Source organism: Hyposmocoma kahamanoa, unplaced genomic scaffold (genome assembly GCF_003589595.1).
Source record: "Hyposmocoma kahamanoa isolate Upper Pololo Valley unplaced genomic scaffold, ASM358959v1 94, whole genome shotgun sequence".
NCBI classification, from domain to species: Eukaryota; Metazoa; Arthropoda; class Insecta; order Lepidoptera; family Cosmopterigidae; genus Hyposmocoma; species Hyposmocoma kahamanoa.
In genome coordinates this window covers 8,448,639-8,513,918 of record NW_020654878.1, presented here as the reverse complement: position 1 = coordinate 8,513,918, position 65,280 = coordinate 8,448,639, and the positions used below count along the sequence as shown (strand labels likewise).

At 34.9% G+C, this 65,280-nt stretch overlaps 4 protein-coding genes across 4 annotated transcripts; 3 read left to right on the top strand and 1 right to left on the bottom strand.

Moving 5' to 3' along the window:
* The first annotated feature begins 19,291 nt into the window (after nt 1–19,291).
* LOC113237822 (homeobox protein engrailed-like SMOX-2) lies at nt 19,292–21,384 on the top strand. The gene is made up of 3 exons (XM_026474505.1): nt 19,292–19,942; nt 20,196–20,271; nt 20,444–21,384. Exons 1-3 carry the CDS (start codon nt 19,292–19,294, stop codon nt 21,382–21,384), a joined length of 1,668 nt encoding a protein of 555 aa, XP_026330290.1.
* Nucleotides 21,385–23,941: 2,557 nt separating this feature from the next.
* On the top strand, nt 23,942–26,387 carry LOC113237878 (paired mesoderm homeobox protein 2-like). The gene is made up of 3 exons (XM_026474577.1): nt 23,942–24,058; nt 24,437–24,503; nt 25,458–26,387. The coding sequence occupies exons 1-3, from the start codon at nt 24,002–24,004 to the stop codon at nt 26,141–26,143; spliced, it is 810 nt and encodes a 269-aa protein (XP_026330362.1). The 5' UTR covers nt 23,942–24,001; the 3' UTR covers nt 26,144–26,387.
* An 838-nt stretch (nt 26,388–27,225) lies between these two features.
* On the bottom strand, nt 27,226–28,326 carry LOC113237997 (homeotic protein proboscipedia-like). Its single transcript, XM_026474715.1, has one exon. The coding sequence runs from the start codon at nt 28,324–28,326 to the stop codon at nt 27,226–27,228; it is 1,101 nt and encodes a 366-aa protein (XP_026330500.1).
* Nucleotides 28,327–35,609: 7,283 nt separating this feature from the next.
* On the top strand, nt 35,610–36,795 carry LOC113237996 (homeobox protein ceh-13-like). Its single transcript, XM_026474714.1, has 2 exons — nt 35,610–35,664; nt 35,851–36,795. The coding sequence occupies exon 2, from the start codon at nt 35,986–35,988 to the stop codon at nt 36,793–36,795; it is 810 nt and encodes a 269-aa protein (XP_026330499.1). The 5' UTR covers nt 35,610–35,664; nt 35,851–35,985.
* Nucleotides 36,796–65,280: the final 28,485 nt, after the last annotated feature.

Below are 65,280 nucleotides of genomic sequence, written 5' to 3'. Positions count from 1 at the left end.
CAAATAGGAGAGCAGTATTTACTGTCACATATACAATAATTTGTTTCCTGTATAATTTTTATGACTTTCATGATATCAAAAGCATTTTTGACGAATGATTACTCGTACATGTGGCTTTATTACATGAAGGATACGATTTTATATTGTATTACGTATTTCCTAAAATGTATTAAGTTGGATACACAGCTAAATTCATCGTTTGGCAAACTGCGACAATTAGACCTGATTTAGATCGGTTGTTACGGTTATTAATTGTATTGTCCAGCGCGTGATGTAAATACAAACTGCTATTTTGAAGTGATCTATGTTACAACATATTATTGTTAATCTAACCTACTGGTTAAGATAGCCAAATCTCTGAATGTTTGGAGTTATTTCGTCCCTTCCAACACAAATAGACTTTAGTAGCAGTAGGCTCCTTGTGAAATAATAATAACGCACCCAATCCCTGTGTCGCGTGTGCCATGGACACACAAATAGACACACAAATTCCATCCAAACTCACGAGAGAAATAAGTGTAGGCCACACAAATATTTCTCCCGGTCCGGCAATCGAACCTGGGACCTCTGCGTGGCAGTCCGGCATCGTAACCGTTCGGCCACAGAGGCAGAAAGAGTTCGTCCACGGGAGTACTGCCCTTATCTAATTCGTGCTGCCAAGTAATAAGGTCAGCGTTACTGCGTTCCGTTTCAGGTGCTCTGCTCGTGAAATTATAGGCACATGGGACTTGTCAACTAAAGCATCAAAGTGACGAACGCAGTGGCAGTGCCTAGTTCAAATCTTTGTAATTTTAAGCTCTGAGTAGCACTGCAACTGTTATGAACAGGCGTGTCGTTTACCACCAGACGCACGACTTATTCATCGCTTGGTATCATAAAAAAATATTCTTCTTCTTCTTTCTTCATTCTATTTAGCTATTTTGATCAGATAAAGAGAAAAGGGCGACGATGTGCGACGTTGTACAAACAATTTAAGCCGACGTTGTTCCGATAAACCAGTCAACAAATTCATCCATTCTCTTGTTTCGAATGTTTCTCTTACTTACTTCACGTTATAAAAGGTATAAAATTTCAAATAAGACCTATCAAAATTTGATTACAAGATACACATTACTTTTGTTCACTTTACCTCTATTCGGTAAAACAAATGAGGCGAAACTTTTCTGGCGAATCGTGTTTCATCTCATATAAATTTATTACTAGTTCCAGTAGAAAAGTCCAACACTTTTAAACGACAAACACTAAGAAAAGTACTTATTTGAACATCTTTTGTGGATTTTATTAAAATTCGACCAGTGCACTTAATATTTTTTTGCAAGTTCTTGTGATTTCCTTGAAGCAAAATATTTAAGGAGATTAATTTAAGTTGGTGAATTGTTTTTGGTGTGACTAGATAAGGGATAAGCCCTCGAATAATTGTCACTCGAGGGAGTGAACACAGCACATTACTGAAGGGTTCTAATGTAACGATTGGTACTTAAGGACGCAAATCTATTTGTGTAACATACAAAAGATGAAAACTGCCAAAATCAATGAAGTTTGTTTTATAAAAAAAAATATATGTAAAAAAAATTTCGACTCCTGTTAGATCCTTTTTTATATATCTACACTCCAAATTAAGTTATATATGTTTTACCGGAATACATCTACGCTAAATACAAAAAGACGCAAAATAGACGCCTGGGCGTCGAATTGCTCGAGTCGGATTCATCAGCTTGTTATACCAAGTGTAACACCACAGTATTACAATATCTTCCTTACAGTAGGGCAACGCCTTTGAAATTCGTGCGATACCGTCTCTCGTGTAGGTACTTGCGCAGATATACAAGGGCTGTCACACAATGAACAAAAAAAATTTGATTTTTATTATAACGCAATCATTTATTAACAATAATTATTATTTCTCAATACACAATGACTAAATTGTTAAGATAATTATTAAATATTATAACTTATGTATATATATATTATGTTTTGTATTATTAAATTTAACTATATTGTAGTGTAATTGCATTCGAATTTATTATGTATAATGTAATGTTATTTAATTGTTTAATGTTTTTACCCTTCATTGGCATTTGGAAAAAAAATGCAATAAATAAACATATAACACATGAACTGATAATCTTGAAAAAATAAGATTAATATTCGCATACACATTATAAATTACTGGATCTTATTTCATTACTAATTAACCAAACATCGCGACAAGAGTTCAAGAGGCCCTCGTCGCGTGCGTTGCATACCTCATTTTGAATTGTTAACATTCCACATACAAATAAACTTAACATAGCATTTTTTATGATTTCCCAGTTCTTAAATGTCATGAAGCCGCACATGCGTTCGTGCTTGTACTATTTCTTAAGGCATAAATAATAATTAACCAACCTATAACTATAACATCTATAATCTTTAAAAAAAAAATACCTAAGTAACATCTGCATAACTTACGTTTTTCACAACCTACGATAGAAATTGCAATCAACGTTTCGGCTTCTTTTGATTTGTACGGTATAGGAATTCGAATTTACTTTCATGCATAGATATTATTCTATAGGTAGGTGCGTATCACAAAATTATAGGAAAAACTTACCTCGCATCACGGGGAAATCTATGAAATTTTAAATCCCTGTTGTATATCGTTGTCGAATTACAACCGCACACAGAACAGTTGTGCACCATTATAATTATATGCATACAAGGATTTTCGTGGAACTCACTCAACGTATTCGAAAAATATTTTAAATCCCGTCAACCCTTAGCGCTCTGCACGCAAAGTAACCGCGTTTGCTCGCAGCGGCCGACGCCGCCGGACCCTCCTCGAGTACCCCTTCGTTGCTCTGGAAGTACTTACATACGTTGCGCAACTGTATGGTTTGTAAATTTTTGTTTGAATGTGTATCAAATAGCGAAATTTAAAAATTACGCGAGGAACAATTCCGAAACAAGAAAAAAAAAAAAGTCCTTATCCGATAACCGCCAAGCCAGTACCTCAAGGAGAAAAGCCAAACAAATTTTCTAATCGTAAAAAGGAAGAATAATTGCATGCTGTTTTATTTTTCTCCAGCCAGATTACTGGCCGTGACATAAAAAATAAATTATCCCCGTGTATAATTGGGTGGTAAATTTTATAGCGGCCGTAAAATTACCATGAAACACTGCAAATGGCTTTCCAAATCAATGTTTTTGTGGTGTCTGTACCAGCCGTGCATGCAATGATGCCTTGATTACTGTGCAATAGTATACTATTGGTTATAACCAAATATGTCTATAGCCAGAATCATGTACAAGAGTAGGGCCAGAATTCTCACCTTTCATATGTGTGGACAAAATTGTGACTCCGATTTGAAGTGCAAAAAGTGTAAAAGGTTGGTATACTTCATCGCACTTACTGGTGGCTCAACGACCCGAAGTGGGTTTTGGCCTCCGGTACGAGTTGGCGCCATCGCGCCCTGTCTTGTGCGATCTTCTCCCAGTTCTCTGCGTTTAGGGCACGGAGATCTTCCTCCACTTCGTCTCTCCATCGGAATTTGGGCCAACTAATCGATCATCAACCATATGACGTCTCACGTCACACTTGGGCCCTTTTCACCGCCCATGATCTGGCATCCTTTTGAAGTGTCCGAACCTGCAGAGTCTTGCGGATTTGTTTTCTCCAATAATATTGGGCTCAGATACGACGTCCTCTAGCTCCTGGAGGTTCCGATCTCCAACTAGCAACTTCCTTCTGTGTTGGTCCCAAAATCTTACGGAAGATTTTCCTTCGGCGATAAGAAGTTTGTTCTCTTCCTTCAGAGTCAGCGTCCAAACTTCACAACCAAGATGTTAAGATCGGCCGTATGACAGTTTTGTAGCAAATCAAACTGCCATCGTGGCCGAACGGTTATCATGCTAGACTGTCATACAGATGTCCCGGGCTCGATTCCGGGGTCGGGAGAAATATTGTATGGCCTACATTTATTTATCTCATAAGTTTGGGTGTAATTTGATGTTGTCTGTGTATGTGTCCATGGCACCCGCGATACAGGGTTTCCCTAGCACGGGATTATGAGTGTGTGAGTACTCAAATTCGTTAATGCGTCCCTTATTTCTCCACAGTGTACTTAAGTTTTGATTTTTTTTAATTGTGATACTATCATAATGGTGCATCCTTACTCGTGTAATAAGGCCACATCTACAAAATGAAAACTTTTAGGAGAGATATTTAAAGATTGTACGATAGTAATTAGTGGATAACTTTTTTATGCTTAATTAGGAAAGTTATAAAATTCCACGTAACATATATTTTTTGTTTCACGCAGTTTTTGATGTAAGATGACATGTGGCTTTATTGTAACGAGGCTACAATTCAGCCTAGCAGTCGAAAATCTATGCTGTTTATGAATATATATAAAACACTCAAATTCTCGTGTAAAGATCAACAAACAAATCTTCCTGGTACAGATGTGTACACATTAGATATTGGCATCCTGCCGCGCCCACCCGATTGATTGGTTTTTGTGTACATACTACATATCTTATGATAGCTGTTTATCTTACGTTGTTTATTTTATATTATTTAACCTATGTTGTCGTGGTGGTGTAACAAGTGTGTGTGTTTGGGTCGTTAAACAGGTGTAACAAAACCATAATAATGGGAAGTGTGCACTGTCACTGCACCCGTCACCCTAAGAAGTAAACTGACAAGTCCCATGTGACTGTAATTTCACCGTTAGTAGTATACAGTAGCTTTTTATGTATATACTGTACTACTATAGGTATCTATATTAATATACTTTTGGGTATAGATATATCGATCTAATTCGATAGTAGGCATTCTGGCAATAGACACACATAATCAGAATAAGATAGAAAGAACTACAGAGTTTGATACAAAGGTTAGTTAGCACTAGGTATTACTGGACTGCCAAAGATTAATTGGCTATTTTAGAATTATTTCTTTAACAATTTAAGAAATAAATAGTTAATTTTATTCAAGTAATGAATCTTCACTAATGCACGCGACAAATATATTTATATTTTTTTTAATCAAAAACCGACATCATAAGTTTGTGGAATTACACCTATTTGCGGAGTATTAATTTATAGTTTTATTTTTTATTTTAACGGAAAGTGGGTGAAAAAGGTGATTCATCCTCTAAATAGCCACCCATACAGGTAGAATATTTTTTGAAACTTGTTTAGGACCACTACTGAGGTACCCTCGTTTGTAAGAAAAAAGACTCATAGAAATCGGCACAAAAATATACAAGTAATTGTGTAACAACACCAAAAAAATACAGTCGAATAGAGAACTTCATCCTTTTTTTGAAGTCGGTTAAAAACACGCCACTTACGAATCTATTTAATACATAATATGTATGCCTACTAATCTGTAGTATAACATGATTAGTTAACAACACATATTTTTCCTTTTCACGAGTTATTAACGTTAATGTTAGTCATTCATTACCCACAACATTCCTAAACAAGTATAGCGAAACCAATGATATTTTACAATACCTATAGTTATTACCTTATCCATAAACTCAACTTTTGTTTCTTATAATAGCAAGAATATTGGAATCCGCACAGTGGCTAAATTTGAACAGTGTTTGATATAATATTGTAAAATCAAGAGCACATTAAGCTTCACTTTTGTTTGAATATCGTCCGTATGGTAATACAACAAGGTGCATCACTTTCATACTTGATGTGCTCAAAGTGTCATGTAGATGCATTATAGATATTAATAAAATATCAAAAAAATAAACTGCTGTCCTCTTACATAAACAACGTAATCGACATTTTTAGTAAAATTACGCTACTAACATATCTGAAATCAGCGAAACGGGATCTACCACCCGCGGTATAAGCGGTTTTTTTATTCTTATTTAGTTCCAGGGGTACTAAGGACGGGTTCCCATTATGTGGTGATGGCAGATAGTCGTGCAGTTTAAAGTGTCATGTCTTGTATATTTAAATGAAGTTGTTCACACATCAATTTTTTGACATTACGACGATAAAGTGTCGTGACAATGCTAAAAGCTAGATCGGAAGTCGTCAGACGACAAATAAAACGTCGCGTAAAAAGTGTATCGACAAATAATCGCAACTGCAAGCGACAAGGCGACTACCGTGAACCGATAAATTGTCATCACGATCAGTGGGAACAGCTGCAGCAGACACGACAGTCGTTCAACGATAAAGTAAACGTCCACGATACAGTCACTACAGATAGTCGCGATATGGGAACAGGCTATACGCGACAGTCGTCCAACGATAAATAAAACGTTACGACATACGGGGAATGCGCCCTTACACGACAGGGCACGACTTGCGCGAGAGCGACATAAAGTACAGGATTTCTATGGGAGAATAGCAGTATCTCGCGTTTTATCTCGCTCTCACGATAATCGCGCCCGCTTGTGCTAGCCCTACAGTTTCATTGCTAAGCAAAATCAGCGTAATTGAGATTTTTGAAATAAAATAAAACTGTAGGTACCAATATCTCGAAAGTTACGCAAAAAAACAAATGCATTGCTTATAACAAGGAGGAGCCGTCAAGCATCGATACTGATTTGAAATAAAAGTAATGTGGATAAAAATAAATAAATAACGCACACTCCCATAGTACCACACTAGGAAAATCCTGTATTGCGGGTGCCATAGACACACACATGGACAACAAAAATTGTGCGATGCACGGATAAACCCACTCAGGGTTTTTGTTGTGCCACGCCGCCAGCGTTTAGATGGGTCTATATCGTAATGACTATTATTTTCAAAATGACCACCTCTGCAGAATGACTATAACTTACAATGACTTGGTAGCGAAACGACTGGATATCGAAATGACCATATCGATAAATAGACCACATGGTGAAACGATACAGTTTAGTCAAATTTGTTGTTCAAAAAAAATAAGTATCTTTTTGTATTTTTTTTTAATAAGAAACATAATAATAATAATAATAATAATTACCACAAATGACACCCAAACTCACGAGAGAAACAAATGTAGGCCATACTAATATTTCGACTCATCCGAAGAACAGAATCCAATGTGATTATATAGCGAAAAGAGAATAAGTACGTTACGATAATAATTTAGTTATTCAAAGTAAGGCCTATGAAAACGTGTTTTGAGAATTTATATACCTTATTTCGTTTCGGAAATATAAAATCGAACAACGGTCGATCTGACATCCACAGCGAAGAAGGAACGAACGAAATGTACTTTGTCCTGAGAACAAGTAGTCTTGCACATATTATGTCTTTATTCTACGGATGAGTCGATTTCTTCTGACCCGCGAATCAAACCTGGGACCTCTGCATGGCAGACCAGCATAGTAATCGTTCGACCACGTAGGCAGTTTAATCAAAGTGACGTGTATGTAATGTGTAAAAAGAAGACCCAATGAAACTCAGTTAATTTCTTCTTCGAACAATGAAACTTGACTAAACTGGCTTAAAGGAGGCTTAAATAGCGGCGTTATCATAGTAATATCACGTGATGGCAATAAAAGTAGATACGGCAGCTTCGTATCAAGTTCTGGCATGAGTTCAGCAGTGGCGTTAACACGGACATTCACAGCAGCTGGCCCGTGGAAGCTGCCCGAACGTTTTTAATATAAGGCTCATTGACTATATTAGTTTAGATAATATTTATTAACTGCAATAACTGTATCTTTTATTAAAGTATTTCAAAGTAGCGGAATGGTCGATTTTAATTCTAAAGTGATAAAGACACAAGTCAGTTGAAGCATCGTGTTGGAAAGATTAGCAAGTCTAGACACTGCAGTACCGTTTCTAGATGTTACCGGTGTGCGCTGCGAGGAGGCGCCATTCATGCACCCCTCCAAAGTGAAAATCAATAAACATTTGAGATACATGACACCTTATAGTAACCATATTATAATTAAACAAGTATGGTAACTAAACACAAACGTAGTAGCGCGGTTTGCATGTGTCCGCGGCCGCCGCTTGTACGGATTAGGTTAACCGAAAAAATCGAATACTCGTCCATTTTGGAACCCGGTTTTCAGCTAAGGAAAACCCGAGTTCTTCGGGACTTTCGGTTTTGTCTTAAAACTATTATTACGTAAATTCATAACTCATAATATCGTCGTATCGTGATTAATAATGATACATTTATAAACGCTAACTAAATGCTAAGAACTCGGGTACCTGACTACAGCGTAGCGACAGCGACTGTAAGATAACAGGTAACCTGTGGGTAACGAGGAACAAGATGTGCACATTTATTAAAGAGTATTAGTATTGTTGATTTGTTTTTTGTTATAATTCGAAAAGTTGATTGATCTCATTGAAGCTGTGAATTCCATTAAATAGTAAAAATAATCTACAAAACACTGATTTGATGACATTTTGTGGTTTTTAACACTTTTGAGGAATTATTGTGGTGACAATAGAAAAATATCCGGAAAAACCGAATAGCCGGGTAACCGAAAATTAAAAACCGAAAAAACCAGTTTTTAAAATCACACGGTTTTTGCATGCCCTAGTATAGATACACACATTCTCATAATTTTGCGATAGACTCACGTTGTACAGCGCAGGTTGTCCCACGCTCCTTTTATTGTTATACGGATGTTTGCGTCCGTACACGGCGTGGCTGGCATGCACACACATAAGCCGCGCTGCGTATGAATTGAGTTACCATACTTAGACTATATTACTAAGGTTTAAAATCATGCTAAGAAAAAATTTTTATTAATTTTACCTAATAATTGTTGTAATTCAGTGTAAGATTAAGTGACTTGTCTTCACACGTTAATAAAATAAAACAACAACCACCCTTCTACGTATAGAACGTAGTATGAAATACGAAATTGTTCTTTGAAATGCTAATTTTGTCGGAAGTTTCAAAGATGATAGTTCTTTCATGTTTCAGCAGACAGTGTTGAAGGCACGTAGGACGTTATATGAAAATGTGGTGATAAATTTCCTCTGGCCTTATTTATAATTAGTACACGGCATGCACATACAACAGTACCTTTCGTAATACTGCAAGGGTCCACGAGCTTAGATGTAGCCCACCAAATAAGTACTGTTAGAATATAAGCTATTTCCCTGTATTAATTAACTTGATTCTAAAGGAAATTCCAAACACATGCGACACAACGGTAGTATTATCATCACCAGTAAGATAGTCGCTACGTTAAATTAGCCTTATTGGAAGCCGCTCTCGTACATTTCCAAAGTGTATATAATACAGGGCGATAGGCCACAACGCCGACGTCATTAAGGTTAGGTAGGTATTTAATAATACTGTTGCTGTCTCTGTCGGCCGTGACGCAAGCACGAGTTTGTAGTCGAAACGAACGTGCGAAATTTCAGGCAAAAGAATATAAACAATTCATTCTTTTTCCAAAAGTCGTGGTGTTTCAAAGTCTAATTTTTCAGGAGGTTGAGCACATCATGTTTCAAATTAAAACTTTTTAGATCGTTCACATGTCTGCTGGAGGGCGGAGGGCCGAATTTTTTTTAGAGTACACCATGCGGCAAGATACGGACGGCCTGAGAAAGTGCTCAGCAGCGGCTGGATGCGGGCGGCACAGGACCGTGAAAGTTCTGTTGCTATGCTCAAGGGGTGGCTTTTGTTCAGCAGCGGATGCATGTAAGCTGATGATGATGATGAGATTTTCTTCTAAATTGCAATGAGTTTAATTAGGTAGTTATAAAAATATAATTAAACTGCGTCCTTATGGACTCAAATAATTATGCTAGGTAATCTGTTCTAAACCTTAGCCCTAACAAATGATAACTTACTACTAATACTACTATTCAATTTTTTTTATTTAAATTTTAATTATGTACCTTCAATTTTCTAATTTCCATAAATGATTAAAAAGATTAACGATAGTCTTAAGAGTCCGCATAACAGTGAAAGTGTTGAATGTATCAGTTTGGAAAAAATATATAGTAAAATTAAGGGTATACATACCATATGGTGTGAAAACACGATCCCTAAAAATTTTCACGATAGAACAATACAAACTTACCTCGAAATTTTACAAGAAAACCGCTGTATTCAATAGGTACTTTCCATATACCAATGATTTTTTTTATATCAACTGAACTAAATAGAACACGTATACTATACGACATACATTTTTCAAATGACTTTAGTTTCGTTTGCAAAAAAAAAAAAATTAAATAAAGCCAGTGTCCCCGCCCTTCGACTCAGGCAAAATTAACAGTATTAGTACGGGACAAATTTGAATTTGAGCTGAGGTAGTGTCGATCTTTAAACGAAATGTAACTTATAATGTTTTGACAAATATATGCGTCAAAAGGTATCAAGCACGTTTTCGCAAATTACTGGAAATCAGGTTTTTATTTTTTTATTAAAACGTTGGAAACGCACTTTAAATTCATAGCTAATACGTTGATTTTTACGAAATATTTAGAAATGTTTAAACACTCAACGGTTTATGACTTAGAATGGGTTTACAGTGTAGAATAAACGCTGGCGTTCATGAGACGTATATAATGTGTCATACAAAAATTGCCTACGTGATAGCTAGCGACTAACATTGGAAACTCGTGATTTTGTAATGCTATACACTTTGAGGCTAACTGTACACGAATCAATCTACCAGGGTCGGACCATCACTAAGGATGGTTGTATCTAACACATACCTAAGTTTATCTTATTCTGTGCACTGTTTTCATGAATCTGCGAGCAAAGTGTCGAGAAACTTCGCACACCCAAGTTTCATGCAGATTTCGAAACTACCGTGGAACAACTTAACAGTGCACGTAAATTTGCAGCCGAAATTAATTCCAACGCCTGCGGTCTCGACAGAAACACTTGAACATTTCTTTACCAATTTATAGTTTGGAATTACACAGCGAACGGCAAAACTTATTTTTACTTGAAAGCTATATTGGGAATATGGAATTTTGTTTTTAGTTCAGGAATTTATGTTCAGTGTTGTTTATATAGTTTTAATTAAGCCGTTAAAATGTGTACTTAAATGCTTTTATTACATAGGTAGAAATTTTTAAATATTTTTTTTTTTTTGTAGAAAGGTATATTTTGTAAGTTTAGTAGAAATCAATTAAAGTGTTCATAAAACAGACAAAACTATATTTTTAAATTGCAAAAAAATCAATATGATGGCTTTATATACAAAATTACACACTACGTTCGAAGTTATTTACTATTTTTGCCCCTCATCATCAATCCACACGTCCCACTGCTAGGGACTAGTCTCATCTCAGGCTAGGGTTTTAGACTATAATCCGCCACCCAGGCCAAATGCCTTAAGCTCAAAATATATTGTAACAGAATTGAATGGAAGCGAATTTTTGTAAGTATATTGTACATAGCATAATTAATGTTATGGTCAATTGTGTAACGTACAAACTATATACGAGCCAAAAACTTCCGCGGGATGCGCATGCATTCTCGAGCATGCGCTATATCATTACAAAAATTCGCTTTCATTCCGTACCGCCGCAATATAAATTGAGCCTTAAGGACTAAACACGTTTTCCTAGTATTTGAACTTCATCAACGTGAAGGTTTCATCACGACGTGCAAATTTCAAACTAAATTTCGAATTCGAACCTACGGCCTCTTCTTGAGAGGCGGTAAGTCAAACCATTAGGCTGCCTCTGATTATTTTTCCCCTATTCCACTGAAATGTGAACTAAAATTAAATGTTATATTGTTTTATAGGTACCTACTACTTGTTTGCTTTTGCAAGAAGTTTTTGTATAGAATTATGTCAATACGTCTAATTATAATTATAGTGATAAGTATCAATGAGGTGATTTTAATAAATTCAATCACTGACCATTCCAAAAACGATATATTACATACATAATTAAGTAGCGGTATACATTTCCTCTAATGGCTATGATTTATTACTATAGTAACGATTTAATAATATTTTCTTTGCGACAACAATGAATGAATGAGATTGCGTTCAAATGCTTGTCTAGATCGAGACAGAGTACAAGCGGCACTCGACAGTGGGAGTGAGTGAGTAAGAATATTCCATGTATAGAGTTTTTGGATTTTCGCGAGTTTCTACGCTTTGAAAATGAACGTATTAAATCGCGTTTGTTTTTTCAAATTAACTTAAATGTTTTGGGTTCTTTACACGTGCCATGGTCACGGCTGAATGATACGCAATTTCCTGAAAATCCAAAAAAAAATTTTCATTTCCTTATCCCATTTACTCAAAATAAGAACAGAAACCAAACATTCAAACAGTGTTACAATAACAATGCAACATCAGACCCGTGATAGTTGAACATTACAGTGCGTACAGATATCGTGTGGTAGTTTCGTTTATTAGAACGCACAATAAGGAAGTTTGCCGAGACCCCAACGAGCCGTACCACGCCGCCAACCACTTTATCCCTTTATGATATATAATATGAGTTTTCGTGTAGTATGTTTCGTGCACAGATAACCGGAGACGATCGAGATATATCTATCTCGATACTAACACCATTTAGTAGCAGTAGGGCTTGTGTAAGAGCTCGTCTAGGGAAGTACTGCCACCTTTACCTATTTCTGCCGCTAAGCCACAATGTGATTATTGCGTTCCTATTTTGAAGGGTAAGGGTGCTAGTGAAATTACACGCACTTGGGACTTGTCGACTTATGTCTCAGGGTGTCGAGCGCAGTGGCAGTGCCCCTCAGATCTTTGTGATTTAAAGCTCTGAGTGGCACTGCAACTGTTATGGACAGGCGTGTCGTTTACCGCCAGGCCCACAACTTATTCATCCCGTTACTTGGTATCATAAAAAAAAACACAAGGCACTTTACTTACTTTGAGATCAGAGCAACGTATGTGATGTTGTCTAATATTTATTTATTTAGGTAAAAGAGTTTGAGGGCAACATTTTAACTGCAGTAGGGTGGTGGTGGTGGACTATTGAAAAAAAAAAATAGAGAAAGCTCGTTGAACGGAGATTTTAACCATAATTAAACACTTCAAATAGTTTACGTAGGCTACCGTTGAAAATAGGCTTTTATAAAATGGAGGTTCTGCCATATAGGTGAAAGCTGCAATTCAATGAACAAACAAGAAAATAGCTGCCACCCATCTGTTACCTCCCCGTTAAGACAAAAAGAATAAAACAATACTACTAAATTAAAAAAATATTTAATAATTAATAATAAAATATTTGTTACTTAAAAAAATTTAATTATTAGGTCCTGAGTTATCCTAACGTTCGAATCTTTAAATTTATGACAAAGATGTGAAAGTTGTAGTAAAAACCAAGTAGCCGTAAAAAACAGTTGCATCAAAATGTTTCTGAAACGAATCAAAACGCAAGCTCGAGTCATATAATTCAACCTATCTATATCACTAAACCTCTAATATACTATACAAACCAGCTAAAACTCATATTCCTGCAATGAAACACAGTTAGCGCCACCTTTAGGAAAACAAAGTTCCAACATGCCCGCCCTCGAAGCCTTTTAGCAGTTTTCCTTCTACTCTAACGAAACCTTTGCTAGCTCCAATGTTGTTCACGACATTGTTGCAGAGATGGCACTGTATAACATTTAACGCCATACAACAGATTTTGTAAAGTATAAGCACGAGAAGTACATTAATTAAAAATTGCAAATAAACGAAATATCAGCCTTACTTGTATGCAGCGTGTATCAATCCAGCTCAATAAAAGTGAATCCGTAAGGAACATTCTTCTTCCAATCATGAGTTATCCTTTTCTCTCCGATCGTGTTACTTAATTAGTACACATAAGGTCCAAATTCACTATGAAATAAATATAATTACAATGAAAACACACTACCGCATAGAAATCTTCACCAGTAGAGAGCTCACAACAAACTGTTGACAGTCGGTAACCGAACTCAAGCTCAATGTCTGAATCACTTTCCTATGTTTGGCGGGAACAGATATTTTGAAGCTCTCTCTCGCACTTTTATCTTTATACATAAAGCCGTCTCATCACTGACGATTAAAGTAAACCATTACGATGTGAACAAAAAAGGGTCCCCTTTGAGCAAATCGTCATATATCATCGTTTTGACGTTATGAGCTCGGGGTCTTCGGACTAGTTTGCTTTTGTATAAGGGTAGTAAAATTTATTGGAGTAACGGTTGCAAAAATTACAAAAGATAAAAATTATAAAGATAACAAAGGCTTGAATTGAAAACTAAAGCAGTGCGTAATGGCGTGAAGTAAGTATCCCAGGAACTATGTTCACTTTTTATTCTTCAACTTCAAAATGTTTGGAATATTTTTCCCATCAAATCAAAATAGAAATACAACCTAAGACCTGTGCACCAAACTCATACCATAGGATAACAAGACAAATATGGTAACTCCATAGAAACGTAGCAGTGCAGTGTGCTTGTTTGTGTACCCACGCCCACCGCATGCTGTGTACGGACGCACATTCCCATAATCTCGCGGTGCACTCGCGTTGCATAGTGGTGGTCGTACCACACACCTTTCATTATTATACGAATGTGGGCGTCCGTACACGGCGGCGGCGCGCGGCGAGCGTCATACTTCATTATAAATATAATTTTAAGAAATATTTTACTAATATAACTTTTTGTTCTAATGCTGCTATCAGATTTAATGTAATATGTTGTAATATGTGGTGTATGTAACTTTAAGCATTCGAGGTCTTGGAATACGACTTCACGCATAAAATGCAATCGTGGAGTCGACCTGTTAGCAGCCTTAAACACTTTTTATTTTATACTAGTTGTTAACGATTGTTTCTTTCAAAGGATCAGCTCCTGCAGAAGGCGAATTCGTAGTTCAGTTTCGCCACTGGATATTAGACCAACTATATCAACTTATACTCACTTATACCAACCTCCAGTCCAGTACAAAAGTGACGTAATCCTCAACATGCGCAAACTCTCACGGAGCGAATCCATCCATCACTTGGGACAATGGTACCCCTTCGACTCTGTGGCTAGTGAGAAAACGACTAAAACTTTACAAACACAAAATATCAACTATGAAAACGTCTTTAAATAGGTTGATATGGCATTTAATATGGACATTATAATTTTAAGTTTATTACAATTAATCAGGAAGTTCCCTTATGAAACAGAGCGACTATTCCATCAATACAAAATATTTCAAACAACAAACACTAAACTGCAGATCGCTACGCTCAACTCAACGAGCACTACAAATTGGGTCTTCATCATCATCATTTCAATCGAAAAATGTATTCTGCGGACATAAATAGGTCTCCCCTAAAGATCGCCACAACGACCGGTCTTGTGCTGCTTGTATCCATCGGATGCCCGCAACCTTCACCAAAGGATCAGTCCACCTTGTGGGTGACGCCCACGCCATATCTTCCGGTACGCAGTCGCCTAGTCCTGTAATTTTAATACTATAAAATGTGTAAACGGGGATTCAAGGATGCTAATGTAACCCAATGTGACGGCGGCAGCGGTGCTCAGATACAGTCCACACTGCACTTGTTTGTATCTCCCAAGGGCCCAAACCTTTGCACGAGAAAACTCAATGCGGCCACAGGTAAAATAAAGGTGGTAGGTAACTAGTGCTTTCATTCCTGAACTGTCGGTTTCAAACATTTCGCCAGTCTTGACTATTTTTAGACATTTTTGAGACTAGAGACTAATGTTTGAATTAAAAATAGACTACAAAATTCTATTTTTAATAAAAGTCTAGTGAAACCAACAAACACTTTTTATTCTGGTTCACGGAAGAAAAAAAATGTAGTGCCTTAAGCCTCAATTACTATCAGAACCGCCAAACCTCAGACATTCATAATTTGAAATACTATGAAATCTTGATATAATGATTGGTCGCAGTTTTAAATTAAGCTTCCTCCGTGGCCGAACGGTTACCATGCCGGACTGCCACGCAGAGGTCCCAGGTTCGATTCCCGGGCCGGGAGAAATATTTGTATGGCCTACATTTATTTCTCTCGTGAGTTTGGGTGAAATTTGTGGTTGTCTATGCGTGTCCATTGCACCCGCGACACAGGGTTTGCCTAGTGCGGGGCCATGTTGAGTGTGTGCGTTAATATTATTATTACTATAAATTTAAAAGAAATAACAAATTATGGACTGTTAATATAATTTAAACTTTACCTTGTTGGCACATCGTTGAAATTTCTATACCATCAATTCGTATTATTGCACGTTACGACGTTTTGATTTTACTAACTAAACACTTCTACTAAATTTATTGTTCTGTGTTCTGGTTACATGTAATATGTGAACATTGTAAAGTGGAGCTTAGTATAATCTATAGAGATTGAAAAACGACAGTAATAAAATCAATTTCTCTCTTTTGAAACTACATTAAAAACCATTTGTTTCTTACGTGCTCAATGTAAAAATTAAAAAAAAATCTTTTATAATAAAGAACTTGATTAAAAATCCAATATGTCTTTATCGCTTAAATGCCAAGCCTATAGGTAAGTATGGACACCTACTTTTGAAATAGTCTGAAAAGTCTCGTTCCCAGGATTTTATACGGCGAACGGCGGTGGAGTGAAATCCTTACCTGCAACACATATTCCCTGAACACTTTTAGTAGCAGTAGAGCCCTGTGAAAGAGTTCGTCCAGAGAGCTAATGCCACCTTACCAATTTCGGCCGCCAAGCAGTCGTGTCAGCATTACTACGTTCCAGTTTCGAAGGGTAAGTAGCTGGTGAAATTACAGGCACACGGGATTTGTCAGCATATGCCTCAGGGCGTCGGGCTTAGTGGCAGTGCCCCTCAGATCTTTGTAATTTAAAGCTCTGAGTAGTACTGCAACTGCTAACTGTTATGGACTGGCGTGTCGCTTACCATCAGACGCACGACTTGTTCGTTCAAACACTTGGTTTTTAATATATAAAAAAAAATTTGAACCTTTTCAAGGCGACAGTGAATAAGCATATTTAGGTTTGCATGCGCCACCGTCTACCTTATCATCACTTCCCACCAGGTGAGAAGGAGGTTAAATACGCACTTAATTTATCATTAAAAAATCGAGAGAAAAAGAATCTCATTTCTTTTTCGGAACGCGAAAATGCAGTGAGACTCAAAGTCCTAGTGATATCGCTCAAAGTCAATATAATACTAAAATAAAAATTTATATATAATTTCGATAATCACCAGTAACTATGTTCATTATAATAAAGATAATTATAATAATGTTAATTATAATAATTGAGCCATCAAATTTCAAAATTCGTAAAACAATCAAACATTTCATTTAAAACCAATACACTCTCAATACATATTAAAATAACAAGGCAACGTATTAAAATTTCATTTAACTTTAGCACGTGCTTGTGAAGTATAGCACCTCCTCAATGGGTTTCTGATGTTTTCGTCGCAAACAACTTCCAATATATTACTTAGCGCGTTATGGTAATTGTCAAGGCCATTATAATCTATTTCAATGCTTGATTAGTCTCAAGCGCAGATTAGCAGATTTTTATCTTGACAGGCATTGATTTTTTTTATAATACCAAGTGTCTGGACGAATGCATGCGCAAGCAACATGCCTATCCATAACAGTTTCAGTGCCACTCACAAGCTTTAAATCGCAAAGATCTGAGGGGCACTGCCACTGCGCCCGTCACTCTGAGACATAAGTTGACAAGTCTTATGTGCCTGTAATTTCACCAGCACCCCTTACTCTTCAAAACCGGAACGCAGTAATGCTGACATTACTGCGGCAGAAATAGGTAAGGTGGCAGTACTTCCCTGGACGAACCCTTTCACAAGGAGCTCTAGTGCTATTAAAAAAAAGCAACATCATTTGAAAGAACATTCGAAAATTAAACTTTCCTGTGTTTTTTTTTTACTTTTCATGTCTCTCAGGTGCCACAGAGGTAGTTTATATCAATTCAATTATTGAAATTAAAATTTAAAAAAAATGCTCATACAAATTTCAAACTGTGAAACTTATTTTTACGATACCATCGTAATATGATATCCTGTTCGAAACCAAAATTTTAAATTACAAAATATCAAAAATAAGCCCGTACTTAGTTATAACGTTGATAAGAAATGACGCACAAATGCACCAAAAATACCCAAAAGGAACGTTCGTCACAAATCAAGTTTCTACGTGATAACGCACAAGTAGGCTAATCGCTGACAAGTAGGTAAGTAGTAGGCAAAGGCAGTAGGAAGTATTTAAGTTACTATCACATACTATATACTTTTTTTTATTCATGGAAACAAACAGTCATAAAACAGGTAAGTGATACATAAACATCAATTACAACAATTAGACCTGGAGTTCTACAAACATAAACAAGAATTTAGCATGCAAGTACGGTTCCAACAACTAGGTAATACAGTAACATTCCAAACATTGCAGTGCACTGTTGTACGCAAATAAAATTAAAAAAATACTTCTCTTATTTTCCTTACAAAACTATATAAGGATAAGCCAAAAATATTCATGTCATGTATATTTTTATTAAAGAAATCCAAAGCGCTCCTAAAAAAACCATTTTTAGATTAGTTTCTTCTACTAAATTTGCATGAGAAGGTAGCCTTAGAACGAAAGGTGTAAGCCGGAGATCTTAACTAAATTTTCTGTTGTAATTATGGTAAATTGATGTAGCTATTCAAAAGTTTATATAAAACACATGAATCTATATAATTTTTCTATTGCACATTGTTCGCAGTTATGAAGGTGTCATTAATGATAATACAATATTGCCAAGCATGCTGGACGAACCTTGCTATACTCCGCTTAATAAACCATCAAAAACTAGTACCATGTATCAAAGGCAAGAGTTAAACGTATACAGAAATTTCGAAAAATTTATTTAATAAAAAACCATAAATATTGTCGTTGTGCTGTGGTGGTAGTATGTTTAGCACAGAAATATGAAATAAAAATGAGCATTGTGCATTAATCTTAACTTTCTTGTTTATATGGTACACAAAAATGTTTACCACCGAACTCATAAAACGATCCCACAACCGACTTTTTTTGTCTATTCAATATACTACTGTTATCAGTATAACAAAAAAGTTTAAACAATTGTGACAAGCGTTTTAGCTACCGAAACCGATTTTAATATTATCTCAAGTCCACTATCGAAGACCCGGTATGTCCACCTTATCTGCTGCACACATGTCATTACCTTCACAAGAACCTGCACACAAACGCATAAAGTCATTACCAAATTAACGAGAATAGGTGAGGAAACAAACATTTGGTAAACAAGCATCTATCGGAACAGACGACTACATCAATAATACCATAGAATCAAAGTGATGTTTAAAAAATAACAAAAGAGTTCCGCGTTTGTTAGACATTCGTGTAAGAAAATGTCTTCTGGAACACCTTCACCGCCAAGTTTACAATCAGATTACGAAGACACCAGAGATACGAATTCTTCAGAACTTTCTACCTCAGGTATAATAGCTTACAATATAAACCAGCTTACGGACCGTTCACAAAGAAGTATCAATAAATTAAGCATGCAATTAACATCTCATGGCGTGGAAGATATACTTTCCGATGGAGTAAATTACAGTCCCGCAGAAAACACATTCCCTGAATGTAAAACTGAAGTTTTGTCGGCAATACCTCACTCTTTTGTACAAGATTACAACTCTAGAGACTCTACAGGTTTCAGCATTCAGGACATCCTGGGATTACCACAGTCATACAATCCTTCAAATAATCACGACGACCTGGAACCTAGATATGATTATCAAATACCAAACTACGAGACGATTAGTAACAGTCCCAACAATAATTATGGCTCTGGAACTGAAGAAGTAATTTCAGAAGACTGCATGGAAAAAAGCAACAACCTGTTCACAAGTGCGCAAGTTAACAATCAAGTATTGTACAATCAAAGTTATACCATTAGTGAACCTGTACAATGCCATCAAAGAAGTTTGAGCGCTGAAGTTCTAAAAGAAACAGCACGAGATGACAACGACATGCGTGAATCGAGTTTCCCAAGTCAAGTAAGTCACAGCGTATTATGACACTTATTTCGATCAACAACAGTGCATTTTGAAGAAGATGTTAAAGAATTCGAAGTCCGATTGTGTTAACCGCAGAATAACCGGACTCTTAACGACAATTTAATTTGGTTACCGATAACAAGCAGCAATTAAGAAGCAGACCTAACACAATTCATTGCATCAAATAACATCGTTACGCTGAGACGTCCTTATTTAATTTTGTCCAATTCTCAACTTTTGTCACAAATTACAGAATCCCTTATGGAGTAACAAACTCTCACTCTCAAGCAATCCTGTTATCAGAACGATCTCTACTTTACCTGGAAACGGTAAGTGTTTAATTATTATTATGTGTTTCTGACAAATATTGGTCCATGAATAAAATTAGAAAGCCAATAATTATAGTAAAAGGAATCAATTAAAATACAAATAAGGACATTTTTAGAATAACTAATATTTATTTAGTTCAAAAATTTCATTATTGACTTTCTACGGTTTCAGATATGTCTTCAGACTCACCGGCTTATCAAAAAGGCTTCACAAAACGAGCTCGCACAGCCTATACCAGCTCCCAACTAGTCGAATTAGAAAATGAATTTCACCAAAATCGTTATCTTTGCCGCCCGAGGCGTATTGAACTAGCTAACTACTTACAGCTCTCCGAACGCCAAATTAAAATTTGGTTTCAAAACAGAAGAATGAAATATAAGAAGGACAACAAACACAGCAAGCCCTCGTCCTCCATTGAAGATGGAAGCCCGGCCAATACGAAAGAATTATCACCAGGTCAAGACCACAAATTGAGCCACAGTAGAAGCTGTGGAGGTCACGATCGCCATAGACGTCTCCTAACTGACAGTCACGCTTCTCACAAGGTTTATTTATCTTCAAGTGATGTTTTATCAAGACCTCCGGATTACTCATCAATAAGTCCTCTGAAATCTGTGATAAAAGGGCCGCAAAACACGCTTGAGTTGCCGTCATACACGCCAAACTTGACTTATTCATCATATTATAACGCTAGTTCAAACAGGGTAACTTACTCACCAATGTCGGAGGTTTATCGCTTTAACAATGATGAGTCATTGCAGTCGAATTCTAATACTTTGTCCACGTTACAGTCAGATAACTACGTACCTAACGGAGCCAACTTGAAGCTTTCTGATGATTTGCCAAGGTATACTTCGGCATCGTCTTATTACAATCCGCTTCCTTCTGGGGTAGTTATGCACCCACCAACAACTGAAGCTTACGGGTTCAGTACCGCTATTCCGTCCATATCTGTACCAACTTACGAAGACGGCAGTCTTCATACTAGAGTCACTACTATACCGCTGACTCAAGATCCTTCTTATTTTGGCTATTTGACTACACCTTCTGAACCTGTTAATCAGCATACTTCTACTTCTACAAGTAAATATTCTTCTTACATTGCTCTTTAGAATTTATTCGAATTTATCATTGTGTTTTTATACGTAAAATTATTTTGTGTCTACTTAATATTTAAGATTGTGATATATATATTAAAATGTAATTGTTACTATTTAGTAGATATTGCTACTTTTATATTTTCATGTCCATAAAAATATCTTACCTAGTTTGTATGGATTTTACTACTACAAGGTCTGTGTGAATTTTGGAATTCCCGTGAAAAATAAAAATAACAACAACTTATGTTTTATATTGCACCTGTTTGATTTTACGCACTTTTGAAACATAACAAGTCTTCTAATGAGATATCGTGTCAGTCTTATCACCTTTGCTAATGGTAAAAACTTTCAAAAACAAAAGTTCGAGAAAAGAAACACGAAGTTCAAAAACAAATAAAAGGTATCAATTGCCCTTGGAGGTGTTTTCTTCGGCGGTTAATTAGTGTTTTGCTACCAATCAGGATTAGCGTGAAGGGAGTGGGAATGCTAATCACTTACTATATAAGCGAAATGTACTTTGCAATTACTTGTCATTAGTTCCCAGTGCATTTCGCAACACGATGTCTCATAATCAGCTAGGTGCTACTGGTGCTATCAATACTAACTTCGGCATTTCTTATGACGAGTGCTGGATAACCAATACGCAAAGTAATTGGATGCCTCATAACAATCAGCCTGGCAGTCAGTATCAGGTAAGACCTTACTTCTTAGTTAAATAATATTATATCACTAAATACATTTCCGTGTTTTGCTCTATGAACATTTATTTAATTAATGACTTATTTCTCTAATTTCAGCCTAACCAATGGTCGCATACTGAGCAGCAAGTTTGGCAGTCGGCTGCTTTTGACCCAAATACTCATTTGAATCATCATGACTGGGCGCAACAAGCTGTTGGTAACCATTCCCTTAACGTCGTGCAACAAGCTGCTCGTCACTGCGCCTCGAAGCATTTACCTACAAAAACTTTTTCTCCGAATCCTCAAGCTCGTATTACTTGTAAGTTGTATTCTTTAAACGTACAATTCATTACTTAATTCACTTAACATATTTGAATCATATTTATTTTCTATATCTGTCTTTACAGTGGTGCCCAATACAAATGGACCCAATACCAATGGAGGATTCAAAACAGCTATTATCAAACGCAAACGTAAGCGAACCATGTTTACTACAGAACAAATACAATCTATGGAATCGTTCTTCAAAAATAAACCCTACATCACGAGAGAAGAAAGACAAATATTTGTCGAAAACCTGAATGTTAGCGACAGTGCAGTTAAAGTGTGGTTCCAAAATCGTAGACTGAGAGAAAAGAGGGATAGAGAGGAAAAAGAAGCTGAGGCATTGGAATTAGCAAATTCTGTAGCAGAAGAAACATTCTATTATTCCCAAAACAATCTAAACTACGAAGTTTCGACGCCCACTTTGACAGCGAACACAAGTGGACTCAGCAATTATTTCAGTATGGCCAGTTTTGATGCTAACCCAGTTACTGTCAGTGCAATTGAAATGGAGAACACAAATACAACTAAACACTTTGATATCGATCATTTGTTAAATGCTACGTATGCAAAGATGACAGAATGCGTCGATAACAGAATCAGCCAGAATAGTGAGGATTCGGGTATTGACTCTGACTCTTCACATATAACAACAGGTAACAGTCGTTCAAACACGACGATCGACTCTAATAATGATCAGCTAGAAAGTGTAAATATCGTCAAAACGATGCAAGAGCCCACAGCCATTGTGGATTCCAATAAATCATCCAGCTCCCCGAGTCTGGACGATATAGAAGCAGATATTGAAAAGAAGACTGATGAATTTGGTTACGTCACTCTCGATGACAAGGCGATGGGCGATTTAATAACTGTTCTTGCTAATGTATTGCCAAACGATATTGACTTGGAAAAATCGACTGTACCGGAAGAAACGACTGACGACAGTGACAGTACAACCTATGCTGGTAGTATTTATGAACCTATATCTCCAGTTGTTTCTGAAATCGATGAAGAGATCCTAAGAAGAAAATGGGAACCTTTTGCTCCTGAAAAGTGTTTACAGAGACTCTTTGACTTACATTTTTGTTAAAATAGAAATACATTGTTAATTACATGTAACAACTGAATCTAAATTTAATATAGTTATTAGTGAGATTTAGTGTTTCTAAAATGTAATATTTATTTTTTATGACATGTACATTATTTTTAAAATAAATAATAATGCAGTGCCAAGAATCATGTTCATTGTAAAATATTTAATGTTTTATTTAAGTAATGTTAAGTTATGTGAATATTGCAAATGTAATTTATATATTATAAAAAAATAAATTAATGGAGCTCATAAAAATGTTTCCTTTCCTTTAAAAACAAAGAAACAATACCAATTAAACAATTCTATTTAAGTCCAAGTGGGAATAAATCGACTTACCGAAGTCACAATGGTAAATTTTGCAACGAGGGTATATTTAAAAACAATTTCATTAAAATATCTTTACGTTTTCTTTCAAAAAACAAGTATCACAGTATTAAGTGAGCAGTCGGTTGCGTTTGCACGTTGCAATTTAAAATTTCAATCAGCGAGTTTAAAATTTTGTTTTTAGAAATTTTAGCTTAATTAGTGAAAAATGTTTCATAATATTTTAATGACGTCGCTGACAACTCCTTTGGGACAATTAGACGAGGTGAGTTACACGATGTAGGATGAATATAAACTTCTTTTGTCATTTACTTTTACAAGTTAAACACAATTTTAAAGTTTTTCACTATCTTAGAAATCACTCTCTCTATTCTATATTTACCCATACGGAATATACGCGTAATTTACGTGTAATTGCGGAAATAAGAATATACGCGTTGTGTGCATAAATAGGGAACGCGTCTTAAAATATATATAAATAGGGAACTTCGTAATCATAGCAAAATACATTCATTCAAATATTTTACTTTTATAAAATATCTCCCTTCCATCCTAGGTCGCCGACTTATGATTAAAATAAACATTTATAAACATTTATCTGTCTTTTCAATGAATATAATGATTTATTACTACGTATTTACAGAATACTGGGTGGGAAAATAGGCCATTTACCACCATATGGCCCGAAAGACAGCAACAGAAAATAAAAGGTGGGTATATGTAACAGCATTATTCTTTTGTATATTCGTAATTTTGACCGTTAAGTACATGCTCTTAAAACCTATTTGAATCGCAATTCATAGCGTATTTTCAGTACCGTAATTACAATTAAAGAATTATTTTTAAGTAAACTATTCCAAATTGCAAAATTCAAGTTACAGTTGTTTACAGTTGTTAGTTAAAACATAAGTTTAATTGTCGTTAGGACCATTCCAACGTGATTATTTTTAACCAACTTCAAAAAAAATTAGGAGATTATCAATTCGACTGTATTTTTTTCTATGTATGTTACGCGATAACCGATTTTCTTCTTTAGTTCGTTCTTTTTAATGTTGGAAAGGGGGTACCTCAATAGTGGTCTGGTTTAATTTTGAAGAAAATATTCCGACCCTAAGCGTGCAAAACTAGGGTTAGGGTTAAACTAATGCGGTTACGCGCACTTTCCGCTAACAGATTTCAATAAAACTTGGCAAATAGATGTAATTTCACGACCTTTTGATGTCGGTTTTTTAGTACTCTGCACCGAGATTATAGATAAACTATTCCGCTTAGAATGCATATTATGCCGTGGGTATAAAGGGCTATACTAAATATAAGGGCTACACATAAAGGGCTATACTATACCGTCGTCCGCCAACTAAAAAGCGGCTAAGTGACAAAATAATTTTATAAAATATCATAAAAACCATAACCCCGTTTTCAGAATATTGAAAATGTTTAATGATATTTCAGCTATTCATCGTTAGGGTAAGTTCCTGTTTTTAAAAGAGAATTTTGTGCTCCATTTTTTGCTATTTAAAACGGTTATTTGACCATTTGTCACTTAGCCGCGTTTTAAAACGTTCTAAAACGTCCACTAACTAAAATATTCTCGTTCACTAGAACGAGAATATTTGTCGTCAGGGCATGATTATTTTTTATTATTCTCATACAAAATTCTACAGGTCCGGAAATTATAAAAACCATCAAGAAGAAGAAACGTATCCGTACAGCCTACACGACAGAACAACTATGGGCATTGGAGAAAACATTTCTCCAGATCAAATACATAGATAGAGAAACACGCAGAACGCTTTCGAGGCGCTTAAACATTTCCGATAAGTCCATCAAAGTCTGGTTTCAAAATCGAAGGATGAAGGAAAAACGGAGTTCCGAATCTAGCGATTATTCTGAGAGTTGCGCGTCATCGCCTCCGGAACCTATTGTGACGGAACACACGGATGTTATTCAAGCAACTGCTAGCAGCAGTAATGAAATTATTTTCAACGCACAGCCTGAATATTACTCGATCAATTTAGAGAAGCCTCAAACGTCTCATATTGCCCCTCAACTACCTCAAATTACCCTTCAACCATCTCAAATTACCCTTCAACCATCTCAAATTACCCTTCAACCATCTCAAATTACCCCCCAAACAAGAGAAGATGCAACACAGTATCAATTCCCAGATTATCAATTTAACGCTCGTTATGTAAATAACTATACATCTCCTGAATCAAGGGCTTTCTTTTACGATACAAGTGCATATCCCACTGAATACTACCCAACGGGGTTTGAAAATCACTCATACAACCCATATGCACAACACGGTTCATGGCTTGACAATTATGATATGAGCTACTTAAAATAGTAACTCTTTCTCATGCATCTGGAGGCAGAGAAACCTTATCTTTAATACATGAATTTATAGGTCTGATTTCTGTGCTGACCGTTATGTTCAAGCAAAAGTATAGCTATTTTTATTGGATCTTATAGCCTGTGCTAATTCCACAAGAAATAGGCGTAATAGTATAAGCTAATAAATAAAACTCAATGTGCACGAGTACCTATATAGATAGATATAAGATTGTAAATATGTAAATTTTGTGTAGAATTGCTACAACTTAATATATAGATTATTTAATAATTTATTTAATTAATTTATAAAAAATTAATTAACTTATTTATAATTAGTTTTACTTTGACTTTTTTTTTTATTATTAGTGATTTTACGCTCCTTTGTGACATATAAAAGTGTTAGTATTATGAAAAATTGTTTACTATCCTATCATAAAGTTTATTTTTAGAATAAGGTATAAAACACTAATTACTTAATTCAATTTCTAATTAACTAATTCAATTTCTTTTGAATTTGCTTCTTTTCTTTAATCAAATGTAGTCTTTATTTGTTTTCAAACTGAAAATTTTAAATGCCCTAGATTAAATTACTCGACGTTAACTTTTATATTGAATTACTTAATCGTACTATTATTTAATCAATACCTGCTTGCCTGCTTAATTGCTTCTTTATTGATATTGTTAGTAATATTAAAACGTTTGTACATTTAATAATGTTACAAATTAGCATATTATGTGTAATGTAGTTCCAGTTTATTATTCATAAATGAAATTCCAATTTTGTTTCATATTTTATTTAACAAATCCTTAAAAATATATCTAATGCTTGATAAAAGCCAGTCTGGTATAAACTATATTTGTAATCAACAAAATATACTTGCTGAAATAAAGTAAATAACAACAATTATATCACAAAACATATTTGCACACGATTCATATTATATAATAGTATATAACGAAAACTTTAAGCATCTATGCTAACAAACATTTTTAAGCAGCTTATCTAATTAAAGCTCGCCATGTGGCCTGAGATACTAATTTATATAAAGTTATAATACTGAAAAACGTTATGTTTAAATATAAATTACTTCTATATTAAAATTTTGGTACAGAGTTCTGTAAAGGTACAGCAGTTATTACATATTGAACTTGAGGGTTCGGATTAGCTTGTTGATATAAAATAGGACTACAATAAGGTTTCATATGACAATCGCAATTACAACTTTTAGGAAAATTCTGTTGACCTATGGTCATATTAACTGGGGTGTTATTGGAAAGATTCAAAGCCGAAAATCCTGTTGACATGACAGGAGAAACATTGACTGGTTTCCATATCATGTTTCCTGGAGGAATATATGGTTGAGTGTAGAATCCTTTCACATATAGAGGTAAATCTGCATTATTCACGCTTGCCTCCAAATTGTTCGGTTGTACTCTCTCTGGTACTACTTTTGGGTGTTCATATGGCACTATTGTTGGCTTCTTGTATGATGATAAGTCTTCTGGCATTGCTGTAACTGGGAATTGAGGAACAGAGGGTGTCTGCTTCTTTAACTCATTCATTGGTGAATGTCGTATTTCTTGACTTACATCACCATCATTTTCTTGTAAATTTTCCTGTTTCGAAAACTCGCTCTTATATTTTTTTAACAACTCTATTGAAAAGTCAGCTGATGTCTTTGATATTGTACATCCGTTCGTTGTAGGCCCTGATACAGGACTGATATTTACATTCGTAACTTCCCGTTCTGGTGTAATGTCCTTGTAGAAATGACTATTACCTTGTACACATCTCGGTACGCTTAAATCCAGTTTAGCATCATTTGTAACAATACTGTTGTTTAATGTTGTTTTGTTTGGAATTTCCTTTAATGTATTTAAGCATGGTAATGAATGACTTTCATTAATTGTTACGACACTCAGATTTCTTAATTGATCGCCACAAAGATCAAGGTTTTTCGTTTCATCTATGTCTTTATTTATGCCATCTTTCTTTTCCTTCATTCTTCTGTTTTGGAACCATATCTTTACTGCTCTTTCTGGAATGTTTAGGACATTGGCTACATCTTTTCTCCTAGCGTTGCCAATGTACGGGTACTTTCTAAACTCCGTTTCTAAATAATTCACTTGTTCTGTAGTAAAGGCACTTCGGAATCTCTTTCCTCTTTTGGACGAATATTTCACATGATTGTTCATATTGGAATTGCTGACCTGAAAACCAACCATATAAATATCCACATTAGTAAAATTATTGTAATTAAAACTATTCTTCCAAACATCTCTAACGAAAATTAATATTATACTAGTACCTAATGATGGTCATGGGTGTGCTATTAATATAAACTACAGACAAATAATATATTTGTAAAAATTCAAAAGAAATGTACACTTACTGCTTTCTCAAATTCTTTCCGATACACTTCTTCATCACTACCGTATTTTCGTTTTTCCATAGTATTTTCAAAAGTTGTTCGCCACGAATATTTCATAATATTACTCCAAATTTGTGTCATGAATGCACTAGAACAAAACTAACAATTAGAAAACAATATCATACCATATATACCAATCGTTTCGAAATCATTATTAAATTAGTTAAAATTTTAAACATTAGGTAATATATACTATTAGTTAATGTAGACAAAGATAATAAATGACGTCGACAATCTGCTTGCCCGAATTAGGGGTTTTTCTACAACTCCGCTCCGTGGTCCGTATGTAGAAATCTGTTCTTTCCTTTATAGCCATACATCGTCTGACATTGCCATTATTAGATAACATTGTAAATAGGCCTATGTCAAGACGTAGCACAAAGCCTTTCTTTCAGTGATGCATCATTTCGTTTCTATATTTCCGAGATCGATGTTCAAAATACAAAATTTCGGAACTATATTAATCTGATGACAAATATTGGACGGAGAATCGCCCTGAATACACAGCGTTCAATAATGTATTTAGGTTTTGAGATACACAGAACGAAAACAAATGGATTCGGCGAAGATAATTTTAGATATATTATGAGGAAAACTAAATTATTACAGTCTTAAATATTTTCGAGTCAAGAAAACGAAGTTCCTTAAATTCAGAGCCGTACGTTCCAATTTCGTAACTGCTTAATGTTGCATACATTTGGTATTTACCAAATTCAAATAAAAAAGCCCATAAAGGTCATGTAACGAATATTATATCTATTCGTACTACTGGAGCCGCAGTCACAAAATATGAAATATTTGATATAATTATCAATAATAATAATTTATTTATAACAACAATCCATACTAATTATTAATTAATAGACTATGTATTTGCAGCTTAGACCTAGTATAATTAACGAGGTGCCTCATTAGAATTTCCTCCATTTATTCAGCAACCGTTCTCAGCTTGTATTCTTAATGAATTATTTTCTGTATTATACGATATTTTTCCACGGTACTACGAAGAATGAAGTTCCGTAAAAATGTCTAAAGCACTACAAAACTTCGACCATTCCGTCGCTTAGCAAACAGCACCACTCAAGTAATTTTCGAGTAATTTTAAAGGAGAGTGAAATAATTATAGTATACAAGATTATTTAAGCTTTTTCACATTTCCTTCATATTCACACACATAGGCTTTTACCTATTCTTAAGAAATTTAAAATAAATAGAAAGTTTTGCCATCTTTTGAATAATCACTCTTTATAAGATACGAGTTTGAGAAAGTAAGGCATCGATATGGCAACTAGGTATGTTTATTTATTATTATTGCGTGAATTAATTGTCTATTTAACAGAGCTACACAGCTTAACAGTGCGGGCGTGTAGCTTAACATAAAAAAAAGCAACATTAATCCGTTCGTGGACGGCACAATAAAAATCACTACTTTTCTTTGTGCCGTAGTGCACAAAAAAAAAACAAAATATTAAATTATATAAACGTTACAAACGTTATAAACAACTATCAAATATGCGATGTAGAAAATTTTACTTTAAAAATATCTTTAATTTGTCAATCAACTTTCTATAAAAAAAAACTAAGTAGTTACGTCTTTTCAAGTTGTATCTGCATCCTCTTCAACATTTAGTATTTACAAGTTAATATAATTGTGTACACATTTACACCAGAAAACTTATAAATTTATACAAAATGTTTGTGGAATATACCTCTTTGAAAACTTTCTCAATCATTATTAATAATCATTTACGTGTTTTATTGTTAAAACATGTAAAGAGTACCAGCAACAATGCCTGTCTGCTGCCGATGAATCTAATTCTTATTCTGAATGAAAAAAAACATGTAAAATTTAAAAAAGTACATATACACAAAAATGATACACTTAGATCGGAAAATAACACAATAAATGGCGGGTGAGGTTATCTTTAATAGTATTCATCGAACTGTTAACTAAAATATTTGAATAATTTTCTAATTTATGTACTAATCACGCCTAAATGATAGAAAGCAGTCGGTCGTACGCAATTATTTAATTCGATTGTAATTTATTAATGGGCAATTTGCACGATGTCCCCATTAGAAACGGAATTTATAGAATTGAGTCATAAATTTATCAATTAAGTAATTGAGGTACCTATAAGAAATAATTGGACAAACGTAACACGTTAACAGTGAGATCCCCCATGGTCGCAAAAAGAAAGAACAAATTTTGCTTTACGACCGGAAAAATTTGCATGCTGCAGTGAACACTAAGCATGCGAAATATTTGGTTCTTAAACACTTCTTATGAACTAGAACTTCTAAACACATCTTAGTAAGAAAGTTTTAAGTTACGTGGAAACTGCCCTAACTTCCAGATATACGGGTACATTCCTCAAGCAATGAGATACATATTTGATTCGTCAAAACGTACTTACTAAAAATCATCAGGTACTGCAGATGCTTCCTATAAGGTGTTTGTAATTTGAGCGCAAAAGTGGTGTAACCCACATTTAATTTTTTTCTACAAATTCCTTTAAATCGCGGTAAAGTACAAAATAATTTTATATTTGAATGCTATTTTCATATATAAAAAATAATAATAATGAAATATTTTAATACATGAAGATAGCACCCATTTTTTTTATTTACTTAATAAGCCAACTAAATACATACAGATACGTAATGGTTTGTTTTTATATTTCACCTATACATAACTAGACTTTCTTTACAAGAAATTCAATAAAGTTAGCTTACAACAATTTGATACGTTTCATTTTGCCTGATTTTCTCTGTTTTTGCCATTTTGAGTATCAAACTGTTGAAAGCAAACTTAATTGAATTTCTTATAAAGATTAATAAATCTAAAAATGTCAAGTTCACAATTTTGAAATATTTCATTGTATCAAATAATAATATAATATAATTATGTACTTTAATACCATTAAAGTCATACTATAATTAAAGTCAAACTATAAAAAAAGTTACTTACACCACTTTTGCACTGCTAGCCTCATTCAGTCAATATGACAAAAACTGATCATCCGAAAAAAATTATAGTCAATCAAGTATCTACTTTTGGATAAAAATTTATCTCAGTAGCAAAAACCGTTTGATTCTAAGTGTGTCTCTTGTAAACTGGTTGGGATTTACTCGAAGATGTTCAAAATTACTCACTCATAATTATATTTAAAAGCAGTAGACCTAGCTCCTTGTGAAACAGTTCGTCCAGGAAAGTACTGCCACCTTACTTATTTCTGCCGCCAAGCAGTAATGTTAGCATAAGTGCGTTCCGGTTTGGAAGGGTAAGGGTGCTGGTGAAATTACAGGCACATGGGACTTGTCAACTTATGTCTCAGGGTGACGGGCGCAGTGGCAGTGTTCCTCGGATCTTTGCGATTTAAAGCTCTGAGAGGCACTGCGACTGTTATGGACAGGCGTGTAGCTTACCATCAGGCGCACGACTTGTTCGTCCAAACACTTGATATTATAAAAAAAAAATTTGGATATTTAACAGCGCAACGCTGGTATTGCTTCCTGACGCTTCCTACTTGCCATGACCGACGTTTAATTGCACCAATCTTACGCTCATAATTATGAATTATTATGAATAGATCGTCATAGATCAATAATAAGAAATTTTCTTAAATAGGTGTAACCAAAATATATAAGACTTTACCTACATACAGTTGAGATAAGAAAATTTTAGATAATCAACCATTTTTATAGTTGACTATGCTTTGTAGTGGCTCTTAGTTATATTGCCCTGCTAACTAATTGTAAAGGCAGCACTTGCAAAATAGCGGTTCGGGGAAAAACGCGAGAAACATTTTTTTAGATATATTTATGTTGCTTAGATATCTTTACCGCACACGCTCACAGCCCCGCACTAGGGAACTGCGTGGCAGTCCAGCATGGTAACCGTTCAGCCACAAAAGCAGTTATTATTTAATATCTCATTCTAAAAATATGTTTCTAGTGTTTTTCTCCGAACCCCTATTTTGCAAATAGGGCAGCAATGTTTATATATAGCAAATATTTGTTTTTCTACTATTAAACCACCAAAAACACCAAATTAATTAAGATAACTATTCCAAATCTGTTAACAGAGCTCCTTATTTTCACAACTTTGGTATCTAAAGCTTATAGAATCAAAAGATGGCGAATCATTAGAAAGGGTCACTTCCCTAATGATGTTTTGGTCTATGACAGATTTCTATACAAATTATCGGAGTAAACAAGCACAAGACTTGTTGTTAAGAGATTTTTAAAGATAAAGGAAGGTACTTAGAATAACTGTTTACACACTACTGAGAGATGGATAGATACGCTATCTTAAAATATTACACGCTATCTCAAAATATTGTACGCTATTTCAGATATAGAATAATAAATTTCTTTTCCCAACTTAATGTACATACGGCAGCGCAACAAGCTACACGTTAACGAATCTTGTTCCGTTGCACTGGAGGTGATATTCGATGTGATGCATTTTTTTATGATACCAAGTAACGGAACCAACAAGTCGTGCGCCTGGTGTTAAGCGACACGCCATGACAGTTGCAGTGACGCTCCGAGCATTAAATCGCAATAATCTAAGGAGTACTGCCACTGCGCCCGTCATGCTGAGACGTAAGTTGACAGCCCCATGTGCCTGTAATTTTACCAGGACCCTTACCCTTCAAAATCGAAACACAGTAATGCTCACATTACTGCTTGATGAAGTCTTACACAAGAAGTTCTACTGGTACTAAAAACATAATGTGCAATTGACTGTACAAATCTCCATCAAAACTCGCCCTTGTGTACAATACAATAACCATCTTAATTATTGCAATTTATTAGGCCGGATATTTTTAATGCTGTCACCTTCTGTCACATTAATTGAGTATAAACGTCACTAAAACACACCAAGAACTTAAATTACGAAGAAAGAAATTATTACACATATTGCAATTGACAACTAACATAGTATTATCTCCAAAATTGCGCATTTTTATATTTTATCTTAGAACTGCATTATATTATAATTTATCTTCAAAATTTCGTTGTATATGTATGTCATTCGTATACGATTTAATTTCAGTGACAAGGCAACACCGTCACTTGGAAATGTGTTAAATAGGTAGCTAATATTAATAAAATATAACGCAATGTTTCAGATAATGCTATGTTAGTTGTCATGTGTGATATGTATAATCATATATATAGAAAACGTAGTCTTTGGCTTGCTCGTAAAAAAATAAACACAATGTTCCACCTACCCGTTCCGCACTATTACAACTTGCTAAAAACGTAATTGACCATTTGCTAATGCCTCGGGAGTGAATTCTGATACTCTGGTACTCATAGTACAGTGAGACCTAGTTTGAGACCAGGTAATTGGTGTGGTAGTCTAGCACATTGGTCCAATCAAATAAGAAAAATTTTGCTAAGATAAGCGATTAATTCATCGGTTGTTCGGTAAAATGTAATACCTACTGCTCCCCTCGTCATAACCAAGGCTACGCTCCCACAGTACATACATCGGAAATATTAGTTTTGATTTAATTTCTGGTTGTTTTTATTTTGTCTTGAACTACCTTTACTAACTCAGTAATACACACTGTGGTAATAGGTAACTTATTATTAAATTGATTAGGTTAATTTTGTGTTTATTTACAAATTTACACTACGCCATCGCCAAGTTTACGAATTACATCTAATACTGTAATAAACTTATTGCGTTTAATAGTCTCGTTAGATCTCATTTTCATTTGTATAAATTTTTGACGGTTAGCAATCACAGGTCAGTATATTATAGATCTTCGACAATGCAGAACTGGTGTTCCAATTTTGTGGTCTCTGGAAGAGAGTACATATCAGAATTTTCGTACCTATAATTTTATACAATATATTTTTTATAATGGCCGCAAATTTCATTACCACAGCAATGAATATTAAGTTTTTCAATGAATACTTGACAAAAAAGAAAGTAGGAAATAATTAATTGATGATTAATACTAAAGATTTTATAATTTACTATATAATTAAAAAAATTAAAACTTTTGTAACGATAAAAAAAACAGTGAGTATACCTACCACTTGAAACCCTAAAACTTTTAAATTAATTATTTTTCACTTTATTATTTTGACATAAAACTTCTTAGAATAAGCAACAACTACTTATTTCATGTGTCATTTTTTTTTTTAATGTATACTTAGATGACTATATTTGAGTTACATCTTTTGAATCATTTTATGGTACGTTATTATTAGTTTATTTCTTTTACTTAATTTTTTGTATTTTTTTATTATTTTCTTGTTATTTATATTGTATCGGTTAAAATTAAGCTTACACATTGTATAGCTATGGTTATATATACGTGAAATATCAATCATACCATTACTATGCTCAAAAGGATGCTTCTGTTACAAAATATATAAAAACTGTTAAAAACTAATTTGTATTTTTAGAATGTAGTAATACGTGTGTACCTATGAAATAAATAAATAATTAAATAACAATGATACGTAATGTTATATATTTTCGTAGTACACGGATTCCATTCAACCAATACTGTATATTGGTATATCACAAATAATCGTATATGTACGAACGACAATCATCCCCAATGCAACTCCATCATCGACAGCTTCCTTTACAAAATATTCGAAACAGGTTCCGGTATTAACTTCACAATTAAAACAACTTTATGTCTAAATAACAAAAAAATCTATAAAATACACTGGAACAAGGTACTCAAAACTTACCAATTTTTATATATATTATCGATTAAGTTAGATAAGAATTACATTTATTAAATCAAAGTCAATAAAGCAATAGACACACCCTTGACCACAATCGTACGGAAAAACGCCACGCTTTTAATTACGTTTGACGCATCGAGCTTTCGACGGGCCCTAATTAGTGAATAAAACAGGACAAGTATAAAACGGAACTACTTTGAGGGAAAGGCATCAATTACACTCGGGCTTTCGTACCGGACGTAGCTTAGAACCTCGGACTCTCAATATTCTTGAAATGTCTGGAAACGATTCAATCAACGTAACCCCGACACCTGCGCAGCCCCAGTTCTCTGAGAATCAGTGGACTCCGAGCAGTAACGCAGAAAATAGTTCTGTAAGTATCTTTTTTGCTACCTACCAAAAAGTTACATTTTAATTACTAAATACCTTTGCACAAAAAAATTTATATTAAAATATATCTCTTTAGCAGCCTTCGGTATTATAAGAATTAGTACCTGCAAGAATCTACTAATAATATGATATGAAAACTTATGCGAATATTTTCTTTTGTTGTTTGCAGACTCTGCAATGGAGTGAACTATCACTACCAGCCGGCGTACCATCAACTAGCAACGGAATAACCTACAACGGAAACAACGCCAACAAGTTCGTCACCTCATATCGTCCGAACTTCAACAGCTATAATTCAAGATATATGGACTCCTCCTTTGCCACTGCGCCTGATCTCAATGGGTATTTTCTACCCAATGCTCCGCGAACTTTAAATGGGCATGTACTGTTCAACAGTTCCAATAGCGGTCGTCCTATACATATGCAAAATGGGACCATGATGCATGGCAACAATGGATATCTACAGCCTGTACCAAGCACCAGCCGCATGACGCCAAAATACAATAACGCGAGAGGTCGAAAACAAAAACGCATTCGCACTGCATTTACAAGTCAACAGATGATGGAACTCGAAAGAGAATTTACTCTTACCCGCTACTTGGATCGTTCTAGACGCATTGAGTTGGCTGAAACCTTGCAACTCAACGAACGGACTATCAAGATTTGGTTTCAGAATCGCCGCATGAAAGATAAAAAGGACAAAGCTGAGAGTTTTGAAGAAGACGAGGACGAAGCAACAAGTACCACATCTTCTTCTGATGCTACGAATGGATTACCCATCGTTATACATGACCAGATTCCGATGCCCGTAGATATGTACCAGCCAAATGGTTTTATTGAGGAATATCCACTGAGTACAGAACAGAATACTGCTGCACCTCTGGCCGATGGCATGGGTCCGTATTCGTTCATGTCTGAATACGAAGCTCAGAACCGACAACTGCAATTTCAAATGCAGCGCCAGCCTCCCGCGTACAGCAATGTAATCCAGGAGATTATTGAAGAGACTCCACCACTAGTAGAACAGATACCTGTACCTCCTTCAGATAGTCAAATTGACCAAAACTGGGACTTATCTTGGATTAAGAGCATCCACATTAGTGACGACTGTTAAATATCAAATATATAGTACATAGGTATTTTGATGCATTCTGTGATTAAGTTATAATGGACATTTTTATAATAATAGGTTATCAATAAAAAAAATTGTTTAGTAGCAACTACTGCGCATGCATACCATATTAAACAGTAATGTCTATTAATATCTAATATATTTTTAATTAACTTATAGTGTTTCATATGTAAACATAATGTAAATATGTATAAGAATAAATGTGTGGTTTCAAAATTAAAATATGTTTAATTAAATAATTGTAATGTTCCAAAACGCCATCTTGCGAAGGCCGGTCGAAATAACATCATAGAAGGTTTACGTCAAAGGAGGTTTTAACTAATACAGCCTTGTGGTGAATTTAGAATCAGAATCATTTCAAACATAAAACCCTTATTACACGATTCGATACCAAAAAGCAACAATAATAATGCGTATTAGTAATAATGTTTACATTCCGCGATTAAAAGCTAAATATTTAGTTCATATTATTATTATCAGAAGAAAGGTTCTACGTGAGACGTTCTGTCCACGAACATGCTGCATACACTACACGACCCTCCTCAGGAAGGTTACTCTTGACACATAGTAGCTTTACACGAAACCAACAGATGGTGCTAGTAGTCGTAAAAGATTTTAAGACTGCTTGGTTTAGAAAACATCGACATCATGAAACAATAGTAGTAACTACATTATTGTTTCGTTCCAAATCAAAAAAAGTTTTTAAGTTTTAACCTGTCTTTTCAATATTTTTAAGTAAGTAATAAAACAGAATTCGTTTGCTCTTATAAGCTTGTATATGGGCCACACTTGGAGCTATACAAAGAATCTACATTCCTTGTCCAAAATTGATCTTTACCTCTTTTACAACGCATTCAAAATGCAGTTTAAAAATATGAACGAATTGTATAGTTTTAACCAGAGTTTAGTAAAAGTTATTATCACAATTTCAATCTCAGCTATTTCTAAAGAGTAGGGATCAGAGCCCGGGCTGTGCTTTCAAAGAATAACCATTCCCAGTAGTGGCCGTATCTAAATTTAAACAGTAGAAACATTGAAATTTGCAATGTATAACAGTCCGTAGGCTGTAATATACCGTTAACGATTGTTACTAGTTACAAATTTCTAAAAAATGCAAAAATACAGCTCGGAAAAATCATAATAGTAAGAAACCATTTTTCGGATTTAAATTTCCGTTTATTTGTTTTTACAAACAAACCAACGTTTCTTACTGTCTACAGATGCCATAGTCACAACTGACTGATACACGATTTCCTTCTTCTTCTTAACTATAAGCTCGGGTCTTGTCGGTTGACTAATTGCGACCCATCTCTGTTCAGCTCTTTAACTTTGATCTCCTGCTGCAACACGACATAAACTATTTCCTTTGTTTGATCTAAATAGCTTCGTCATGATTTTGCTCTGGCTTTCTTTCTTTAGGTCTTCCCTTCAATGATACTTCTGAAAGACTGTCATGACTGCCCAAACTTCTCTTCTTTCTTTCAAAATCTTTCCCATTCGGTTCTCTATTTTCTTTAAAAAGCTTCTCTTTTCCTGCATTGTTCTTAACATCATCAAGTTTCTTTTTGTCCAACCAATTCCTTCCATTCTTCTCTAGCATAACATCTCAAATGCTTCTAATCGTTCTCTATCTCTCCTCCTCCGTGTCATTATAAATTTAGAACCGAAAAAATAGTTAAAATCCAATGTAGCAATCACGAAAACTCGATAAGAACTCGATATGTAAAATCTATTGGCATACGGCTGCGTGTACTAATTTTCAAAGTCACATCAATGTCGCATAATACATCAAAATGATTGCAAATGTTACGTTTGACGAATGTAGAATATTTCGGTGGAGCACTCTTACTGTGGCTGTGGAGTTTGCTTATATTGAATAAACGTGAGTTGAATAGCAGCTTAGGGTTGTCACTTTTAAACTATTAAATTGACACTAGTCGGTGGCTTTGGCTTTGGCTGAATACATTCATTAGTACTTAATAGAATTATAAATTGTCCTCTCTTAGATTACGCTACTGTCGGATTTATTTTTGCTTTAGGTAATCATTTTGGTTATTTCCATTTTTCTCACATTACATTACCTACGTAACTGCTTCCGTGGCCGACGGTTACCATGCTGGACTGCCACGCAGAGGTCCTGGGTTCGATTCCCAGGTCGAGAGAAATATGTGCATGGCCTACATTTATTTCTCTCGTGAGTTTGGGTTCAATTTGTGCGTCTATGGCACCCGCGTGTGTTGCGTTATTATTGCGATGATGTTGATAATTTTTGCATACGCATAGCGCTTCATTAATTCTAGAGGAAACACAATCGAAAACATCCTCCTGTATATTTTACTGTAGTTTATACTTTCTCTAATGTTAAGATGTATGCATGAGTATAAACACATCTTTAAATAAGGCACATTTTATTAATGAATGAGGCAATGTGTGGTCCATTATTGCATAAATACCTAATTGAAAAGCTTCAGTGCTTCATTGCTTACTTTACGAATCCTATTCGCTACGACACCCAATTAGCGCCTATAATATTATTAATATAATATATTAATTAACGCCTATCATAGACAGCAAGAGGCACATTATATATACCCCACCCGTCGACCCTGTAAGGTTACTGACTGAATAAAACAAAACTACCTCGGTCAACTCACATGAATAAACTAAAAAATTATCCGTAATGCGTTCTTTGATAACTGAACTAACACCAGCTAAAAATCAGTGATAGGAGGATGCCGTCGCTTTTTAGCAGAATGATCATTAATTAGTATGTAGCTTGTATGGTTGGTATCATTAACACAGTGAATGACGTCACAAACAAATATTACCGTTTCTGTCTAACTCCTGATTTCCAAATTCCTGTAATTAGACAACATCAGACAACATCATCACATACGTTGCTGTGATGCCAAAGTAAGTAGCTAATACGGTGCTGTGATGCCAAAGTAAGTATGGAAATCGGTAACAACGATCGTACCACAAACACGCAGACCCGAGACAATATAGAAAAGTTAGTTGGCTACACGGGCCCGGCCGGGGATCGGACCCGGGACCTCTTGAGATGGCGACACCATGAAAACCGGTGTGCAAGCCACTGGACCACAGAGGCCGTCAAAATTAGCTCATTTTTTTACGATTTTTTCTTCTGTTTACTTATTTGACCATCAATACATTCCTACTTTGAAAGCTAATGAAAGTATTTCTTGCCGATAATTATCAAATACACTTTTGTTCTGATTTCTCCAAAGAATGCCGCTGTACATACTATCATAATCAGCGCTAGGTATATTATATAGATATAGAAAACTAGAATAAGAGGGCGGAGTCACCATTTGCAAAGGGTACAAATAAAGCTAGCTGTCAATCGAAACCAGCTAAGGGAACGGATAATCCCCTTTTTTCGAGCTTAAGTATCTATTGTATTCGAAAGTTATCTTTTGCAATACTAATCTCCCTGTTTACACTTTATTTACCTTGTTTGCGATCTGTTTTGTTTTCTGTTTACGTTCATTTGCAGGAATTCTTGGTCATTTTCATTGTGTTATGTTTTAGTATTTGTTATTTTGAAATCTCGTAATCTCGAACTTTTAATATCTACTAAATATGGCATTAAGTCTGCTTTAACAATTAATAAATAATAAATTAACAATTTGTACGCTACAACAAGTAAATTAATCGTCACTTTATAAGTACAATTCTATTCTTTAAATGTTATTTAGTAAATTATGTAAATTATTTCTGTTTTATCAACAAAATGCAGTTTAAAACACAATAACAAAGAAAAATATAATTTGTAAAAACTAAGCGAGCGCAAACCCTAGCGCGCAGCCGTCGCCGGAGATCATCAATCATCGCGGCAAGACAATCACAACCGGCGGCACATCTGCCATGCTCGTCGCGAGCCTAGTGTGCGCCATCCCTAACACAGGGGGCTGTACGACACTTCTACAGACACACCGGTAATACTAGTGTTTTGTGTACTTTAGATTGTAAGAATGAGGAGCATTTCTCTGTACTTTAAGTTCATACTGAAACTATACCGAGCAAAACTAATAAAGAATCCTGACAGCTTAGGCTTTTCTCGGCGAGAGTGAATATGCATCATTAAGGTGACTCCATCCTCATCATCACTTTCCATCAGGTGAGATAGAGGTCAAGTCCGTACTATATACATTTAGTAATATATTTTTTTCTTAATTGTTACTATCACAATATGTTACCTGCTGGGCCTCTGAATGTTTTATACTTATGGATAGACATAAACTACGAACTTAATTTTAACATTGATATTCGTAAATTTTTACCTCATATAATATATATTTTATAGCATCACTTATAAAATGTAAGTTATCGAGTTTATAAACAAGAGATGAAGAAGTTTTTGTTTTTATTAGAAAAAAAACTAAGGGTAAATAAAAACAGTGTCCACGTGTAACTTTAGTACGATGTTTGAAAACTAATAAGCAACAATCGAGCAAAAATTGTTGAAACAGCACCTATTCTATTTTTAGAATATACGGGGAAGAAATATTAATTTAACTGCATGATCCCTTTCCTCAATCAGCTACGGGTAAAAATCCTTCCGCGCCGTGTTATTACGAACAAAATTTAATAATAAGACGCTCAACCCTCTCATAGGCGTGACTTTTAATCTTAGCTATATACACCTTGTTACTTTCTCGTAAAAAATCACTTTCCATATTTCACTAGTGGAAAATTGTAATATCGCAGCACCCAAGTTTTAATAAACATTTTTTTTCGTCGCATGAAAATGACATTCTGGCGTCACGTGTGACATTGATGAAAAAATATAAAAGAAATGATGGGATCGAGACGAGGACCCGCGCAATCTACTGTTCCTTGTTCCTTATTTATACCGTAGAGATATATCTGCACATACGCGTACAAATATATAGACGTAGGAGTAGATGTATCATACAAACGTAAGCATATGTAGAAGATACCCATCTAAATATATTCGAGATTGCAAGCGGGAAAATCTATTAATCATACATCGCTTTAATATAAGGATAAAAACACACGAGCACCCCTCGTATCGACGAGGCTTTGAAAGACGATCTTTGTTGTTGAAAAAAATTCAATTTTATTTCTAACTCAAGATCTCGCCTTATTATAACACAATCCAAATCGAACAGAATTGAAAATCATTCAATTATCACAGCAGTTGTAAAGCTGTCTAGATTATTCATCATCATCATTATCATCATGTTGTGCCTCTCCACTACTGGAGGCTGGCCGTCAGCTTGGAGAACTCTTCTCTGTCCTGAGTCAAGCGAAACTGATGTTTCACGCTGGCAATATTCGTCCATTCCGGGATGTTGCTCTTCCAGTACGACGTTTACCCTCTATCTTGCCCATCTTTATAAGTTGGAGAAGTCGGTACTTTTCATACCGTAGGACGTGTCCAAGATACGCAACTTTCCTTTTCTTGACGGTCTGCAAGAGTTCTCGGTCCCTCCCAACGCGCTGAAGAACTGTTACATTGGGAACTTTCTGGGTCCAGCTAATGCGTAGCATTCTACGGTAGCCCCACATCTCGAAGGCCTGAAGACGTCTCCACGCCTAGATTATTCAACCTATGCATATAGTTGAATATTGCAATACACCGAAAGTGTTCTAGCAGTTCTAAAGTACGGTTTTGATCTAAGAAACTTTCAGCCCTCAGTGACATAGAGGGTGGTTTTAATAAAACAAAAGACAACAACATGTCGACAGTCCCGCGGGCCGATTGCGGCTGTCAAATAATGATGCTCATTTGTCAAAAGCCATCGGGACGCCTTTTTGAGCACTGTGCTTTATTGAGGGGAATGTACTGTTACTGAGATATACAATAAGCGAATAGAGTCTATTGTTTTAAAATTGACTATGAGAAAGACGTTGCTACCAATTTCTAAAAAAGTAGAAAATATATCCAAAAACGGCTTTAGTTTATCAGCGATACTTACCTCGGTATTTTTATTTAATGAAACGCCAACTACTAAACTTTTAGTTTAGTTGGATATTAATTGTTTGGTTATTTATATCACCTCTAGAACCTTTTGGAAGTTAAGATAATACACCCACATTTAGTGGAATAAAAAGTGATAATATATAATTAATCAGTACAGAGTAGTAAAAAAGCCGACCACAAAAGTCATTCATCCCCTAGTTTGCCACCCTTAGAGGTGGAATATTTTCTTCAAATTTAATTGGGACCACATCTGAGATGCCCTTTTTCCAACAAAGAATCATAAAAATCGGTTCACAAATGCCGAAGTATCGCGTAACATACATACAAAAAAACATACAATCGAATTGAGAACCTCCTCCTCTCCTCACTTTTCCTAAGTTCACTACCTAATTTTGGTGACAATTTTTATTATTTTCGATTCCATTTTCTTATCCTGCAATATTATTTAATGTTCGGGTATTGTATCATGGAATATTATTTAATAATTACACGATACATATACTTGAATATTTGCCATACAGATTTGTGTATGGCAAAATGAACATCAGATTCGACGAGCAGGTTTCATCACAATGTTTTCCTTCGCCGAAATGCTCACGGTAAATTAAGTTTCGCTTATACATTCCGAAAATGTCAGCGGTGCGAGCTCAGATTCGAACCCACGGCTTCTGCTTGAGAGGCGGCAGGCCAAATCATTAGGCTACCACGACTATATCCTTATTCAGTCTTTATTGAAAAAAATCGAAATTAAACGCAATGCATTTTGTTTAATTTCGATTTTTTGACAATTGAAAAGTAAAGGTACCTAAGCGACAACTAATGGAAAATCAGTTTTAGACGTATTCTAAATTAGCAGACTTTTTTGTCGTTTAGTTCCGTTCGTTGTTTAAATATAAATGATTCGATATGAAATGACTATTAAAAATAAAGTATTTAAGTTCGATTTACACCTCTAACTGCGTTTTGTTGAGTTTCTTGTCACTATTGCAATCATACACACAATCCTATTTATTTCAATTAATTGTTCAATACTGTCGTATACATCGTTATATTAAAACCGCATGTCATTATATGTCAAAAGTGTTTTTATCACATGACAGAAACAAATTACATACATGTGATTTCGTAACTCTCCTATTTAATATAAAAAAGTTAACAACTAATCTCGTTCGTAGACTATTTATATCTATCTCCGGAAAAGATGTAATTTTGCAGTTGTCGCCTTATTACACTAAGAGTGCGACACATTCCTTGATATACAAATATATCCAATGACTTAGGTGTTTAAAACCAACGATAACAGTATCTAAATGTCAAAAAGTTGTACCAAACCATAATCAAATTCGTAATAAGCACGTCGTATTCCACATAAAGAACGCAATCGAATTCATGCGAAGCCCGAATTCATTACAAAATCGAATCATCGGCTGTCATACGTCGAGGGTTGCCACAAAGGCAAATTCTTCGACCGGACGAACGGGAGCCCGAGGCGAAATCTTCGATGTAATAAATCACTTTATGTTGCGGAAGCAACCCTGTCGGATTTACGTTCGAGAGGTATTTGAAAATGTTTACTTTAAGAGCATTCTAATAAAGATTGATTTTTTTTAACCTACATACAAACTGACCCTAAATTAGTGTAGATATAATGCAGAATTAACATTAAATAAAATGATTGTACACCGGCGACCTATCTCTATCAGGTCAGATCAGATGGGTATGGTTAAAATTTAGCTGAATTAAGAATTGCTCAATTCCGTACCAATTCCCGTACTCAGTTAAGTATTTGGGGTATGAGTCGCAATTAGTTACTTTGACAGGTGTAAGACTATGTATAATGTAACATCGTAAGACGACGAAAGATAAACACAGAAGCAGATGTAAACTATATTTTATGGTGAAGAATTAATTGCATTGATATAAAAGAATATATCTAAATATAATCATTTCAAATAATTAACATTTAAAAGTAAATTCAAATAAAATGGCATATTATGAACGACACTTCGAAAATAAATAATATTATCGACAATAAATTATCGTAATGACTATAATGACTCACCTATCATTAAAAAGATAATTTAATTCATTTAAAAAAGCCGACCTAGTGCAAGTCGAGTTTGTATAATTAGTGTTCCACATAGGTAAGGTGTCTTTGAAATAGAGTTATTTTCTTTTCGGTTTTTTAATACCAAAAAAATATTACAATAAGTGCTCCATGGTAGTATTAATTTTGTTCAGTGTTCATAATGATTGCAAATTCATATACGAGCATATTCATTACGTGATACTCTCCGAAAAGTAATTTCAACTATAAAAATGTTTTTTCCAATGTAAGCATTGGTTATCAATCAATATCAATGCTAGACAACTATGATAGCGCTATCAATTTTTATCTTTAAATTTTCTAAATTTAAATTTTGTACACCCAATAGTTTCGGAGGAAATCAGCAGTGATAGACAGACAGACATAAAACTGTTCCATTTTTAAATTTTGGCACAGAACACTAAAAGTACACATATAAATACATTACACAAACGATAAATATGAAATGAGTTGCAATAATTAGTCTTAACTTAACAACTTATCACTGACTGTCATTTTTTTTATTGTCCTTTGCGACACACAAATAAGTAGAGTACTTAGCGCAACATAATTGCAATTTAAGTCTTTACGTGATGGATTTAAATACAATTTAAAATAATTAAGTACGTTTTTCGATAAGAATCGACAAGTTTCAACAAATAACCAGTGTGTAAATTTAATAAGGAATAATTGATACGTAATATATATGTAGATATGTACGAACGAGTTCGTCCAGGGACCACCTTACCTCGTTCTGCCGCCAAGCGATAATGTGAGCATTACTGCGTTCGGGTTTTGAAGGAAAAGGGTGCTGGTGAAATTACATGCACATGGAACTTGTGACATGCGATTTAAAGTTCTGGTGACATAGCAATTGATATGCTATGCTATGGACAGGCCTGTCACTTAACATCAGACGCACGACTTGTTCTTCCCGCCGCCTGGTATTACGAAGAAAAAAAATCTAGAATTGTAATATGACAACAATATTTTATATACTTATCGGGTGGAACGCAATGACCGACAAAGCCGAAAGTATCACGTTAAGAATCCTACATACATGGGTTTTAGTTACTGTTTTACCACCCTGTACTATTTTATTATTAGTATTTATGTTCTAACTCTGTATTAATAATTTAAACGAACTAGTGGAGTAAATTTTACAAAAAACATCATTATATTCAATAAAAACCAAACCATACAAGGGTTTGCCGTCAAGTAACTAACATCCAGCATGTCTTACAAAAATTCAATGATCAATATAACTTATTTATTTAAGCAAATTCTCCCCTAACCGACCCACAAAGCCAGTTATTCTTGTGGATTTTAATGCAACACTTGATTTACTATCATACTGAGGTTATGTCTCTATAACAACTCGATAAAATTTACTGTTTTGCTTATATCACATAGAGTTGTAGTAACCACCTAATACAAATAGGTTGCGTCGTATATTATAATCTTATGTCGAAGTATATCATAATTTTTCTGTTGAGTTATGGCAATAGTTTTTTTTAAATGTATACTTCCGTATAGGTACTATTCTGTAATGGCGTTGATTGTGGAAGAATACATTAGTTCATATAAAAGCGTGAGTCTATTTTGAGAGTCCCTTAACCAGTATTATCCAACTCGTATAACATAAGTTAAGTTTGTTTACAATATAAATACGGAATTAATGCAACCCAAGAAAAAAGTTCTATTATACTTATTAGGGATCGTGTGTCTAAACAGCACCATTACAATTAACAATGGATGAGCTTCTCATGTGCTTTATTTATACATTGCAATAACATATTTTTTTATTAACAAAAATGACACTGTAACTGTTGTATATTAACCAAAAAGTCAAAGTCAAGGAAAATACTTATATCTGTTTCAGCGAAGAAAAATCTATAATGAAATAAATCATTGTATGTGACATGCGGTACTGAACCGTCGATGCGCAACTTCTTGTCACTGTGAGTCTACTGTTTTAACGAGATAAATGTGATAATAATTTGTCTTTTCAAAGAAAGTCGCAGAAGAAAAGGTAGTATATAGGAAATGAAACTATTTTTTCGGATCTAAATCGCGTATATTTGTTTTTCAAGAAAACCAACGATTCGGGTCCTTTACAGGTCCCGTAGTCAGATAATCGGTCGTGACCATCCCGCATCGAGTATATAACCAGAAATAGAGACGAAATAAGGGCCATATATTCCTGATAACACGCTATATATAGCGATACAGCTCTTATAAATATCAACTCCCATTTGTACTGAAATATAAAGAGGCCAACTACTGACCTGTGTTTACGTCTCCGTATATTCCAAAAAATATTCTGAATTTATTGTAATAAAGATAATATCTCAATGCCGTGCTGTTCTATTCGGTGGTGTGGGAAAAACAGCAAAACGTCTAATTATAAAACAAAAGGAATCACATTTCACCGGTAATTAAACATTAAATATGCAATGTTGCAATTTTCGTCCATTATAGCAAAGCTCAAGTTAACTGGTCGATTAGAAGTGAAACAGTTGACGACACCCATTGACGACACCCGTCAATTGTTTCGAACTCGGGCTAGCCAATCGGAGCGCAGTTGTCACGGTAATAATATGGCAGAATAGTTTTCAAACAGATTAAATGACATTTCGTGTCTATTTCTGGTTATATACTCGATGCCATCCCGTAACAATCGCGAAAACCTAAGGACTCGATAAATATATTTACGCTTGTAACCAAGTGTAATACCATAATATAAGTTATATTGTCACAGTAAAATGCACCATAACACACTTAATAGCCACTCTCTAAAGATCCATCGTCGATGATTAGTATCCTTGTAAACCGTCGAGCGCGGAGAGCACTTGATAAATAGTCGAACGCTGGCGATAGGCCAACCTCGCGGAATAATCAAATTTCGAGCTCCGCTCTTACACTCCATACAACGCTGTCTTTTATGGATTTTATTCCCCCTAACAAGATGCTTGGGGTTACGTTGCGGCCGCTTGAATTAAATTATCGTTGATAAACTCCTTGCGCAAGCTTATTTCCGGGAAATTTTAAACAGGATTTAAAAAAGAATGATGTATATACTTTCCTATAGATCTGTGAAAAATAAAAAATACTATTAGAAGAAAAATATACACAATCCTGAAAAAAATTAAAAACCGCCAAAAGTTTCTTAAAACCGTCAGATAATCACATCAATAGTGGTGATGTGTTTATTTTCAAGCAGAAGTTCACTGAGCCCATGTTCGCGCTAACAATCTTTATAAATAAAGCGAGCCCATTGCCTATTCATGACCGGGCAGAATTCGCCCCCCGTCGCCCCCGTATCAAACAAGCCCCTTCATGTCAAATACTCGGCGCCCCACGTCTGTCAAACTCTTCGCCAGTGTTTGACAGGGATCCTCCCTCCCTCGGGGGGAAAACCACCTTACGCAACCATCGGCAAAGGAAATACCACTTTAAATGTTAGTGTTGAAAGGTTGAAAGTGAATGCTGGGTTTGTTCTTTTGAATAGTGTTGAGAGGCGTTCGATGGAAAGTTACGGGACGTGTCGGTACAGCACGGCACAGATAGTCTTATATTACAACTACCTACATAGGAATACATGAATTCAAAGCATTAGATGGTTTTAATTAATTTTGCTAAGCACATTTCTTATTCGCTTAAAGCGTACCTACAAAATTTCTCAGCGTTTGTTTTCGAGAACAATTATTTTGTATTAGTGCTATGCTTATTTTAAACTTTATACTGTCGACAACTTAAAGTATGAACACGAGAAATTTAAACCAATTTACGCAATTTTTTACAATTCCCGGAGTTATTTAAAATGATAAATAGAACAAGGATTACCTACGCTTATAGTTTATGAATATAGTGAGAAATAGAACCGAATAAGAAACCATATTGTTTGCAATTTTTGATAAAAATGTATTCTGATTTATCGAAATAATTAATGAATGCATACAACATAGCTTTTTAAAACTAACTGATATTGAAATTTATTTTTGCAACTGCTTTTACGTACATTATTCATTCAGAGTTTGCAGAAAATTAGAAGGTAAATTGCACAGACCACTAAATTGTGTTTTATATGACGTACCGGCCAAAGAAAGTATTGGGTGCAGACACAGATATATACCTATTTAGATAGACGCCGCAAGTACAGCAATTTGTATGAAAACCAAGTGTGCCACATTTTTTCTAGAAAAAATGTGGTTTGTGACGTCATAACGTCACAAGAAATATTTAGTGATGGAAACCTCCTTCCACTCACTCTAAAGCGATTGATTGAATGGAATACGCGTATTCCATTGAATTAATCAATTCTAAATATAATAATTTTTGTTCAAGTATTTGTTGATTATAAGTAGCCGTAATACTAATACAGTAGAAAAATCCAAGAACAAGATAGTTAAGTCCTTTATTTTACTTGTTTCTAAAAAATGTTAATTACTTAAAAAAAATTAAGACTTCAATTTTTAATCGACTTCAAATATTAAAATTATTGTCCTTCCAATAAAATGAGCTTATTACATAACATCTTTTTCTAATATAAGATCTTATCGATTAACTTAAATAATGAAAACACACGTGCGACTGCCTTAATTAATTTTACTAGATGGTTTTCTGTTGGTAATTGATCAAATTGATGAATGGTAAGACAAATGAAAATGTTACTGCTGACAAAATGTGGTAAAATCTTATTAAACAGAAGAGGTTTATGTAATGATATTATTATATATAATGATATTCTTAACTCTGATACTCTGCGTATTTGGATAGCATCTTAGGTGGGATAAACTAGACCACCTTCGTCCTCGAAAGCAACGAACTCATACGCATGACCAACTTCAGGTTTTTGTAAAGACAACGCACTGCTAATTCTTTGCATTATATATTTTTTTGTATTACTCATACTACATATCCTGCAATGTATCTAATTATTAACTCACTATATTCGGACATTCGAGGCAACGTGTTGCAAAAATTATTGAAATTATAGATACTACTGATAATAGATACTACAAAACTGAAAAAAAGAACGCAACGTTACTAAACGTTATAACAAAATAGTTATTGAGTATTTTTACAAGTTAAGGTCATAATAATTTTAAAGTTAATAAAATCAATAAAAACAAGAAGTACATCATTAATAAGTCATAACATTATTCGTAAATAAACAAACATTTCCTTTCCACTAACCAACTTCATAATTGTCCCGTATAAATCCCGAGTTTGATCGGGACACGAGCAACACTAGCCCGCCCCTCCCGCGCGGCTGTCAGGAGTCTAGGTGCAGGCGCCACGTCGAATGATGGATGACGTCAGGGAAGGTCGGCAGCATCACGCGTCATTCATGTGTACACAGGCGTAAGGGATACGTTTTTCGCGTGACGATATAATATTGGTGATATGCAAATTTACTGACGGCCTCGCGTCGAACTCGCAGTTCGTGGATCGCGGATGGACAGCACAGTTTATTTTATGCTCTTTTTTGTACCAATGAGAATTTTCTTTATGTTTTTTTAAGTTGATACTAGCTATAGCACGCTGGTCTTTATTACACTACGGACTTGAACCTAGGACTGTCTTATCATTAATCTTTAAATGCGTAAAGGAAAACATGCATTTTTACACAACATAAACGCTTGCATTTTTTTTCCGTAGGCTAATTGGAAGTCTCAATTATTATCTATAGGATTTGCTAGACTTAATTCTAATACGATTTCTAAATTTGTTTCTCAAAGTTATAATATATTCACTTTCGTTACAAAATTAATAATATCTTAAAGTTCTCACAGGGCGGCCGAAGTTCGCATCCTCGAGTCACGATGATGTCGACGCGATTCACCCCTAAACAGACGACTTGTTCCTCTAATGTATACTTTATGAAAATTAAATATTTCACTCGCAGAAGCTCGAGATGCTCCGCAGAGTGGGGATTACAACAAATTTGCATTATTTAATGGATACTGTGCGTGAGGATTTGTCACGAACTTCGCTTGTTTAGTTCCATGCCTCGCGGTTCCTTTGATTTTGATTGATCGTTCCACAACCTTCACTCTATTATGGAAATAATTCACTAAACTTAAAACTCACCGAGACTGAAGCGCTCCACAAAGTTTCTATCCTTGCACTCCGTTCAAACTTCAAGATTTGCTAGTTTAAATAACTTTTCGAGAGCACAGAAACTGTTCGGCATTCCACATTTTTCCCTTCTTTATTTTTTCATGAATAAAACAACAGATTTCTACTTCCGCCGGGTAAGTTCTCCCTCCCACCTTCGATTTATTCGTTGGATAAAGAAAACTTCCTTTAAAAATGTAGGTAAAGTTCCCTTTAATATTTTCCGTCTGTTAGCTATCTCGCGGCTTGCCGTTCAAATTATGTGCATTTAAAATTGTGTTTTTATTTTTCTTTTCATTGTTTAAGGGCCAGTTGTCGCCATCATAAGAAAGTATTTTTTTTCATATACAATTCACAACTCTTTCTTTCCTTTGTTTTAATCTAAATCTATACTAAAACTACGGGCAAAATACATTTTATTTGTTGTTTAGCCTTCACAAGCCTCTTGGGATCACAACCAAGTAACAATATCATAAATTATTCTCGGCATAGGTAAATCTTTAATTTTCTCACGAATATCAGGTCCACCAGGTTGCATACAATCAAATATTATCACTTCAATAGCATATTCCATGCGATATTATCCTAGAATCATCAATTTAGCTACGCTATTACAACATTTGCCATGACGATTGTGGCTTACCGTATTCTCTGTAAGGGCCCATTAGTTGGAGCATAACAATGATGTATAATAAAATAACCTTGTACGTCTCAATACGACTTTATGTTTAGAAATCATACAATTGTAAAATATCATTTATATATTTGTCTAATTACGTTGGTATTTTATATAGTTATATTTTAATATTGCATTGGTTCCTGGAAAATATTTATGTATAGTACTACATAATTTGAGTTCATGTAAATCGTAGGCCTATACCCAGCTGTGAGTGAAACCGTACTGGGAATGATGATGTTGAAATCATAATTATACAACCTTTTGAACCACAAAATTTTTAATTTTTATTTGACACTTTTAAACCTTTATACTATTAAAACTCGAATAATGATAAAGAAATTATTTTATTTGTAATAAATACAACGATGATGACGTTACGTCACGTTATCAAACGCAATACAAAATTAAGTGTGGCTGGTATCATGTACAATTAAAGATTTTAATTACGTATTAAGTATATATGTATATGTATACTTCAAGTTTTCGTTTATAAGTAAGTACACTCTTGATCCTGTAAAAGAAGTTTAATTCTGTAATAAATGTTATGATCATATGATATGTCACAAAATAGTAAAAATAATAAAAATGCCTGACCCCGGCCGACTATGGCAACTGGAGAATACCGCCTCTCCCATTTAAAATTTCAAGATTTATCTTTTAGTCCCTGTTAGAGACGAGAGTGTAAAATAAATATAAATAATAATAATAATATAAGTTTATTTTCTCCACAAACATAACAGTTATACATGTACAAAATTAGAAGCTTATCATAAAATATATTCTACATTTTGTTTGTAAGCGACTGGTACACGGTTAAGAGCACGTCAAGCATGACACTTAAGACTTAAATCTTCTAATCTTCTTAAAACTTACTATAAGAACGTTCCAAAGTACAAAGTGTCAAGCTTGATATTAAACATGTTAAGCAATGCAACAGATATTAAGCAACATTATCTTTGTACTGTATTCAAAGAGTTACAGAACGCTATGGTCATGACTGGCACAAGACCGAATCTGTTGGTCTCCCAACAGACTCTGTCTTATTAGAGTTAGAGGAGGCTTTCACCGTTAAAGGCAGCTCTTACACGTAACATGACTAACTATCATCATCATTATCAGCAGCCTACCGTAGTCCATTGCTGGACATAGGCCTCTCCCAACGCGCGCTATTTCGCCTGGTCCTCAGTTCGTTGCACCCATCTGCTGCCAAGCAACTTTTCGCAAATCGTCACTCCATCTGGCCAGAGGGCGTCCTATACTACGTTCTGCCGAGGCGTGGTCTCCACTCAAGAACTCGCTTCCCGCTGGCTGTGAAATGGCCCTATATGTCGAAGAACCGATAACCAACGGGGGAAGCGAGTTCTTGACTAACTATACATTAAGATAATACTAACCATACTAACACATAAAATAAGCTGTAAATAAATAAGTGAAATAACAAACTATAAATATTCCATTTAAGTCGTGAGAGATAAATAAAGCTATAAATAAAAAATATCTTCGTACACTGAAGTATTTGATATTAAGCTTTATTTTATTATTGTATGTTTTTAGTATATTTATATAATATATAATATAAAAAAAAATTATGAAAAAACACGTTTTCTTCCTTTGTTTTTTGTTTTTATAAATAAAATGTAATGTAATATTTTTTACATAATAGCAGTCCAATTGGAATGTCGATACAATCGACCATCGATCAAGCTCGTGCAACATGAATGACACTTGTTAGATAAAAGCGCAATTTAAATTTAAATCCATACACCCTCCATCTCTTTTCACGGCACACGCAGCCGTTCAAAGAGCTAAAGGAGAACTATTTTTTTAAAGTTTCGTCATACGGATTTGTAGGTTCCTTAGTTCATTATAATTATTTATTTATCAATAGAAATTAACATAATTTTTATTTATTTTATTATAAAATACACACATTAAAAATGTCTGGGAATCAAGCATGTTTTTGCCAATTACTGAAATTATTAAGTTTCTTTAAACACACAAGGATTTTTGTGGTTAATGAAATTGACCAAACACAATGCAACGGTGAAAAAAAACATTAAAAAACCAGATTTTCAGTAATTAGCAAAAACATAGTTGATCTACGTACACTTTTGGAGTGTGTAGTATCCCACACAACTATAAACCCAGATAAGACAGTGCACTCCATTGATTGCACCATTATTGTTACATGTAACCGCTGGTACCCGGTATCCGTATGGCCCCTGGATGAAGAGTCCCAGGTTCGATTTCCGATATGATCAATTTGGGAAATGAATATTGGTTCAATTGGTTCTGGTCTGGATGTTAGAAAAGTGCCCTGGAGTGAATTCCGTTGCTCTCGTACAATCGACTAGTATCGTAATCGAGTACACAGGGAATTTCCTAGTTTGAAACGCAGGTAATTGGTGTGATTGTCTGGCACATTATTAACATTATTATTATTGCGAATATCTATTTTAGACTCTCGCCTCTCTTCATTTTGAATTTTTAAATGGGAGCGGCGGTATTCCCCGGCAATGGCGTAGTCGGCCGGGGTCTGGGATTCAAGTTCAAGAACCGGCGAACAATACGTACCGTATCGAACAGGACGATCTTCTTATTAATATTATTTTTATATAACAAATAATAAACAACCAAAACATTTACTATCACTGATGAGAGATTCATTAAGAATACCGTCGCAAAATTATTTTGCTAAAAATTAATACAGAGTACTAAAAAACCGACCTCAAAAATTCGTGGAATTATATCTATTTGCCAAGTTTTATTGAAATCGGTTATCGGAAAGTGTGCGAAACCGGATTCATCCCCTAGTTTTCCAGGCTTAAACGTGGAATATTTTCTTCAAATTTAATGGGACCATTACAGAGCTACCCTCTTACCAACAAAAAAAGAATAATCAAAATCGGTTTACAAATGTTATGAGTTATCACGTAACATACATACAAAAAAAAACAGTCGATTTGAAAACCTCCCCCTTTTTTTGAAGTCGGTTAAAAAGCATGACTTCCTTCGACTAATATTGTTGATAGAGTTACAAGAATTGAAGAGGATGTGCGTTATATTTTTCTGTATCCTAATGGACCAATAAACATTTTTGACGTAACTTCACTTATGCCATTCTTCCATCAGGGGTCCGAAATATTCTTCGTCTTCGTCTTGTTTATAAAGACAACATGCCGTTTATAAAATTAATCCACTTCAATATTTTTATTTTAGTTTTTATTGGGCGATTTTACGCAGCAAACTAGCAAAAAAGAAGTTCGAGGAATTATGCGGTTTTTTTGACCTTCACATTTTATTAATGGAAACGAGCAAAAATCACGGCTACTGTACATAAAATCTTATTAGATTATGGCGGGAATTGTATTGTTTTTTGCCCAAGCTATAAATATTCATGGTTATATTAGCATGCGGGGTAGCTTGGCTGTCATTATTTCGTCATTTGGCTATAAAAACAACGCACCTTCGGCGCTCCCGGCTCTCGTAATCCTCGGAATTAGTAACATTTTCATATTATACCATTTTTTCTCTAACAAAATTACAAAAAAATTGAGAAACATATTGATATTTCATTTACAAAAAAGAAATTAAAGATTTTGTAATGAAAAAAAATAATAGCGAACAATACAACAAAAAGGATTTATAAAAAGGAGTGGAATCTGTTTTATATGTCCCCGGGATGAAAAAGCTCTAATAAAAACGTTTAAAAACAAAAAACTGTTTGAAACAAGTGACTGAATTAATAAAAGAAAATTCCCCCTACCGAGAAGGGGTAAAAGAAATTATAATCCTTTCTTTGAAAATGCAATGAGGTGGATGTTAAAAACGTTTGCGGGGATATTTAAAATGCGCCTCTCGGCAATTAGTGATCCAAGTGAAATTAAAACAATGAGGAGGTAGGTATACAAAGCTATACGCTATATCTACGTGAAGAGTGCTGTGGGAACGCAACTTATTGTGTTGGGGTAAAATAGAATAGCACACACACATTTTAAAACCAAATTTGTACAGGTTTTCTGCAACCTTTGTATTACTATAAAAGAGAGTTTAGATATTTTCTTATTAGATTTATGAGTTCGATCTAACTCTATTACGATATATACCAAGTGACGGAACGAACAAGTCGTGCCTCTGGTGGTAAGCGACACGCCTGTTCATAACAGTTGCAGTGCCACTCAGAGCTTTAAATCGCAAATATCTGAGGGGCACTTCCACTGTTTCTGCTGCACTTCCACTGCACTGCTGCTGCAAAATTTCACTAGCACCCTTACCGTTCAAAACCGGCAGACAGCAATGCTCACATTAGTGCTTTGCGGCGGAAATAGGTAAGGTGGCAGTACTTCCCTGAACAAACTCTTTCACAAAGAGCTCTACTACTAAATGACAAAAAACTACCGTTTCTTTGGCCAAATTGAATACAATAATGAGCCTGGTATTTTTTTTTTCAATCTGATTAAAACATATTCGCTTCGGGGTAGACAATGGTTCTAAAACCCTGAATACAATAAACCTCCAACCAATGTTAATATTTATTTTTTTATAATTATAAATATGATGCATCCTAGATCCTAGATCCTAGATCTAGAATCCTAGATCCATTACCTTCAAAGACACTTAAGTGCTTAATTACACGGATTTTGTATTATACAAATCATTTCCGTTCCTTACAAAAATTGCAAAGAACTAACATTACGTACAGAACTCACCGAAATTACCGCCTTTTTTCAATATACGACATCAGACATCTTCTGTACCTAGCCTTTTCAAACACGGAACGTTCTGGAACGTATTCAGCGATATCAGGTGAAGAGTTTACGAGCAATCAGGTGTGCTGATATCGTGACGTCACCTCACGTCCGGTGTTTGCTCTTCCTCATCCCGATATAACCCGCGATAGTCTATGTCGTGTATTACCTATATGACTGTAAATACACACATATAAATACCTATACATTAATATTCCGTGTTGATACAATACGAACATGCATATACTTAGATACTCGAGAAATAATTGAGGTTAGTAGGCGATTGGTATGATGGCAGATACAAAGTTTGTAATAATTATTAATACAAAAGATCGAACGCTAAGAAAAAATTCTTTCGATCCGGCTGAATTTGAACCAACATCTTTTAGCAAACCGTGCCAGACACTATAACAACTAAGCCATGGCACAAATTAGCGGACCTTACGAATTTTTCTATATGCTTGTTGCAGATCTTTGTTCTTGGTCTTTGACTTTTTGTCGTAGCGCCATCTGTGAGAAATATATGAAAGCTTTTCTTCACTAACCAGGTACCTTTACAGCTATCAGCAGCTGACTAGAGATGTCGCTTTAATAATTGTAATTTTTAAGTTTATTGAATGTCACGATATTTGACCACCATGATATTGTATTATTCTTTTTGTAACATTACTTCACAAGTTTGTAATAATTATTAATACAAAGATCGAACACCGAAAAAAGTCTTTCGATCCGGCTGATTCGAACCAACGTCTTCTAGCAAACCGTGCCAGACGTTATGCCAGCTAAATCACGGAGCGAACTAACGGATCTTACGAATTTTTCTATGTGCTTATTGCAGATCATTGTTTTTGGTTTTTAACGTTTGGTTTAATATCATGGTGGTCAAACATCGTAACATTCAATAAACTTAAAGGCTACAAAATTATTAATTTTTTTGAGCTATAAAATTCGTCAAATATTAAATATTATTAACAAAGAATGGTGGTCAAACTGGCGTGTTAGTTTTTTTAATACCTGTCACTTGTACAGTCTAAAGTGTACGTAGTGCTTTTGTAATTCGTAACATAGGTTAATAAATGGCTTTATGACATGTGATATGATATGTCAAAAATGCTTTTATCACATGAAAGTCAATCAAATAATACGAACTACACGAAAAACGTGAAATGCGTACACGCTAAAGTTATCGGCTAATTTCGTCCGTTGAATATTTACGAAAAAAAGTCGTCATTTTGAAGATATAACCTTGTTTGTATCACTAAGGGTATAAATTACACTACTGCACGTCTAGGATCGGTTTTCTCAAACTGTTAAATAAACATGTAAACGCCACACGGCAGCCATGAAACAAGTTCCACAATTTCACGAGTTAGGAGAGACGACGTTTCGCGGCGTCATCGCATTGTATCATAATTATAATATTCGGAGGGAACATAAATTTCGTGAACACAAATCTGGAGCTCGTTATCTTTGTCTTGAGACCTAGAGGGTGGAGTAACGTATCATTCGCGTAAGATATTGACATTATTCTATCTGCAGTGTGAGAACCTCTTCATAGTATTCGATGGATAAAATAATAAATGTTCGTCCAAATATATAGCTTTTATATTTGTGCATAACGGCCTACTCAACATAAAAAATTGCAGTAAATAACTTTTTTCTTCTTTTTATCTTCTTTTTATGGTACCAAGTGACGGGACGAACACGTCGCGCGTGTGATGGCAAGCGACACGTCTATCCATAACAGTTGCAGTGCCACTCAGACCTTTAAACCAAAGATCTGAAGGACACTCCCACTGTGTCATGTGCATGTAATTTCACTAGTACCCTTACTCTTCAAAACCGAAACTCAGCAATGCTCACATTACAACTTGGCGGCAGAAATAGGAAAGGTGGCAGTACTTCCCTGGACGAACTCTTTCATAAGCTCTCCTGCTACTAAAATTAAATACCTTAGTCGAATAACACACAAACACAGTTTCCGTCGTCCAAGCCGATGCTGAGGCCGAGGAGCGCGAACATATTTTTAGCAATTTGCGTGAACCGACGACTTTCGTGACAGGTAACTTTAAAATAAATATTTAAATAAATCATTTCAGTGAACTCACCAACAATACTTTAAAAACAAACATAACAAAATTTTACTTCGAAGATCATTTATCAAAGCAAAATACTACTTATTTATAACATATAGTAGACTCGAACCTTGAACCTAAGAATTTTACAAACATTAGTCATCTAGAATTAACTAAAAACGTACTAGCTGTGACAGAAATTACTTTATTCTTGCATCATATAATCCAAGCTATAATTACTAATATGCTCTTATCATTATTATAATTACTCACGTTCTACAATTACATCTAGTGTATGCCAAGTAAATAACGGAAACATGATTACACAGACAGACCTTGATCAGTAACCTTCATAATTTACGTAAATAATAACACATAAATAAATATAGTTATTATCAACATGAATTGTATAAAGTTATTTTCAATTCCGGCCGGTTCTTTTTTCTAAATAACATAGATGAACTCATAACAACAAACACACATAATACCAACAAAGACATCGTTATAATTGTTTTAATGGCGGCCGATTACGTAAATTGTCATGATATCTTATTTATTTAAAATACCATTATGTGTATAGCGGCCAGTTGCCCGATTCGAGATTTTTATCATAAAAGCACTGTATCATTGCGAGATAATAATGGCGGATGACAACGTATTATTCGCGGGTATTCATTCCCACGATTGAGGCAATCACAGCAGGACTCCGAATTTTCGCGAAAGGGATCGGGGCACAATTGGATTTTTGGTTGGGAAACCGGAATAATACAATCGGGTATCGTCCTGAAATCTCTGATTTGAATCATTTGAAAGGCTTTGGTGTGAATTGGGGGCGGGAAGGTGTTTCGCGGTTCCGCTGCGTCACGGAAACGACGAGATATTCCGAGATCAGCCCCGAACTCTCGCTACGGGTATCCCAGGAAAATGTTGCTTATAATTGTTGTTGTTTGTAATATTACTACCTACTTACCTAAGCTTGACCGTCTTTTGAAACAAACTGAATAAAACTAAAAAAAATGCGCTGCATTTTTAGGGTTCTGTTCTTACCAACATATACTACATAACCACATGTAAGAATTTTAAAAGAAGAACGCATTACAAAACACTCCTATAGCTACTTACTATATATATGCATGCGTAAATAAAGTTACCCAAAGAATGGAAATATGAAATCTTCACACAATTCCTCTCAAGTCGGCATTGGGAATGGCATAATGTATAACAATGGTGCACAAAGCCGCGATATCCCTTTGAGCGTTGAGCGTACAGGCATCTAGCGAACCAGATAAACTTAATGCTCGCATGTGGCGTGTCTCTTTACGTTGTACGCCATTTTATTTTTATTTCTATTGTTCTATTTATGTTCACTTTTCTTACTTACGGCCATGCTGTATTTCGTACAGCATAAAAATACCTTTAAGTTCCTTTAAGTTCTTGACTGTGCATTAGAAATGCCTATCAATTCGTATCTTTGGTATAATAAAGCCCCATATGATCATACGTCAAAAGTGCTTTTATCACAAGAAAGTGATAAAAATAGTACGAAGTACATGAAACATTTAATGCGTACGTGCAATTATATAACTCGCCTATTTAAACATAAAAACGTTGTGGATAGTTATAACTATTAATATGAAGATTTATCACTTAGAAAATTCCTCCGATCCGGGTGGATTCGAACCAACGTCCACTATCAAACCGTGTCTGATGCTATGCCACCTAAGTCACGGAACGAACTAGTTTACGAATTTTTCTATGTGCTTGTTGCAAATCTTTGTTTTTCGTTTTTGACGACCTTTTGCCGTAGCGCCATCTGTGAGAAATATATTTCTTCACTCACTACTAAGATCAGGCACGATTTGCTGGAAGACGTTGCTTCGAATTTAGCAGGATCGAAGGAATTTTTTCTAAGTGTTCAATCTTTGTATTAACAATCGTAACAAACTAGTGGAGTGATTTCCCAAAAATAATTGAATATCGTGACATTCGATAAACTTAAAAATAACCTTGTCGATAAATTTCGTTCGACAAAACTTTAAACCTTCTCTCCTGAAAAGTTGCCATTTTGCAGATATGACCCTGTTACATCAAGAGTGCGAAGTGTTAATACAGAACATCATACAAATTAAGATAGTTCATGGGCATTCATTTTGGATAGTTGCCGATTTAGAGACGTTCGTATTGAACAAAGTTACCCAAGTCTAATTAGAAAATTCCAAAACTTAATTGTAATAAAAAAATCCAACTGCAGGTCACGATTTAATCATTCGAATTCTAAGAACGCTCTACATAAAGCTAGCATCAATAAACAGTAGAATAGACGAGCATTGAAATATTGCATACGTTTCTCTATTCCCGTTAAACTGGATTCCATTATTCAAACTCGGTGCGAGTAATGTTGCGGCGATGGTCAAAGCAAGGCGTGACCTCGGAGGCGTGAGAACAGAGAGGTACCGCCCGACGACCGTATAGAGGTACTATTGCATCTGGAACTGACTTATCCGCTTTTATATTGAATCGCTTGTATGTATAATTTCATTTTGATACACCTGATTGCAAGTGCCAAAGTAGCAGTAGAGCTCCTTGTGAAAGAGTTCGTCATTACAGTAATGTGAGCATTACTGCGTCCAGTTTTCGAAGGGTAATAAAGGTGCTGGTGAAATACAGCCACATTGGACTTCAACTTATGTCACAGTAGCTATGCGCGACTCTGAATGTTACTAACACTAATCATTGGAATGGGCAAATCATTCGCCAAAGTCGAATCCAAGCACAATCATTCGACTCGAGCCGAATGATTCAATACCGAATGCCATAGCCATTCGGTCGGATGCACGAGTTGAGTGGTCCTTATATCGGTACACCTCATTCATAATATCCATACCAAAATATCCCTGTCCCCGTCATATTTACAGTATTTACCATTATGCCAGAGAGGGCTAGGTGATTACGAGCAAAAATGCTCTATGGAATCTACGGATTAGTACTAATAATTAGTAATGAATGATCATTCAAATCATTCGAATATGAAAATTAGTAGGTTACTAATTTGACATTCGAATGACAGGATTAGCGATTACTAACGAGTCGAATAACGAAATCATTCACAATCGCGCATCGCTATGTCACAGTGGCAGTGCCCTTAAGATCTTTGCAATTAAAAGCTCTAAGTGGGACTGTTACAGTTGTTATGGATAGGCACGACGCTTACAACCAGGCGCACGATTTATTCGTCCCGTCGTTTGGTATTATAAAAAAAGCCAACTTCTTTAGGCATATCATACCTCCTGGTGGTCATTATTATACTCCTACTACTAACCAGTCTAAAAACCGCCCACGGTAACTCAACCACGCATCGGCAAGGTGCGGTGGTGTGTTTTGGCATTTCTCGACAAAAATCTATTATACGTATTGTGTTAATTATTAAAAGATTACCGTTTAGGTACAATGCTGTTTTTTTATATATTTTGTTTATTTAAAATGCAATTTAAAGTAGTTATGGCTATGACACCCCGTAGGGGTTTGGGCACTCAGTCGCTACTTAAAAGTAGCTTACATTATAAGTAGTTTGCATTATTTTATACATTACAAAATATGATAACAAAAAATACAGTTTAGATTAAAATATGTCAAGTATCCATCGTCGGTCTTTGGCAAATACATAAAATAACATAACTTAATTAAATTAATTTAATTGAATAACTACGCAAGTTTGTCAATTTAAAATTAATTTAAGTTAGAATAGCATTTGTCAACTATTAATACTTTAAAATTTTGTAGTGAAAGTTCTGTAATTTGTCTCACTTCTTAAGTACTCGGGTAGTTTATTGTAAATTTGTATTGCATTATAATACGGACTATTCTGATAGGTGCTTAGTGTACTTTGCGGAGGACTTAATATATTCTTATATCTAGACAGCCTTAAAGAAGTGGGTACAGCACTAATAAATAGTCAACCGTGACCATGGGACTTGTTAAGGGCCTGAAACGTTGGTTTGTTTGAAAAAACAAATATACACGATTTAAATCCGGAACAATAGTTTCATTTCCTTTGTGTAACAATCGCAAAAACCTAAGAACTCAATATGTTCACAGTTTTTTCTTCTTTATTTAGAAACAATAAAAAACAGCCTGATATAATTAATACTACGTTACTGATACATAAACCTCAATCTTAAAAATTTGTATTAAAAACGTTGTCTGTTTGGATCTGCGAGCAAATTTCAACCTTAAGATATTAAGGCAGTTTTTGCGGCGGTAGTCTTTAACTCCCCCTCTTTCCCTTTACCTGACCTCTCTGTATCTGACCGCACAACGGTCGGTCACGAACAGCATTTCGTGGCACTATAATGTGGAAAACTGTAAAGATAGAAATCCGACTATATACTTTGAGAATATTTTTTTTTGAGAATATGAAAGGTCTAGTTTTAATTAGTTGTCTATTATTATACAAAGTACTACCAGATTGAGTAGATAATTAAGTAAGTAGGCATACAGGGAAGAAAGATAAAATGTTCAAATATTATAACCAAATACATGTCTCAAAAAGCACCAAAAATGAATAGTTAATACAGTAATAACCCTTCCACTGTCGATCGGAACGTTTAATTCTATTAAACGCTGTCCGACCTCATTAGGGTGGGTTAATGCTCGAGCGCCACGACGCGTATTGATGAGCGTTATACGTCATCGCCCCATACTGGCCGCATGGTCGTGCTTTAGCAGCCGGGTAGTGCCGCAGATCTTTAAAACAATTCATTGATACATGGACACTTACAATTTTCGTACTATTTCTTTAATACAATTTAACAACGAAGTGGCATTTTGTAAATCATATATAGATATGTATACGTATTTGTAGCAGTAGAGTTCCTTGTTAATGAGTTCGTTCAGAAAAGTATTGTCACCTTACCTATTTGTGCCGCGAAGCTATAATGTAAGCATTTCGGTTTTGAAAGATAAAAGTGCTGGTTACAGGCACATGGGAAATGTCACCTTACGTCTCAGGGTGACAGGCTCCTCAGATCTTTGTGATTTAAAGCTCTGAGTGGACTTCAACTGTTATGAACAGGCGTGTCGCTTACCACCAGGCGCACGACTTGTTTATCCCGTCGCTTGGTTTGGTAAATGCGTTAGTTATGTCAAGGAGTTCAGAGTTATTATTCATAAATTCAGGTTGGATATCATTATATGAGTTGTTATCCTCATTAGGACGTTATTTCATACCGTTGGTCTAACAAGGCCTCATCTGCAAAAGGAGAACATTTCGGGAAAGAGGTTTAAAGATTCTACGAACGAAATCGATCAATAAATGGGAGAGTTATAAAATTTCACATATACATAATTTGTGCCATATAATTCGTATTATTTTTATGACAGATGATAAATGCACTTTTGACGTACGATCATATGTGGCGTTGTTATAACAAGGGTACGTTTTCATTATTATTAACGTGTTTTTATTTTATCAGAATGCCATTAAGCATCCTTGCGGGTCAGGTGAACCTAGTAATCACCTGGCGAAGTTAAAAAATAAATAAATAAAAAATTCACAAGTGTTTCCTCTTTTTTGCTTTAGTTCATTTATTTATGTTACTTTTGCTTTTGTTATTTTGTGGGGCGGATACACATGTATATGTTTCAAATTTGTAGTCATATCATGTATTATCGTAATTTCCATTTCTGTTTAAAGAAAATGACGCATAAATTCTATTTGCGATTGTAAAAAAGGCTACATAATATTATGTAGGGTTTTTCAACTACAACTTTGTTTTGTAAATAAAAATAAATTTAAATAACAATGATGAATTTTTATTGTATTAAAAAAGTAGGGTTTGGCAATTATTAATGAAAAAAAGTATCTAATAAATGTCCACCACGACCACAATTACAGATGTCAATTCTTTTATCAAAGTTAATCACTTTTTGGTAAAATGGCGGGTATATTTCGTTAATCACTTCACGAATTTTGAGTTTTAAGGCTGTAATCAATTCGATGCACCGAAACAATTGCAAACCAAATTTCCCGATCGCATAATTTCACGAAATTCAGCCGTTAAGTGGCCAGCTCGATCATGTGATTTAACACCGCTGGATTATTTTTTATGGGGTTATGTTAAAGACAGAGTCTATACGGAGCCAATCGAATCGACTGCACCCTTAAAACTCAACATTCGTGAAGTGATTAACGAAATAGACCCACCATTTTGTCAAAAAGCGACTAAAAACTTTGATGAAATAATCGACATTTGTAACTGTGGTCGTGGTGGACATTTATCAGATATCATTTTTCATTAATAATTGCCAAACCTTACTTTTTTAATAAAATAAAATTTTTAATCTTTGTCGTCTAAATTTATTGTTTTATTTTGATTTACAAAACAAAGTTCTTGTTGAAAAACCCTTTATGTCAATGAATAGTAGAAAATTAATTCACATCATATCATTCTTTCAGGCAAATACAACACCGAACGATGATGATGATCTTTCATCATCATCATCATCAACCCTTTTATACGTCCGACTGCTGGGCACGGGTCTCCTATCAGACGAGGGTTTAGGCCATAGTCCGCCACGCTGGCCCAATGCGGGTTGGGGACTTCACATATTTTCCGAGGGTTGTGAATCTTCTTCGACGTGCAGGTTTCATCACGATGTTTTCCTTCAGCGAAAAGCTGATGATAAATTTCAAATTAGATTTCGCACATAAATTCCGAGAAACTTAAAAGTGCGAGACCGGATTCGAACCCTCGACCACCTGCTTGTGAGGCAGTAGGTCAAACCAT

Bases quoted from the DNA above. Each gene is read 5' to 3' on its own strand.
- LOC113237822 (XM_026474505.1), top strand. From the start codon at position 19,292: ATGTCTTCTGGAACACCTTCACCGCCAAGTTTACAATCAGATTACGAA. The intron at 19,943-20,195 runs GTAAGTCACAGC...CACAAATTACAG, and splicing joins AATCGAGTTTCCCAAGTCAA to AATCCCTTATGGAGTAACAA. The intron at 20,272-20,443 runs GTAAGTGTTTAA...CTACGGTTTCAG, and splicing joins CTCTACTTTACCTGGAAACG to ATATGTCTTCAGACTCACCG.
- LOC113237878 (XM_026474577.1), top strand. From the start codon at position 24,002: ATGTTTCATAATATTTTAATGACGTCGCTGACAACTCCTTTGGGACAA. The intron at 24,059-24,436 runs GTGAGTTACACG...ACGTATTTACAG, and splicing joins CTTTGGGACAATTAGACGAG to AATACTGGGTGGGAAAATAG. The intron at 24,504-25,457 runs GTGGGTATATGT...AAAATTCTACAG, and splicing joins ACAGCAACAGAAAATAAAAG to GTCCGGAAATTATAAAAACC.
- LOC113237997 (XM_026474715.1), bottom strand. From the start codon at position 28,326: ATGAACAATCATGTGAAATATTCGTCCAAAAGAGGAAAGAGATTCCGA.
- LOC113237996 (XM_026474714.1), top strand. From the start codon at position 35,986: ATGGACTCCTCCTTTGCCACTGCGCCTGATCTCAATGGGTATTTTCTA.